The following is a 72,089-nucleotide window of genomic DNA, read 5'->3' as shown; positions in this document are numbered from 1 at the left end:
TGGAAAATATTTAGAAGTGAGAAAAGAATACAAGAAAATATTTTTTCTTTAAAATTTTTAAAAATTTAAAGTTTTTCTTTGGTTTGGAATACTATGTTTAAGAACAGGAAAAAAGTGCCCCAAGGGCTTTTCACTGTGCCTCTGTATCTGAGTCTTTCCACAAACGCATGTGAATATAAATGCATTCCTTGTAGATCCCAGTCCCAGTTCACAGTAGTATGAGCATTTTGTGATGAGCCTGATCATGAAGATTCCCCCCCCCCCACCCCTTTTCAGTTTTTCACTGATTGAACTGGTGGCTAGGGATAAGACTGATGGGTGAATGATTGGTAAAAAGCCTTAAAAACTAGAGAAGAAACTCAAATTCCTAGTTCTCTGAGTGGAGGAGTTTGATGCCTCCATACCACATAGGCACCTAGCTCTTTTAGGTGCTTTGTGAATGAACTGCCACACCAGAAAGGCAGTTTTAAGAAGCAACTTCACTTTAGTTTACAGACAATTGAGTTTTGGGTTTTTTTTTTTTTTTTTTAATGGCTCTATTAAGTGGAGAAGTGAAAAAAGATCTTCCTAGCCTTCCCCCCACCCCATTGTTTGCTGCTGAAATGGCTCATTCCTCTTGTTGAGTGAGTGTATGTTTCTGTTATTAGAGGCAACTTGGTGGTGGGAATTTTTGCATTTGTTCCCTATATTTAAATTGGGAATAAAGGGATTTGCAGTGTAGCAGGTGCTCAATAAATACTGCAGACTAATCCCACTTTTCAAAGCTTAGAGGTTAAAGAGATGATCAGTAGATAAATAATTAGAGAAAAGAAATAGAACAAGAGACTAGAAGAGGGATTTAAAACACCATTGGTTTGTTTATTTTAGAAGGGAGGAGAAAGTTATCTGTCCAAATATACATCTGACTGAGGTAAGAAAAACCACAATGCCACCTTTTTTCCTCATTATTTCTAGAAAGGGTTAAATAATGATTTACTTCATAGATAGAGTGGGAATGTTGAAGAAAGATGAGCTTTACATGAGGGCAAAAGTTTCTCTTCACTAATTTAAGGATTTGGGTATACTTCAAAGTTTAGAGGTTTTTCTTTTTATTTTCTGGAAGAATATGGACGTGGGAAAGAAGCCACAAAAGAACCATCAGTCTATACATGTGTGTAGGTTTTATGTTTTCCAAAATATTTTCATGTAAATTGGCCTATTGATTCTCAAAACCCATCACTGCACTCCCCTCAAATATAAATGAGTGTGAAGAAAACTGATCTAGTATTTATTTTTAACTGAGTCTTATTTCTTCTGTTGCAGCCTTTGGAGGGTTTTGGTTTTTTGGTTTGTGATTTTCCCCCCTCATTTAACAGAATACAATCTTGTCACAGTCATTTTCATGTATATGAAACTCTGCATAAAAAATAAAAATAGAAATGAAAAACCAAATTATCGTTCATTCATAATAATCCTTCATTACTGACTTGTCAGAAAATGTGTCACACCTTTCATGGCTGAAAATATCAGCCTTTTAGTTATATTAAAGGAAATTCCTAACCTAGTGCTCAAAGAAGCTTCTGCTCTCTGCCATAATTATTATCTGCTCCCCCTTTCTTTGCCAGTCTGTTATTGATCAGAGTTGCAATTAAGAGAGACTCCGTAGATTGTTTCTGTCTCCCTCTGGGACAGACAGACCCGGCAGGGCCCATGGCCTCAGATCCATCCTTTCCTGGTGCTCCAGGGACTCGCTGGACCTATGGATGCATTACACAGAATTGCATTCTGCCTAATGGACCAGATATATTCTCCTTAACAGTAGCATCTTACATAAAGGGAAACATCCTATCTTGAAAAATAGAGACACTCTCACTTTAAGATTAGAAAATTATCTTTCCAGACCTCCTAATTTCAAATTCAGAATTAGGGTTTTCCATATTCTTGAGATAAAGAATCTGATTTCAATAGACTGCGTTTCTTCCTGAAATGGGGTTTTGTTGTCTTTTACAACTTAGAATTTAGAAGGGGAAGAAAGCATTTGCAAAAACACTTTCTCTGATGGACACATGTGTATGTTTGCCTGAGTCCTTTTTCTGTTCACCGGACACTACCATGACATTGTTAATCGGCTGTACCCCAATACAAAATAAGAAGCTTAAAGAAATTACATATGTACGTGTATATGTGTGTGTGTGTATTTCCATAGGAAAACACTCAGGCTAATCTAGTGAATCCAGACTTGGCATTTCCTTGGTTACCCATTTAAAGATTAAATGGTTACCCATTTAAAGATGGAAGCATTAAATACAGTGTGCTTTAACACAAAAAAACAAAGACACTTTTTCTCTGGAAAATCAGTGTTACCTTGCATTAAGCCCTGTTTCTTGAAAAAATCGGCACAAACACTTTCCTTCCTGGTTGCAGCTCACAATTCGATGAAATCTCCACACTGGCTCCAGCCTGGGTGGCCTCATAAGGGACAAATAGCGGCTCCAGAGCCTGCCTGGAGGAGGCCAGGTTCCAGTGAAGCTTCTGCTGGCGACTGGCAAGGATAAGCTGGTCACATCCAGGGAAAGATGTTCTTCCAGCAGGTGGTCTGGAATTCCCTCCCCCTCCCCCCCCCCCCCACCTCCAAGGCATTTCAGGGAGACTGGTGGCCAGTAAGTTTGGAGCTTGAGGTAGGATTGGCCCTCAAGAGACTCCAGTGCCTGGCGTTCACTGTGCAGGAACTAAAGGAACCCACTCAACAACACCAGATATGCAGCTGTTCAAAGACAGTAAAATTGCCGAGAGGGTGTGGGGTGCACATATTCTCCAAAAAAAAAAAAAGATTTGCTTTCTCACTAAATGTTGAGTCAGTTGATATGACTCTTAACACGTTCATTTCCACATGAAAAGGGTGAGACCCTAAGTCTGGTTTAAAAGACCTACTGAACAGTTTAGCAAAAAAAGTTCTGCCAGTTTGGTAGATTTTAAGCATTAAAAATCAGTAAGAGAAGCTAAGGAAATGGACAAATAGTACAGCAGTGAAAAAGGTTAAGTTGTCTCTGTGTGCGTTGTGTGTGTGTATGTGTAATGTTTTAAAGAAGACTGCTGATGCAAAGAAAAAAAGCGATGCTAGGAAAAAATACACAGAACTAGGTGGAGGAAGCTGATATTTCTGAATAATCAACTTTTAATTCCAAATGCATCCAAAACGGGCTGGGTGTCTCTGGGAAGCCCCGAGTACAGGTGGCAGGGAAGAGAAGCTAGCAAAAACAAAAAATGTATAAGAAATAAATGACTCTTCTACACAGCAACCTCTAAGGCAATTGCCCTACCAGGGTGGACATTTAATCAATCACAATGATGGTAACATGGTAGTGTGATGTAATGGAAATAAAATGGGATTTAAATGCTGACATCTCAGTAGCTGTGACCTTGGGCAAGTCATATCATTTGAGCCTTTATACCTTTATTTGTAAAGTGGGGTCAATAATGATTATTATCCTCACTATTTCACAGTGTAGTTGAGAGAAATATTAGTGAAAGTCCTTTGAAAAGTTAATGTGTGCTGTGGGTAGTGACTGGAATAGACAGGAAAGGGGTTCCGGGGTACTGGTAACAACTACTTCTTGGCTTGAAGCTGGTTACACAATGTGCTCACTTAAAAGTTAGACTAGCTTAAAGCAGTTTTTAAAATTACGATTTAATGCTAAGGACAAGGAAAATTAGAAATATGAAGCTTACATATTTTATCCTCACTTCTCTTATCACACCCAGAAACTGGGGACTCAAAATGGGGGTTCAATGATAAAAATCAGTTGTTTTCTATGTGTGTTTTTTTACTTGTTATTGAATAGTATTTTCCAGGTATAGAAGCAGGAGTGAACCACGAAGTTTCCTGTACGCCAGAGGGGCCAACAGTAAAAAGAAAGGAGCCCAAAACTGTTCATATTAAGGGAAAGATGTGATTAGAGAGATGTGACATGCAAAGAAATTATCTGAAAAGTGAATTCAGTTGGGAAAGTTTAAGACCGAAAGAGCCCTGAGCAGCTGGTCATGATCAGATTCTCCATCTTTCTGTCAAATGTAATTGTATCTGAGTTGGCAGGGTATTTATTGCTAAAGTCGAAGGGCCAGATTTTACACTAAACATATTTACACATTTACATTCGTGGCCCTATAAACACTCCACGTTTCACTGGCTGTGACATCAAACACATTTACCAACAAAAAGCATATGCCTAATTACAAAATCATAGGGGGAAAGGGAGGCAAGTGGCAGCTGATGGGCAATAAGCATGCATGCCTGTGTGTGTATGTGTGTGACCCAACTGTAACACTAGGAAACCAGTAAAGACAAGAATGGAAACTGACAACGCCGGGCCCACTTCACTTGTCCTCTGCCCCCCAGGACTATCCTTGTCTGGTTCCTTTCTAAAGGGGGAAGGGGACCCCTGGCATTCCAATTAGTCCCATTGGAGGAGCCCAGAGAAACCAAGCTGCTTCCTGGGCAGATTTCTGACTTGGATGGAGTTTGATGCTGATATGGCCTTTAATTTGCCCCCAAATGACTCTTCTCAGTCCGTAATAAAAACAGGTGTGAGCAAAATGTGTAGCCAGCAGAGAATTTCTCAACAAAAACTAGAGTTCTTAATTCCTGGCTTCAGATAGTAACATCAGATCCCTACCCATCAATAGCAGTTGCAATAACACTGTTAGCTGCTCCAAGCTTGGTCCTCAGTCAAGCACGGAAATCAGAACCACCAGAGCTAGAGAGAAAAACAAAACAGGCACAACCGCTGGCCTCAGACAGCCTTTAATAAATGACACGGGCTGGTATTCCATCAAAATAATCACGTTCCATCAGAATAACCACCTCCTCCAGTTCTCTCAGAGGACAGGCTAGAGGAAGAAATGGTGGATTTAAAAAAAAACAATAAAAAAAGACCTGTGAAGGGCGGAAACCTCCAGCCCCCCACAGATGGATTCTCACTACATACACTGTAAGAAGTGTGATAACAAATATATCCCAAATTCCAACTCCATCAGCAGAAATTTTGGGCAGGAATGGGCCACTGAGTAGGGGGCAGGGAAGGAGAAATGTGCAAACAAGATGCTGTAGTAAAACATGAAGAAAATCCTAGTAATTTTTTTTTCCTTCCCCTCAGTTTCTTTTCGAAGAGGAAGGGAAGGGCCTCTTAAAATCACAGGATGGGGATGGAGAGGAAATACATTGTTGAGCAGAAGCGCTAGCTTCTTATTTTAAAGAAATAAAATAATTACCCAATAGAGAAAAAAAGAACTCAACCAAGAAATGATCTAAGGTCATGACACCATGTGTGGTACAAGGAACAATTCAATCCATAAGGGCTTCATTACCCCCGCAATAGATAACATTTGGCTAAATCTAGCTGCAGATTAAATCTCCGCAGCATAACAGAGTCCTGAATGGAGAGGCTCCTTTTTGTGTGGTCCTTCTCCGGGAGCTGCCTGAACCATTAGCCCCAATATATCCCTCTCCCCATTAACTGCAATTCCCTCCCGACTGCGCTTCGGTCGTTTGTCTCCAGGCTCTACGGGGGCGTTTGATGAGCAGAGAAACAAGGAGAAGGGGAGAAAAGCCTCGGGTTAATGAGTTGTAGCAAATCCACACTTTGTAGTCGGGAGGAGGAGAGCTGGTGTCCAATGTTTGTCCAACTGGTTTATTTTTCGAGACCCAGCCTATTGAGGAAGGCTTGTTCAAGCCGGTTTCGTCCTTACAAACACACAAACATCCTTCTGTTTGCCTTCAAAGAAAAGGGGACCAGAGCTGGATTTGCATGCGAATGAGGAGCCCGGGGAGGAGACGTCCTTGCCCATCAAAGGCCGCGGTAGCCGGGCGGCCGGGCGGCCTTTGTTCCAGCACCTGCTCGCCCCGCGGCCTGACGGGGCGCGCCCCGAGCTCCTGGCTCACCGGGCCCACTGCCCGAGGTTCGCTCCTCGCTTGCCCCGCAGCCCTCGCCTGGCGGCCCACCGCCCACCCCTCGCCTGCCCCGCGGCCTTCGCTTTCCCATAGGTCGGCCAGCCGTCGGCCAGGCCCGCGGAGCCAGCAGGGCCGACGGGGGAACCCCAAACCCGGCGGTAGTGGAGGAGCTGCACTCGCAGGGCGCACCAGTCGAGACTGAGGCAGGCGGGTCGGCTCCACCTTTTCTCAGGATTCAGCACTCACGACGCACTTGCGGGGGAAGCGGGACCCCGGCTCCGGGTCCCGGACCGAGGACAGCGCTGGATCGCCCAGGCTTTCTTGCCTTTCTCTTAAAAGCACTGACGGCCTGGGAGGTGGAGTGCGTCCCGGCACTTTTTTAAAGATGCGGAAATTTGGATAGAGAAAGGGATTAGCCGGGACTCCCAGGTTCAGGATACCCAAGCATCACGCAAATAGTGAGACACACGATTTTGTTCTTTCGCGCTCTCTCCCTAATTACTTTCAGATAAAAATTCAGATCTATGACTTACAGAAGGCTTCGAGGCCCGCCAGCAGTGTTTGTGCGGTTTGGACTCCGCCTGCTAAAGTCTGTCCACCCAGGGCGCCAGTGACATCCAGACCTTCCGGGTTCCAGTGTCTCCTCTTCCTTAGGTGGGCTAGGGTAAAAGTAACTTTTCAAAAAAAGACTTTGGTCTAACGAATTTCAACTTGTATCTAGGGATCAGTGATAAACTTGGGGATGACTGTGTTTACTTTAGCCTCTTATTTCCCTTCTTTCAAATATTTCATAGGGGAAAAAACGCAGAACTTAATTTTGAGGCTGTGAGGGTCAGTTGTTTTACCTCCCCCCAAAGGGAGGGAAGGACAGGGCATCAAAGAATGAATGGTACTGCAAAATACTAGCCTATAATGTGGCCTTTGTTAATTTGCTAGGTTAAATCGCCAGCTCTTCAGATACCTGTCCAGATATTTGAAAAAATTAACAATTCACAGATATTAAGCATGCAAATTACTATGCCTTCGTTTTATCTGAAGCCCACATTACTGGTAGTAAACAAAACTAGTCTCATCTTTTTAAAGAACTATAAACTACCTGCAATAACTAGGTAAGGAAAATAAAATTTGAAAAAAGAGATCCTAGATCACCTAAATTTTTAAAATATAAGTAGTTCAAAAAACACCTGATGCATTTTCATTCTTTAAAGAGTATAGTACCTGAAAATTAAAAGATTTTCTTTACATACTCTAAGTTATTCATTTCAACTAGAATTTTGAAGCTGACACTGCCTTTTAGAATAAAAAGTGCTTTATGCAACTACTGGAATTCTGTCAAAGAAAATAGCTTTAAATACTAGAGCTTTCAAATACAATTTATTTTATCTATATATTTTGTTTGATGAAAGCTATTTAACTGATGATGACCTCTATCAAATTTTTTCTAATAAATTTTTAATTCAAAAGTCACAGATTTGTGTTACTTACTCCCATTAAAATATAACCTTATGTTGCAGAGTTTTTACAGATATATAGGATATTGTGTTCAGAAGTGAGTGGAAACTAAATGGAGTGGGAAGCTCCAAAATAAAATTTAAAGTTTTATAAAATTATCTTAGAGAACTGTGGCTTTTAAGTATCCTCAGTGCTCTTCAAAATGGAATCAAATAAGATTTGGAAATGTATACCAAAGTAACTTTTATTTGTAGTCATTTAAAAATAATTTCTGATCCCCTGCAATGGTTTTGACTTAGTATAAATGAAAAATCATGGCACGATGTTTTTGTGAAGTTGTCTCTGAAAATATAACTTTTTTCTTCTATAATGGGTTCCTACTTAACCCACAAGGAAACTTTTTTTAACAGAAAAGAAAATAAACTAAGAAGGGGATGACTAAAGTCAATTCTTTTGGAGAATTTTCTTTGAAAATTAAGCATTTATTTCTGAAAAAGTGTAAAAATCTTACATTAGAATAGTACAATAATTGCCAGTTAAAATTTACAATACTCCTTGTAAAGAATACGCAGTAAGTACAAAATAAAAATTCCGCATGTCTATTATGATACAAAACACAGGTTAAAATAAGAAATGATAATTTTGACTTTTTTCCTTGTGTAAACATGTTAATCATTTTTTCCTTTTCATGAAAAAGTACACGAGACAAATGTCCTCAAATAAAAACTATTGCTTCTCTGGCATTCTTCGGGACCTTTACTATTTTTGCATTACTCTTCTGTAGAACATTATTGATCTCTCTTTTTTTCTTTTAACGCCTGGACCTGAGACTCTCTAGACCTCAAAAAGGCTTAGATTTTTAAAAAATGTTCCCAAAGTCAAGGAAGCCCCTTGTCCCTAGACAGGGCGGATCTCCACCAGCACCCTCTTCCTCCCCACCCCAGGTCGAGGGGCTGCAGCATAGGGCGACTTTGCATAAATAAGGGGACCTGCGGAGCCGAAAAGCGCGCCCGAGAAGTTGCCAAACAGTTTCGTCTGAGAATCCCAAGCGGCGAAATGGGGGCGCGAGGTCGGGAGGGGCCGCGCCGGGAGGAGGGAACAAAATACAAAACCACCCAGATGAAAATAGGAGCCATGATTCCTACCTTCTCTTTCTCAAGCGCGCTAACAAAAGCGTTATTAACAATTTGAGATCCTAGCAGTAAAGTTCTCCACACTGGACAGGGCAGTCCCTTGGTGCAGAGTCCCCAGGGCGGCCGAGGAGGAGACGGAGGAGGCGGCGGCGGCGGCGGCGGCCACGAGCGAGCGGGTGAGTGCGGCGGCCGGGCCCACGGCCGCCTGAGCCGCGCAGCCGCCGCCGCCGCCGCCGGCCCCGGGCGCGGAGGGCGTCCCGGGAGATGGGGCGGGCGAGGCCTGCACGGCCGCGGCGGCCTGCGCGGCGGCGGCGGCGGCGGCGGCCGGGCCCAGACTGCCCCCGATGATGCTCTCGATGGAGAAGGGCGAGCGCGCCAGCGCCGAGGCGCCCGGGCCGCCCGCCTTGGCCGCCGAGGCCTGCAGGGGGCCGGGCAGGGCGGCGCCGAGCGGGTGCGGCCGGTAGCCGAAGGCGGTCCGGGCCAGCTCGGCGGCCGCGCCGTGGGGCGGCGGCGGCGGCGGCGGCGGCGGGGGCGGTGGAGGCGAGTGCGGGTGGAAGGCGGCGGCGGCGGCGGCCGCGGCGGCGAAGAGGGCCGAGGGCGGCGCGTAGGGCGGCAGCTGCAGGCCGTAGCCGCAGCCGTAGGGGCCGTAGCCGTAGGCGTGCGGGGGCGGCGGGGGCGCGGGCGGGAAGAGCGCGGCGGCGGCGGCGGCGGCGGCCGGGTCCCCTGCGCCCCCCGCGGCCCCCGCGCCGCGCAGCAGCAGCGACTCGGCGGCGGCGGCGTTGGGCGGGAGCAGCGGCTGCCGCTTGAAGCGCTTCCTCCGGCGCAGGAAGCTGCCGTTGTCGAACATGTCGGCGGACTCGGGGTCGAGCGTCCAGTAGTTGCCTTTGCCGGGGTTGCCGGGCTCGCGGGGGATCTTGACGAAGCAGTCGTTGAGAGAGAGGTTGTGGCGGATGCTGTTCTGCCAGGCGGGGAACTTCTCCCGGTAGTACGGGAAGCGGCCGCTGATGAACTCGCAGATCTCGCTCAGCGTCAGCCGCTTCTTGGGGCTCTGCAGGATGGCCATGGTGATGAGCGCGATGTACGAGTAGGGCGGCTTCACCAGCGGGTTCTTGGCGCCGCCGCCCGCGCCCGCGCCCACGCCGCCGCCGCCCGTGCCCGCGCCGCTGCCGCCGCCCGCGCCGGCCCCCGCCCCCGGGGCTGGACCCGGGGGCGCCGGGGAGCCCCCGGTCCGCGGAGCCAGCAGGATGTCATCGTCGTCGTCCTCCTCCTCCAGGTCCTCCAGCTCGTCTTCCCCGGCGTACGAGCGCCGCCGCCGCCGCCGCGCGGGGACAGCCAGGCGGTGCCCGCCGCCGCCGCCGCCCTCGTCGTCGTCCTCCTCTTCCTCGTCGTCCTCGTCCTCGCCCTCCCCCACCACGTCGATGTCTGTCTCCTCGGCGAGGCCGGAGGCATCGGACATCTCCGTGCTCAGGGTCATAGCTGTGGCGCGGCGGCGGCGGCGAGGCGGCCCATAGGGGCGCCGGGCTCCGGGTTCCCGCCGCACCCCAGCCCAGGTCCCGGGTGGCGGGCCCGGCCCGGGGGCGCCACGCTGCGCGGGGTGGGGGTACGGTGCTCCGCGGCTGCGGGAGCTGCGGCGCTGGGGCTGCGCGCAGCGGCCGAGGCTCGCGCCGCGACTTTGTAACTCCTGCGCCGCCGCGGTGGTCCCGCGATCTCTGCGCTGGCTTGGCTCGGGGCGCACCCCGCCTGGGCGGGGGGACTTGACCTTCCTTTCTCCACCAGCAGCCCCTCGCCGCGTCCGTCGAGGAGGGGGTGGAGGGGTACCGAGCGAACGAGTCAAGAGTGGCGGGCGCCCGGGAGGGTGCGGGACGGTCGAGAGTCTAGGGACAGAGCTCGTCGGAGGAGAGGGCTGAGTCCAGGAGAGGGCGGACCTTCCCCCGGCTTATAGCTGAAGGAGGCCGGTCACATGGTGTGCACGTCAGAGCGCTGCCAAGGCTAGGGAAAGAAAGCCTAGGAAATCAGCCCTGCTCCGAGAGAAAGTTCACCGGAGGAGGGAGCAGCCACTGTGAAGAGGGGGGAGGAGACGGGACCCCACCAGGCCCTCCCAAAGGGGCTGAGACCTGAGTTTCGCGCAGGCTCGTGGTGGTCTGACCGAGGGCCGCGGCAGGAGGTCGAGTTCCCAGTCTCTTCGATGGGCCCTCAAGTCGAACCCCAGAAACACTCCCGGGACGCCACAGGTTGACCACTCGATGGCCTATTGGGACCGTCTAGCCAGGGTACGACCACCCCTGAGGGTCGTCTGAGGTGGTTCCTGGGGAACGGCCCTGAGATTTGCTGGGTTGTTCCATATCCTCCAGATAGAACGAGCGGCTCCCCACGGAATTTGATGAGAACTACTCCCGCTCCCCCCCCCCCGCCCCCGGTTGAAGCGCAATAATAATTGTTTATTGACCTTTTAACCTGTCCCCTTCGGTTCTTCTTCAAAGACGTTTGTTTTCCACCATCTGTTAATAAAAATGCTGTTAGGGTGGCGTTTTAGTCACTATCTGAAATTGAATGCCCTAGAAAGTTGACAACTAAACTAAGCCACTCTAATGAGAGGATCTGACAAATTTCATGGGAATAAAGAAAGTAACCATTGAATGCAGAGAAGAAACAACTTTTTAGTGGAAACCCCAACACACACACACACACACACACACACACACACACACACACAACTGCTTCTAGGAGTAACTCAAAAGAGTTCTTTCATAATGGGGTAAGGGTTTCTATAGTTGTCAGTAAGTTGCGATGTTCTAATCAACACTCCACAGTAATCTAAAAGTGCTTAAATTACTAAACAAATACACGTATCTCTACACAGTCAGGCTTAATAATAGAAACTACAATGATAAATTTAAAACTTTCACGCCAGTTTTTTTAAATGTACTTTTTAATACACTATTTCCAATAGGTATTGTGAGAAGAAACGAAATAATTTTTAAAAAGAAGATTCAAGTTCTGTTCAACTCAGTTTTCCTTTTCGGGTTACAGAGTAGTGGAAGTAATCCAAATATGATTGTATTTTAAGTACACCTATCTATCACCAGCTCCTTTTTACTTTGGTGAGTGGAAAAATCCCAATAAATACTCACACAGCTATACATCTTGGATTTTTGCATTTCCTAAGACACTTTATTTCAAACTGGGGACTTGCCTCAAAATTGTATAAAATGATGGCTTGACAAGAACTGAGGATCAAAAATGAATGGCTTCATGTAGGAACAATCAACTGCCCTTATATATTAATATATCACTTTATGGACCTAGCAGTTTTCACGTTTCCAGACGTTTCATTGCTTCTCTTATCAATTACAGAGTCTCAAAAACAAACTGTTAACTCATCTAAGACTTCTTTTTAAATCGAGTTTTTGTTGCTAAGGACAGCTATCAACCAGTTACAGTTACAAATGACCCATAAAGTCCATCACAGATCTTTGAAAGATCTATGAGAACGCCTCAAAGTCTTAAATAAATTATTTTTCATTGACTCTCGTTTGATATGTGGCTGAATCATTTAAGTTTTGTAATGGGCATTAACCTGAGCCAACATTAATCAGTACTGCTAATCAGGCATTACATTGCTTTGTTGATGTAGCCAGGAGTCCTTCACCAAGGAGTTCACTTTCACATTTGAAAGTTTAAGTTTTATCTAAATAAACACCGTGATTTTCTCTGCATTGAGGGCTGGTGTGTGGCGAAGCATTTAACATTGAAACGGAGAGGAAGCATTTGTTCGCAGACCATTAGTTATTTTAGATGATCGGTTACAGCCGTCGTTCCTTCTGTTACCACCGCTGTGAACTTGTATGACCAAGAAGGGCTCGGGGATTGACTTTGCCTTCCATTTGTACTGTCCGAAGGTCCTTCCCGAAAGGGTTAAGAGCTTTTCCCTGGAAACCTTTGGGGGAAAAACGTGGCCAAGTTATCTTCTGGCCACTCAGGGGAAAGTGTTAGGATTTACTGAAGGTCAAAGCGGAAAATCAATCCGGGAGAATCGCTGCAGAGGCAGTTTTAACAAGAGATTTGGGTGAGCTTTACTAAAGCCTCGCATTCGGTCACCCCACTTGTTTTGCTTGCTTTAGTTAAGCTACACATTTGTGTACCACCTTTAGCTCCGCACTCGTGAAACTCCCGGGAGTTTCGCGGAAACCCTAGCATTCCGTTTGTCCGCGCTTCCCGCTTTCGCCTTCCTTGATCCCTATCCTCGGAACTGCCTCCCCAAAGGGCTCCCAGCTTTCGGCCTCGGATGGAAATAAACTGCGTGACGCGGGCGGGGGCCGTCGCTGCGACCCCGGCTGCGGCACGCCCCGCTCGGACGGACGCGGAAAGCGCCCCAGTGGGCGAGGCCTGCCTCCTGGCGGCGGCGCGGCGCGGAGCCGGTCCCGAGCCAGAGCTCGGGAAGCGGCGGGCGTTTTGCGAGTGCGGCCGGTGGGCTCCGGGGCTTCCCTCCGCCTGGGCTTCGGGCGGCTAGGCTTGTTCTTCCCCGAGACCCCCACGTCGCCTTCTCTGGGGCAACTGGGCGTGCGCGGAGTCATTTCCCTGGACTGTACGTTTCGGATATTTTCCCTCGGCGATTTGGGTGCTCCACGAGCCCTCCCGGAGTTACGCGTGATGCCACGCCGCAAGGCAGAGGAGGCGGCAGGACCCTCGGCAGGCACCGCCTCAGTTCTCTGCCCTTGGGCCCGAGACCTCGAGCTCATAACGTCCAGGGGCTTCCTTCGCGAGGACTGGCACTGACTTGGGGGCATAAACTCGCAGGCGGGAACCTGGACTACTCGCTTTAGGCCCTAGCGCATCCCAGGCGTTTACCCGTGAACGTGAATGGGAGCGCGGTTCCAAACTCCGGTACTTTCGGGGCCTTGTCCCTCCTCCAAGTCATTCCACTTACCTGCTTTGAGATATTAATTTGTGCCTGGCACTCTGGGTTTTGGAGAGAGTAACAAAAAACGGCGAGTTTCTGGGTGACTCACGGAAACCAGGTAAATAGGTAAGTATTCTGCCTACTGAGAAGCGTCTCCTTGGTGTTTTAGACTCCGTCCCGCCAATGCAAGGGGCACGGGTTCAATCCCTGGTGGGGGAAGTAGGATCCCCTGAGCCCCATGCCCCGGACCGCCCCCACCCACCCACCCAAAGTGCTTTCTGAGACTCCAGACGAATGTGAGCGATGCTTCTGGGTTTGTATCCTTTTGGGACTCTGTTCTTTGATTCTGCGCATCCCTTCTTGTTTTTGTAAATGCAAGCATTGGGAGGTCGTTGTTTTCTGTTTGTTTTTCTGTGTATGCATGTTAAAATATACATAGCATATAATTTGCCATATTAAGTGCAGGGTTCAGAGACATTAAGTACATTCAGTTTGGTGCAACCATCACCACTATCCATTTACAGACTTTTTCCATCATCCCAAACTGAAACTCTGTACTGGTTAAAGAATGACTCCCATTCTTCCCCACTCCACTGCCCTCAGCATCTTGGCAACCTCTATACTACTTCCTGTCTCTATGAAATTAACTATTTTAGCTACCTACCTCATATGAATGGAAGCAGAAAATATTTGACTTATTTTACCTAATTAACATAATGTTTACAAGGTTCATCCAGGTCGTAGTATGTGTTAGAATTTCATTCGTCAAGCTGAAGAATATTCCATGGTTTGTTATGTCTGCCACATTTTGTTTATTCATTCATCCGTCAATGGACATTTGTTTCCTCCTTTTCTGTTCATTTTTTAATTTCCACTTACCTAGCTCTTTGTAACACTCTGCATGCAATAGGCATGCAATAAAAATGTGCCTGTTCGTTTTCCTACATATTTCTACCCCAGAAATCCTCAAAGGCTCCTCATGGTTTTTTTGCTGTGCCCTGCTGGATTTGTAACCTTAACTTGCTCACAGTTTTGAGACTTTCAGACTCTGATGCTGCATATTATCTTCAGTTTAAAAAAAAAAAAAAAGGTAGGAGTTGAGACTCTGCCAGAATTAGTTCCTGACACACACACACACACACACACACACACACATACACTTTTTATATCCTTTTTGTGTCTTCTTACCTATCTTAAATCCTTGAGCGCCCAAGATGATTTTGAAACGTTTCTCTGGCTGTCTAGGCCCTTCACTGCAGCGTCACCCTGTGGTGTAATACTACTTGCCGTGAGTGTTGGGTCGCATGTGCCACTAAGCTACTGTCAAGGTCACAACAAGTAGGTACGTCCAGTATGATGGCTGAGGAAGCAAGCAGTCTTTGATAGTTGCTGCAAGTCGTCGTGGAGGCAGTAATGGCAGAGTAGTAACTTCCATCAACCTGTCCCAGTTCTAGCAGCCTCTCAAAACACAGGACTCCATGGGCCAGGTTCCTTCTACCCCTACCACACCACAATCTACTTCTTCAGGACAAGTTAGGTAGTCTGAAAATAAGCTCAAGGCAGGGCATTATTGGCTGACAGTGGTTGGCGCCTCTCCCAATAATAGATGCATTTTACCAGAAGGCATCTGGTAAACCCAGAAATTCTGTCGATAAACTGGCATAATCTGGTTTGAAATGGTGTTATCTTCAGGCATTGTAGTTGGGAGGTGAGATTCCTTTGTGAAAAAGATATTTTAGTGGTCTCCTGGGTCTTACTAGGCAGTCTATGCTTGCACAACAGCTCCTTAAACAAGCATTTCGTGGCCTGAGCAGGATTTAGAAATCCTCAAGAATTCAGAATGTCAGCAAAGGTCTAAATCTGTGTTTTAAAACAGTAAAGTTATTTACACTGACTCAGGAATTTTCATTACTGCAGTTCACCTGGACTAGCCCTCCCATCCCGACACACACCAACACAGACTGCTCAGCTCTGGGCCTCAGTGGTTTGCAGTAGCACACATTTAAATTTTTACCCCCAAATCAAAGCCATTTTTTATTGTAAATTTAAATGTGAAATATACACAACTCCATTACAGAAAGAATTCCTCTGTTTTGGAGGTTGTCTTCAATAGGAGACCTTCAAGAGTTCGTGGCTCAAGAGTGTGTGGCTCTGTACTCATCTAGTATTTATTTACATTGTTTCATAAATTAATTTCCTGGAGATATACTTAGTATTTTTAATTCTAATGTAAGAATTGAAAAAAAATAATATTACCACATTTAGAAAGAATGCTTTTATTTATTCTTGTTGTTGTTGTTGCCTCAGGGGTTGTTTGTGAAGTCTCTCTGTTTGGGAAGAATGGGGCTTTCCAAAGTGACGCTAGGGATGCAGCTATCCATAGGGCACATTGAAAATGAATTCTTATAAGACCAAGAGAAAGCCTTGTCTTGAAGTTGTTTGTGCCTCAAATTCAAATGTATACAGTAGAGTGACCAGCCCTCTCCCTCTCTCTCTCTCTCTCTCTCTCTCTCTCTCTCTCTCTCTCTCTCTCTCTCTCTCTCTCACACACACACACACACACACACACAGTCTTTTTAACCTGCTGTTCAGGCTTCAACTGAGGCTGAACTATCACCTCCAAGCTCTACTTACGCAAACAGAAGCTCAATGTCTGCCCTCAGGGGCAACCCCTGCACCTGATACAATGGTCTGACCTCAAGCTGGGGGAGGTGGGTAGAGTGAAGGGGAGGTTTGTTGCAGTTGAGTACAAATATAGTCCCCTGTGCAGAAAGCACTTTAAATGTCTTCCACTAGAGGCTCCTGAGAGTGAATTGGCTTTGCTAGAAGGCTTTGGTTGCTAGCCTTCCAGAGCAGCAAAAACTGAGAAAGGTCCTGAACTCAACATTTACAGACGAGAAAAAGCAAATAATGATCACTAGTTAAACAATTTAAAAAAGACATGTAAATTTTAAAAATGATGAAATGCAGTTTTCCCCTATCAAATTAGCAAATTACATGAAGATGATAGGCATGAGGGTAAGAACTCAATCACTTTACACGTTTGTAAAGTGTAAACTGGTGAAACCTTCTAGCAGACAATTTGGCAATGCAAGCTTAGATCTTAAGTGCCATTCTCTTTGATTCATTTAGTCCAGGACCTTACCATAAGGAAAGAACCAGAAATATGAACAAAGTTTTATGTACAAAAATACTTGGAGTGATTTTTTTTTTAAAGGGCAAAAATGGGAAACCTTCTAAATGCCCAAGAGTTAAATATATTACTATATTTCCTTAAGATGGAATATTTTGCAACCATTAAAAATTGTGAACAATTTTAATAACTTGGAAAAAAACCTCAAGATTAATGGTAAATGAAGAGGCCAGAGCAAAAATTCTATGTAATGCTTACTAATTATATTTAATATGCTATATGCTGTATACATGTAGATTGTATGACTGAAAGGAAATGTGCTAAAATGTCAACTGGTGATTCCCAGGAAGTGAAAGTATGGCTGGTTTTTATTTTGCTATTTATACTGTACTTTTCTATGTTTTCCCAAATTTCTCACAATGAGCAATGTCCAAACTGCTGAATTCAGACCCCTGAAGAGCACTATTAGTGTGAAAGAAAGACTAGAAACTGAACGGTTTATATTGGAACAGACACCAAGGATTTAAAGCAAGCATGATAAACATCTTAAGGAAGAAAGGGAATTTGTTAGTAACTTTAAGCAAGAAAAATAAACAACTTTTTAAAAACCTAGTGGAAACACTAAAGAATGTAGTAGAAGAACAAATCAATGGAATAAACAGCAGAATGGATACAACTGAAGAATGGATTGAACTTGAAGATCATTTTAAAGAAGTCTCCCAAAAGCAGCTGGAAAGGACAAAATTCTGGCTCATAAAATTAAGTTAGTGAGTTGTGGTCAGCACTGAGAGAAAACAGAATTGGATGGAATGCGACGGGATGGGATGGGAGGCGATAGAATAGAGTAGAATAAAAAATAGCATCAGATGACACACCATAATGCTAAGAATAGTTTGTGAAACTTTTACTTCAGTTATTTTTCTATTTTTTAATGCATATGTGTGCACTGAGTTGCCATGTAAAGTGAAATCTGTTAGTGTGGGCCACAGTAAAAAAAAAAGTTTGACAGCTACTATTTTAAAAATATATATGTTTACATCATGATCTTGCTATTCTTTTCTACCTTCTCTGGAACTTGGCTCATAAATTATCCTCTTTTTCTCTTAAAGCTCATCTCCGCTTACAAACATGTTCCAACCTCTTGTATCTAAAAATAAAAGCGTGCAAAAATATTCTTCTCTCCTGAGTGTGCCAATGCAAGCTAGTTCGCTCCTCTCCCCTTCCTTTCATCACCTATGTTTTCAAAAGGCTAGTTTGTCCACATTGCTTCCAACATCATCTCTTGCCCACTCCTTAGACCCTCATTCCAACTCTGAACACCACTGCTGTATTAATTAGTGTGCCATGGAAAAGTCTGGCCATCCAGGAAACTGAGTTAAATGAAGAAAGCAGGTGCTTTACTGTGGCACTTGGAGTTTTCTTGGTGTATAAAGTGCATTGTGATACTTCCAGAGGGATACAGATACAGTGTAACACTTTCCAAGTTTATTTTACCATGGAACGCCAGTTTGGAAAATGGAGCTCACTGAAATAATATGATAAAGAGTTAACAATGACTTTCTAATTGCCCAGAGTAAGGATTTTTCTCATTTATTCACTTAAGAAATTTTTATTATCTACTATGGGGCAGGTACCATTCTAGGCATATGGGATATGTAAGTAAATAGGGAAAAAGATCTCTGCCCAGACTTCCCTGGTGGTCCAATGGATGAGAATCCGCCTGCCAGTGGAGGGGACATGGGTTCGATCCCTGATCCGAGAAGATTCCACATCCCACGGGGCAACTAAGCCTGTGTACCCTAGAGCCTGCACTCCACAGCAAGAGAAGCCACCACAGTAATCAGCCCGCTCACCGAAATGAAGAATAGCCCCTGCTCGCTGTGACTAGAGAAAGCCTGCACGCAGCAATGAAGATCCAGCGCAGCCAAAAATCAATAAAATTTTTAAAAAGATCTCTGTCCTAGGGAGTTATATATCTTTAGCATAAGAGAGACAGACCACAAGAAATAAATAAAATGAATATATTAATTAATAGATGACTTCTGTGGTATGATAGAAGGTAGTAGATACTGTGAGGGAAAATAGTGGGGGGTACAGTGTTGGAAGTGGTGAGGGTACAGTATGGAAGAAACAAGTAGGTTACAGTTTTCAGTAATGATCAAAGGCTGGAATAATGACACAGCTGGATGTCTGAGGAGAAGAAATCAAGGCAGAAGGATGATTAGGATGGAGGCCCTGAGGTACTGAAATGGAGCAGGACCTTAAGGTCCTTCCCCACCTCCCCACCCCATGTCCTCAGCCTGCCTTTTGTCTGTGGAAACACTTCAGCCAAAGAATAAGTTTAATTGGAGAAACGAGAAAATGCAGAAACAAAGGAAAACAGTCAAAGGAGACCAAGTAATAATAGTTTAGTCAGTAAGCAAAGTCAAGCATCTTTAGTTCCTCCTCAGGGGCTCTAGGAAACATTCTGAGCCATGTCCTGTGAGCCCTTTTATAGATAATGAAACCTCCCCCAGGTGGAGGAAGACTTAACCGCGTGATGGCCAGACTGTAGCCATGACATCAGCTGTCACGGCTCCTAGAATTTGCCTCAAAGAAATGGAAGCAAACTGACGCTGGAATTGAAGAGTTACTGCACCGAAAACAATCAAAATGACACTGGTCAGTTCACCATGTGACCAGTCTCAAGATGCCTGTCAGGGCTAACTGTGCTGTTTCTGCATGTAGCCTCCTCCCTCCATCTATAAAAACTCCTGCCCCGTTTGTTGAGGTGTGGGGGCAGTCGGCCTTTGGGCAGGAGTCCACCCCACCTGCCCCAGGTGCCAGCATCCAAAATAAAGCAAATTTTTCTTTCCACCAGTTTGCCTCTTTATTGACTTTTGAGTGGCAGCAGCCAGACCCCACTTTCAATTATAGCAGAGCATGCTTGTTATATTCAGGGAGTGGCAAGCAGTTCAGGTGATCTAGTGGAGTGAATAAAGGGGGAGAATGATACAGAATGGAAGGACAGGAGAAGAGGTCAAAGGGTTGGGGGCTGGAAGGAGGCAACCATGCAAGGTCTTGTAGGCATTAGAAAGACAGGCTTTTACTCTAGGTAAGATGCGGAGTCATTGTAGGATGTCAGGCAGAGCAGTGACCTGCTCGAACTTAAATCCTTAAATCCTATACAAGGCCTCTCTGGTTGCTCTATTAAGAATATCCTGTATGGAACAAGGGAAGAAACAGGAAGATAGGTTAAGAAGTGATTGCTTTAATGAAGGTGAGACCTGCTGGTGGCTCGAATAAGGGGGATAGCAGTGGGGATGGTGAGAGCGGTTGAATTCTAGATGTATTTTGAAGGAGCTCATGAGACTTCCTCACATTGAATACAGGACAGAAGATCAAGACAGGAGTCAAAGATAATCATCTCATCTGGTCTTTCCACGGCAGTTTTGTCTGCTTTTTTATTCCTTCATCACCTGAATGTTGGTGTTCCCCCAAGATTGTGTCTTCAATTCTACCTCATTCCATATTCTGTCTTGGTAAGACAGAATGTAGCATTATGCACCCTCATAGCATCATCTGTTATTATTAGGCAAATAATAGCTAGTCCATGTGCTGCAGTGTGGTGCTTCTGGCTGTGTGCTGGATGTGTCTACCTTGACTTTGTGCTGGTGACTCAGATGCTGTCTTCTGACTTCTGAACCCACGACTCCTTCTTTATGCCTCATGCTTCTGTGTACGTCTCTTGGCATCGTGCCAGTAAGAACCAGTTGAGACTCAGACCAAGTCTGACTCCTCCCTCACTCTACAATGTCTAGTTTGCTACCGAATCCTTTCAGTTCTACTTTCTCCAAGGTGTGGCTCAAATGCCACATCCTCAGCAGAATCTTACCCAACCTCAGCATCTTTACAGTAGTTTCTCCTACAAGTTTTAGAGCTTTAGGCTTTACATTTAGGTCTGTGATCCATTTTGCATAACTTTTTGTATATGGTCTGAGGTATAGATAGAGGCTTATTTCATTTTGTTTTTTGCACCTGTATATTGGATTGTTCCAGTGCTGTTTGTTGACAGGCTAGTCACTGAATTGCCTTGGCATCTCCTGATGGGAAAGCAAAATGGTACAACCACTTAGAAAAAAAAAATTCAGCAGTTTCTTTAAAGGTGTAAATACACTGACTACATGACCAGTCATTCCACTGCTAGCTCTTTATCCAAGAAAAACAAAAGCATGTAGTCATTCATATGCTTGTATGTGAATGTTCATAGCAGCTTCATCAGTAAAAGTAAGAAACTGGAAACAACCCAAATGTCCATTAATAGATGAATGAAGAAACAAACTGTAGCATATCTACACAGTGGAATACTACCAAGCAATAAAAAGGAACTGTTGACACGTGCAATAAGATAAACGAATCTCAAAGTCATGGCGAGGGGAAAGTATTAGTCTCTCGGTTGTGTCTGATTCTCTGCGATCCCATGGACTGTAGCCCACCTGGCTCCTCTGTCAATGAAATTTTCCATGAAAGAATGCTGGAGTGGGTAGCCATTCTCTTCTCCAGGGGATCTTCCCAACCCAGGGACTGAACCCAGGTCTCCTGTATTGCAACCAGATTCCTTACTGTCTGAGCCACAAGGGAAGCCTGGTGAGGGAAAAAGCCAGACAAAAAAGTGAATATATTCTGTACAACTCCATATATATAAAATTCTAAACAATGCAAACTAATCTAGAGTGACGGAAGGCAGATCAGCGGTTGCCTGGAGGTAGCAAATGGGAGAATGGATTACACAGGGGAGTGATGATTATGCTCATTATCTTGATTGTATTAACAATTTCATAGGTGTATACCTGTCAAAATGTATCAAATTGTACCTTCAACTGCATATTCCATTGCACTCACAATGTTCTAATGTGGATTAATCATCAGTGAACTCTTTTAGAAGATATGTGTCAGCCATCTTTGCATACACATACTGTGTTTAGCAAGGCTTTGCTGGTGTGAAACAAATACAGATAAATCAATTGCTCTGCTGTATAACAATGTAACTGGATAGGTGGTCATAATGACTCTTTTTAAAACATTGATATTTGTGTTGTTGTTTTGTTGTTGTTTAGTTGTTAAATTGTGTCCAGCTGTTTGCAACCCCATAGACTGTTGCCCGCCAGGCTCCTCTGTCTGTGGCATTTCCCAAGCAAGAATCTTGGAGTGGGTTGCCATTTCCTTCTCCAGGGAATTTTACCAACCCAGGGATTGAACCCATGTTTCCTGCTTCACAGGTGGATTCTTTACCATTGAACCACCTGGGAAGCTCTGATATTTATGAGTTTAATGCAATTATAGTAAAAAAAAAAATTATGGTTTTTAAAAACTTCATTCAAAGATTATATCAAAGAACAAATGAGTGAAAATAACCAAGAAATTTCTTGAAAAGAAGAGTGATTGGGCGCTAGAGCTTGCCTTACATGGATATTATTATGTAGCTATAATAAAATAGCTTCATAGAAATAGAAAAAATAGAAAAAACTTCACATAGAAATAGAGTGATGGTGCAAACTCTAGAGTCCAGAAACAGGCCATGAACTGTGAACATGGATTATTTAGTATACTACTTTAAATGTGGCATGAGAGATTAGAGGGGAAAGGAAGGAATTATTCAGTAAATTTTATAGGACAGTCAATTAACTTTTCTAGGGAGCCAAAAAAAATTAAGTTAGACACTTAGCCCATGTATCAAAATAAATTCCAGGTGAATAAAACTGGTGGTTCTTTAGAATAGGGAGAGGATGATGACAAGGATTTCTCACCTGGGGAGAGTTTTTCAAAGTGCTTTATCCTCTTCTGTCCCCCAACTGTAATATTTTAGCTGAAAATAAAGGCAAAGGATGAAAACTTTTTTAGATGAAATGATTTTCAATGAAAAATATAGGAGTTTTTTTTAATTGTATCTTAGAATGTGCAAGCACCTTAAGTATTAGAGATGGAATAAATCATGAAAAAAAAGATGGATACATTTTGCTACATAAAAATTGTGTAAAAAAATATGTGTGTATATATATATATATATATAGAGAGAGAGAGAGGGAGAGAGAAAGAGAGGCAAAGGGGAAAAGATCAGATGGGGGAAGTAATTACAACAAATCTGACCAGTGGACACAAATAGGGGACAGAGGACAAAAATAGTTAGAATGGTAAATTTTATGTGTATTTTTTTATAATAATAAAAGAAGAGACAGTTCAGTTCAGTTGCTCAGTTGTGTTCAACTCTTTGTGACCACACGGACTGCAGTACGCCAGGCCTCCCTGTCCATCACCAACTCCCGGAGTTTACTCAAACTCATGTGCATTGAGTTGGTGATGCCATCCAACCATCTCATCCTCTGTCATCTCCTTCTCCTCCCACCTTCAATCTTTCCCAGCATCAGGGTCTTTTCAATGAGTCAGTTCTTCACATCAGGTGGCCAAAGTATTGGAGTTTCAGCTTCAGCATCAGTCCCTTCCAATGAGTATTTAGGACTGATTTCCTTTAGGATGGACTGGTTGGATCTCCTTGCAGTCCAAGAACACCACAGTTCAAAAGCATCAATTCTTCAGTGCTCAGTTTTCTTTATAGTCCAATTCTCACATCCATACATGACTTCTGGAAAAACCATAGCTTGACTAGATGGACCTTTGTTTTTAATATGCTGTCTAGGTTGGTCATAACTTTTCTTCCAAAGAGTAAGCATCTTTTAATTTCAAGGCTACAATCAACATCTGCAGTGATTTTGGAGCCCAAAAAAATAAAGTCAGTCACTGTTTCCATTGTTTCCCCATCTATTTGCCATGAAGTGATGGAATCAGATGCCATGATCTTAGTTTTCTGAATGTTGAGTTTTAAGCCAACTTTTTCACTCTCCTCTTTCACTTTCATCAAGAGGCTCTTTAATTCTTCTTCTCTTTCTGCCATAAGGGTGGTGTCATCTGCATATCTGAAGTTATTGATATTTCTCCTGGCAATCTTGATTCCAGCAAAAGAAGTGACAAAAAAGAAAAAATTCTGTGTGGAATTTTTGGACTGATCAGAAGGTTAAAGTGAACATGCTTAACAATTTGAGCTTGGAAAACTTCCTTTTTATCTGCCTTCCCAAAGTGGGAAAAGATAGCTAAGGATGGTAAGGTGTGAAAAAAGGGATACTCCTATGACTTGCTGATGGGACTGAAAGGCATTTGGCAAGATAGAGTAGGCACCTTAAAATGTTTATATTGTTTGACTCAGTGATTCTACTTCTAGGAATCAATTCCAAGGAAATAATCATTTATATAAACAGTGCTTCATTGGAAAAAAAAAAAATTAAGTGCTGCATCCAAACATTCCCCCCACAGGAATGTGAGCTCCATGGAGGGAGGAATTATATCAGGTTTTTTTGTTTTTTGTTTTGCTTACTGCTGTAACCCCAGTAATAAAATAGGACCAGGCATAGACTAAGTGCCTCAAAAGTATTTGTTAAATAAACAAACATTTATACTTTCTGAATTTTATATTGTGATATATATTTTATATATGTAAAAAGATAATTTAAAAAAACTTACAAGACACTGAAGCACGACTGCTTGATATAAGAAGGAAAGTGTCGTGAGTGTGGCTGAGGTTCCCTGTTAGACACACATGTAAGTTTAACATGGGGAAAAATTGTGAAGCATGTTCACCTTAACCTCTAATCAGGCCAAAAATTCCACACAGAATTTTCTATTTCCTCTAGCTTCCTCTATTATTACAGTAAAATACACATAAAATTTACCGTCCTAGCTGTTTCTAAGTGTGCTGTTCGGTGCACCAGATACACTCCCATTGTTGTGCCACCATCCATCCACAGAAATCTATGCATCTTGCAAAACTCTGAACCCATGAAAGAGTAGATCCCTTTTCTCCTTCTCCTCCACCTCTGGTAACCACAGTTATACTTTCTCCATGTACTTGACTGTTCTCAGGTACCTCATATAAATGGAATCATATAATAGTTATCCTTTATGTTTGTCTTTTTTTTTCCACTTAGCATGTCTTCAAGATTCATTCATGTTGTAACATGTATCAAGATTTCCTGATAGGCTGAAAAAAATACTCCATTGGATATACAGACCACATTTTGTTTATCCATTCATCCATGGATGGATACCGGGTTGCTTCCACTTATTGCGTATTATGAATAATGCTGCTATGAGCATAGGTATACAAATATATCTTTGAGCCTTTGCTTTCAATTCTTTGGGAAATATACTCAGAAGTGGAATTGCTGGATTATACAGGAACATTATTTTTAAGGCATTACCATACTGTATTCTATAGTGGCTGCATCCTGTTATATATTCCCAAGTGTTTCAGTTTTTTCTGCAAGCTCACCAACACTTGTTGTTTTCTGTTTTTTCATCTTTTGAAGTAGTCATTCTAATGAGTATGAAGTGGTTCCTCTCACTTCTTAACACCACTGGTAAGCTTGGAAATCTTCCTTTTGTCTCCTGCACAATACCTATCAGTGAACTAGCATAGAGAAACTATACTCAAGAAGTCCTCAGATAACAAGGCAATTCATAAGGTCTTTCAGGGTAATCCAGAAAGGGCCGGTAAGAAACCCCCCCCCCCCCACACACACACACACACATACCCACCCTCATTCCACTTGTACAGAGTCTAAATTTTCACTTTTCTCCTTATCAGGGAGAGGTTTCCAGCAAGCATGGTGGTCATTACCCACACCCTGCCACTAGGGGCAGTATGCCTCTCAAACAAGACTGACATGTGGGGGTCAAAATTCCCTCATCCCCTGTAGTCTGGTTAGAAATGACAGAGAGGGGTTTAAAGGTCAAGGAAAGTTTTGGAACTGATGAATATGCTCACTATCCTGATTATGATGATGATTCCACCGCTATATACATATGTCAAGACTTATCAGATTCTACACTTCAAATACATGTAGTGTAATGTATGATTATTCCTCAATGAAGCTTTTTTTTTTTTTTTAATTCCCCCATCCCTGGCAAAAATTGAAATTTTTCTAAATGAATTCTGTTAAAAAGCAAGGAAAGGCAAAGCAAAAACCAAAAGGAAGAATGAACTAGGGAATAATTGGGGGCAGATTACAGATTACATTCTCCTGAAAGTATTAAACATACTTAACAGCCTGATGAACACAGCTTCTCAGCACAGATGGGTCCATGTCTTCTTTCCTAACTCTGCTCGTGAGGGATTCAGACACTGAACTTGTGGGGGAGTCAGATTGGCAGTGCTCTGGAGTTTGGTTGAGATTTAAGATCCTGCCACAATCTGCTTCCCAGTTCTTTCTTTCTAGCCAATACTTATTACACTCCTCCACCACACCCCCCTGACAAGTAGGCACTTTTGCTTTTTTTTTTTTTTTCCTGGACTCTGTCCCAAATGAGAAAAGTATTGCTTTTATGGGCCTCCAAGTTTCCTCCCCTGCTTCAGGCAAAGTGCACTAACCTTGCTAATGAACTTGTAATCATCTCAGAAGTTGTTCTAAAATTCCTACCCTTGCCTCTGAGCCACTGTTCCCTATCCTGTTCAGTTTGTCTGAAATTCATTCATTAAGTCTATTAAATTGACTTGAGGCAGGGTCACCAATTGTTGCTGACTGAAGTCTGAGCCTAATGTCACAAAGGCCAAAGAGAGGTGAAGACCATTGTCTAGGAGCTAAGGTATCTGATAGTCTCAACAAAAACACCAGTCAGGTAAAGTAAAAATTTGAAACAAAGACATTGCCAACTACTAAGTAACAAAATGTATTTCTAAATTTAGGCTTGAAACAACTGATTATTATGCTGACAACTTCTGTGAATCAGGAATTCCCAAGGAGCACAGAAGGGTTGATATATTTGCATTATATGGGGGCTCAGCTAGGAGGACTTAAAGGCTCGGGTGACTCAGGGCTGTGGACAGGAATTGTCTGGAAGTGTCTTTATTTATGCCTCCAGCAGTTGATGAGAGCTGTCACCTGGGACTGTCAGCTAGAATACCAACAAGTGACTTTTTCAGGAGGCCTGGGCCTCCTCACAGCGTAGGTGACCAGTATTCCGAAAGAACAAGTGGAAGCTACATTGCCTTTTAGAAGCTAGCCTGAAAAGTCACATGTGATATTTCCATAGTAGTCATAACTCCCCCAGATTCAAGGGGAGGGAACTGCATTAGTTTATTGGGCTGCCATAACAAAGTTCCACAGACTGGGTGGCTTAAACAATTGTCTCACCATTCTGGAAGTTAGATGTCCAAAATCAAATTGTTGGCAGAACTAATTCCTTCTGAGGGTTGTGAGAGAGGTATCTGTTCCAGGCCACTCTCCTTGGCTTACAGATGACCATCTTCTCTCTCTGTCTCTTCACCTCACTATGCCTCTGTGCCCAAATTTCCCCCCTTTATATTGGATTAGGGAGACAAGAGTTTGAGCAAACTCTGGGAGATGGTAAAGGACAGGGAAGCCAGGCGTGCTGTAGTCCATGGGGTCACAAAGAGTCAGACACGACTCAGTGACTGAACAACAAGGGTTACTCCTAATGACTTCATTTGAACTTGACAACCTCTAGGCCCTATCTCCAAATAAAGGCATGCTCTGAAATACTGCAGGTCAGGACCTCAACATATGAATTTTTGAAAAAACAATTTAACCCATAAAAGGAATGTAGACCCCAACTTTCAATGGGCAGTGTCAAAGTCATCATGTAAAAAGTGCATGTGGGAGGTATTGATGCTTGCCATCATTGGAAAATATAATCTACCACATCATGACATAAAAAAATTTAATAATGAGAACCTATCATTACTTGTATTATTCATTTCATACAGGTCAGCACACAACATATAGAACATTTACTTTGGAGGGGGGACTACTATCATATGTTTTATACTTTTATAGTGGATGGAGAGCTCAAATATCAACTGTTTGAATCCAAACAAGACACCTGGGAAACTCTGTGATTGACTCTTCCCCAAGGCAATGAAAGGCTGTGCTTCACCATCTAGTGCTTCCAAACAGAACTTCCAACAAATTATTATTTCTGGCCCAAGGATTCACTCTACTTTAAACTCCTTTGCTGATTTGCTTATTTGTAGTAGGCACTCTCTATTAGTGCTTGTAGTTCAGTCTTGACCAATCTTGTCTTCACTCAGAGGAACTCATCCCTGTTAGTTTTGTTTTACATGCAAAGTAAATTTAAACATGTATTTTTTTTATCAATTTTTGGAGAAACAATATTAATAAGTATGTACTGTAACAATAAATCCTAACATGCCTCATTTGTTACCATTACTGTGACTACTTGAGATGACGCGTATAGAGCCAAATAAACTTTACACACAGATGGGGCTCCTGCCAAACCCAGATCGGTATTAGGAACACGCTTAATGCCCCAGTGCACATCAGATGTTTTGCAACAAGCAGTCATCGAGTAAAGACTGTACAAAAGCCAGTCTCGAAAGCCCAAACATTTCTTTTTAAAGTAGGGGAGAAAACGAGTGGGGTAGAAACCTAGTCACCACACAATCTACTGGACTAATTCTCCGGGTTGCTTTTCAGTGTTGCTACTCCCGCTGTTTTGCTTTTCCAAGCTTCTTTTCTGCTGGTCAGCCTTTCTCTTCCTGATCACCTGGGAAGACACCCAGACCTACTCAGTATAATCCTCTGGAGGTGGGACCCAGGCATTATTTCGAAGTTGCCCAGGTAATTCTGGTGATCAGCAAGGTTTGCCAGCTACAGATCAGTGTGATCAAGTTCCTTAAGCATAGCCTAAAAAGGTCCTCAGCCCTGCTCAACCCTACAGTGGCATCCCTCACCACTTCCCATCTCATGATTTATCGATAACGACCCTGATTACCAGTAGTTCACAATACTCAGATTGCTGCTTCACCCTGCTGGGCCCTTGTTCCTGCTGAAAACCCTCTGCCCATCTTGACTGCCAACCTATTCACCCTCCAAAATCCAGCTTCAGGGTCTGCTTCCCTGAGGTCTTCCCTGATACCTCACCTCCACCGCCACCCAGAATTAGTCCTTCCCCGCTCTGAATTCTGACTGTACCTCATTCACAGAGCAGTCAACACAAGGTGCAGAAATGTACTTCCTCACCTCTCCTCTCGAGTGTGATCTACTTGAAGGCAGGTTCTATGACATATTCACCTCAGTATTCACAACGTCTAATCCCAGGACAAAATGAACTAAACTGGTTTTATGGGGGCAAGCAAAGGAGTCCCTTTGTCAACCACATTAAGACACCTTTGTATAAGTTGCTTGCATGTTTTGTTACTCTGCCTGGCCCTGAAGTGATCAGGGAGATTTTCTTTCAGCTTTTAACACAGCACACACTAGCTCCTTCCCTCAGCAAGAAAGCAGGTCCCTATAAAGAGGAAAATAGATTTCATTTGCACTTATAACAAACTTGAAGGACATTAGCACCTAAGAAAGAATCTCCCAGACCAAGGCCCTCTGGTCTCACCTGGCACGGACCCTTACCTTTCCTCCTTCCCCTCTTATTTCATGCTCCTGTTTCACAGCCCAGAGAGGAGGGGCCAATAATTGCATTAATTTGCCTTCCCTCTGTTACCTCTTCCCTGCTTGTAACTTTGACCAAGATTGCAGCTGCAGCCTGTAACTGACTCTCCAATTTAATGCTGCCAGTTTCCAGCCAGCAAAAGCTTCATAAGCTATATAAAAACTCAGTCACACTAAGAATTTTGGCATCACTCATCAGGAAACCGAGGATTTGGTATTGCCCCAAATTCAAAAGACTGAAGTCCTTGCTTCCTGCTCTGGCTGGTCTCTAGGGGAATGGCAACAGGACCCTCAAGCTACAACAGTAATAATATACCAGTGTGTCTCTGACTTTAGGGTATATCCAAGTCACCTGGGGGGCTTGTTACAACACAGACTGCTGCTCCCCAATCCCACAATTGCTGATTCTGTGGGTCTGAGGTGTGGCCTGAAAATGACATTTCTGAAAAGTTCCAGGTGATGCTTTTGCTAGTCCAAGGACCATATTTTGAGAACCACTGTGGTAGAAAGTAGCTGGGAAGGGGCAGATCAAGCTACCAACCCAACTTGTTAAACCTAGAATTGCTGTGTAGTGACTCAGCTGTGACCGACTCTTTGTGACCCCATGAACTGAAGGCCACCAGGCTCCTCTGTCCATGGGGGCTTCCCAGGCAAGAACACTGGAGTGGGTTGCCATTTCCTTCTCCAGGGGATCTTCCTGACCCAGGAATGGAAACTGCATCTCCTGCATTGCAGATTCTTTACTACTGAGCCACCTGGGAAGCCCCAAACCTAGAATAGTGGTTCTCAAACTCGTCTGCATATTAGACATATTAGAATCACCTGGGAGATGTAATGACTCTGGATGCCCAGGCTGCATCCCTATTATTTTTTAATTTTATTTACTCATTTATTTTTGGCTCTGCTGGGTCTTTGTTGCTGCATGCAGGCTTTCTCTAGTTGCAGCAAGTGGGGCTACTCTCTATTGCGACCACGTCTCATTGTGGAGGCTCCCCTCGCTGCCAAGCACAGGCTTCAGGGCCTGTGGGCCTTAGTGGCTGCAGCACCCTGGCTCAATAGGGTGTGTGCTTAGCTGCCCCGCAGCATGCGGGATCTTCCCAGACTAGGGATCAAACCTGTGTCCCCTGCATTGGGAGGTACACACTTAACCACTGGACAACCAGAGAGGTCACTGATTCCTATCATAAATTAGAATCTTTGAAGGTAGGAGCAAGGTATGTATTTTTTTAATTTCCCAAGTACTTCCATTACGCAGGCAAACTTGAGAACCAGTGATCAAGACTAGTAGTTCTCAACCCTGTTTGCAAATTAGTCACATGGGGACCTTTTAAAACATTCCTGCCAGGCCCACACCCTGAACCAATTAAACCAAAGTCTGGGTATGAAGGCTGCCTCCCTCCCTTCCTTATTTCCTAGGTTTTTCTAAAGTTTAACCAGTGTTGAGGATTATTACTAATCTGGACTTCAGTGACTCCCTGTTATAAACTGTCCTTTCCGTTTCTGCTGAGTAATCCCTTCTTGTTTTGAACAAAAGAGACTAGGGAAATTTTTTGTCTTGAACACTAGAGGGCACTGGTCTGAATAATCTGGGTGTGGGTGGGAGCACGAGAATAAAGCAGTCTTCAAGGAGGTGTTGATCACTTAGTTGTGTCTGACAGACTCCATTGTCCATGGAGTTCTTCAGCAAGAACACTGGAATGGGGTGCCGTTCATTTCTCCAGGGCATATTCCTGACCCAGGCATCGAACCTGGGTCTCCTGCATCGCAGGCAGATTCTTTAACGTCTGAGCCACAAGGGAAAGCCCCTTCAAGGCGGGTGCCCTAGCAGTGAGGCCAGACCTTTCCTAAAAATTACCTAGAGCAGCCCTTCTCAGAGCCACCCCAGACCCGCAGCACCAGTGTCCCCCAGGAGCTTTTGGAATGCACGTTCTCAGGGCCCACGCCAGAAATTCAAGCTTGGGGCTCTTGATCTTGTTTCTGCAAGACTTCCGGGTGATTCTGATGAATGGGAAGACAGCAGTGGACAAATTAAGACCTTGATCTTCTGTTTCTTACAGAGACTCATCTCTATTTTTTTAAAAGACACTCTCACCACACTACCTTTCACGCTACCAAAAGGAAGGCTCTAGAAACAATCAAGCAGCAATGTAATTCCATGTATTTCAGAGTGAGGGAGAGCAATCAGACCTTCACCACCCCTGTGCTGGGTATGGGCTTGCAACCTTGGCCTCTTTGTAGGGCCTTAATAGGTGGCTTTGTGTCCTTGATAGGATGGCCACAGGTAATCCCCACTTCCTGCCAGCCATTTGCACTCAGCAGACGCTCTGTGATGGCGCTGCCGCCCCCAGTGTGACTACAGTATACTTAGGAAGCTCTCTGGGGCTCCTGAGCCCATCTTCTCTTCTCCATTTCCTCACCAGATGGGGTCACATCCTCTCTAATTTTTATGCAAGCCACAACACGTGAGCCTCTGCAGCTAGGCGGCTGGGTGAAGGCACTGCTGGATTGAACCCATCAGTATTTTGCCAGAAGCCAGAGCCTTCCTCTCGGCCTGAAGGCCAACAAAATAGGAAACAGCTCAATTTCCTTTTTTTGCCAAGAACCCTTTATCGAGGGGTAGCAAGGCCCTCAGGCAGTGTGAGTTTGGAAGGGAAGCAGACCACAGATGAAGTGTGGAGTGAGTCCTGTAAAATAAGTAATCCCTGTCCTGGTGCTCTCGGCCAGGAAGGGAACCAAACCTACTGAGCATATGCTAATTCTCAGGATTTTACGTACACAATTTTACTTAATCCCCACAGCAACACTGGGACATTAGGAGTATTATTCCTACTTACAAAACTACAAAGATATAGGAAACAAATTCGAAGAGCTTGAACCATGTGCCTGGAACCCCGCAGTTAATAAACTGAGATTCACACTCCCAGTTGAACCTACCCTGCACATCTGGGGGTGACTTTGTCATTCACGCCATGCATCGTGCAGAAAAGACAGGCCTAGTTTGTTTCTGCCACTGCATTGCACTTCCCGAATATAAACATTGAAAATGAACACAATTTTAAAAAGAAACCAGTATAAACCTGTGCTGGGTTTTAAGAGTTGATTCTTGGTATGCTCTATAAAAATCAAAAGTGTGGCCAAGGAAGAATTTATGAAGGGAAACACAGATGTGATGACATCAGAAATCACTCTTATTTCTAGTACCCTCTTGAATCTGTTTCTCTCTTTTGATCCTGCTTCTATCCTATCCTAAGGCACCTGGTTCATACTAAGGGTATAAATCTTCTGTCTTACATATGCAAATGCTGTGTTCCAAGTTGTCTCTTGACTTTGGTTATTTCTAAAATAAGAGTTTTATTTGGTCAAATCTATGATTTCGTCCTTCAGAGTCATTCTTAGAAAGACATTCCCCATACTAGGATTTTAAAAATATTTACCTTATTGTGTATAATTTTTATATCTCACTTTTCACATTTAATCCATCTGAAATCTATTTTGTTGTAAGGTATGGGATAAGGCTCTTAAGTTAGCTCTCCCTCTCAGATGGATAGCCAGTTGTTCTAATACTTTTTATTTATTTAATGATACATACTTTTCTCACTGATTTAAAGTATCACCTTTATTATATACTAAACTTTTGCATCTACTTTAGTTTCCTCTAAGTTTTGGATTAGAGCTTTTCCATTGATCTACCCTTGTGATGGTAGCACACCAGTTTAATTTCTGTAATTTTATAATATATTTTAATACATGGGAGTGCTAGTTCAATCTTTTTTCATTAACACTTTTCAAGTATTTCCTGACCACTATTGAACATTTATTCTTCCAAATGAATTCTGTAAGTATTTTGTCAAAACTTGACTCTTCCACTAACTGTTCTAGAAATACCTGGGTCCATCTCTCTAGCGGTGGTGCTAGAGAAGACTCTTGAGAGCCCCTTGGACTGCAAGGAGATCCAACCAGTCAATCCTAAAGGAAATAAACCGTGAATATTAATTGGAAGGACTGACGCTGAAGCTGAAGCTCCAATACTTGGGCCACCTGATGCCAAACTCATTGGAAAAGACCCTGATGCTGAGAAAGATTGAAGGCAGGAGGAGAAGGGGAAAACAGAGGATGAGATGGTTGGATGGCATCACTGACTCAACGAACATGAGTTTGAGCAAACTCTGGGAGATGGTGGGAGACAGGGAAACCTGGAGTGCTGCAGTCCATGAGGTCGCAAAGAGTCAGACATGACTGAGCAACTGAATAACAACAATCTCTCTAGAAGATATTTTTTCCAATACCTGTACCTACAGTTAACCCGGCACTGTGCTAGGAACTGGTGCAATAAAAGATGAATTTGACTTAATCCCTAACCTCGGGGGGCTTAAAATCACATGCAAGAAAAGAAAATTAATGCATAGGTGCATTCAATCATGATTTCTGCTGTAGGGAGTGCTGAAAAGGGTAGAGTTCTGTGGAGGCTCTGATATAGCTCCTGGAGGAGGGGTGGAATGAAAACAGCAAGACATCACCGGTGCTTCACCACTAGGCCTGGTAAGTGGACTCAGACCCTAACTCAGTTAGGGTTCATTCTCACTGTGCACCATTGGACCCTAAGATTCCAAAGCCGTGTGTGGGGGACTCCATTCCACCTTCGCACTGGCCGGTGGGTCTGCATGCCATTTCCCCTCCCACATTAATCCTCTCAGGTTCTCACATGCCGGCCAGAGTGCGGCTCCCTGCCCAACAGTATGGCTCTTCATGTCTTTCAAAGCATTATTTGCCTCTTCTATGAAATCTAAAACCCCTCACACTCCTGGGGGGTGGGCAGATATCATACTTTCTACTAGAAAGAGACATGAATGGATGTTGTGCAAAGCACACAAGTTGAATGATTTGTTTAAAGCGCTGTTGACAGAAGCAAGCATAGAAGGAAAGTTCAGGTTCCTCAGCTAATTCTCCGTCTATCACACTCCATGGCTTACTGAGTAAGCCCAATCTTTCTGTGTAAGGCAGTTCTAACAGTACTGCTCAACCTATAGGGAGATAGGTCTAGAGTTTCATTCTCTCTCTCCCCTGCCCTTCTCCCACCGCCACTGTAATGAAATGGTGGGTCCCCCTTCTTTACACTTCTCCCTCCAAACCATGGGGCTGGGAGAGGAGGCTAGAACAAACCACGGCGAGCACCTAGATGGACACACAGGTGGAGAAGAGGGGACGCGGGCCTCTGGGGAACTACAGCGTGAGGCCCCGTGGCTGTTGGGTTTCGTGCTGATGCGCCTCCAAAGGCTGGATCCCGGGCACTCCAACCCCTCCACTGCCTTTGCTACTGCCACCGCCAGTAGCTTCTGAACAGAATCTTGACTCCTCTGGGCAACTGAAGACAGAACTCAGACTCAGCTTTTCACCGCCTCAGATACAGCTTTTAAACACACACACACACACACACACATCTTTAATGATTTTTTAAAAGGGCTTGTATACTAACTAGCAGTGGAGAAACAGTAGGGACTGAAAGAGGAGAAAGGGTCCACCCTGAGTGTCCCTCTAGTGCTATTTCATGTAGAGACTTCATAGAAGGGAAGACATTTCCCCTAACCCCAATTTTCTTTAGAAATATCTAGGACAGAAGATTAATCTGTAGCTCTTGCTCAACTGGGCATTTCATTGCTGGAGTTGAGACTTCAAGAGAAGGGGAGTTTGGGGTTGATGTGGAGGAAATGGGCTGGATGTTGCCAAGACCAACATTGGGGGTGGGGGGTGCTGAGAACAGCTGTTGGGGGGTGTTCTTCCCTACCTCAGCCTCCAAACCGCACCCTGGACCAGCTGGAGGGGGCACAGATAGGGGCGGTGGGATCTGGGCCAAGGAATGGATGGAAAGAAGGGAAATCTTAAGCAACTGGGAGAGAATTCCTATAAGGACCCAGGGCAGGAGGTGTACATGGCAGGTGAAAATAAGTGACCTAAGTAACCAAGAAAAGTCAGGCTTGTAAGGCCAACTGCAAAGCTTGCTTCTGCAAGTAATGTGTATTCCATCTGTCTCCCCATGCCAGTGGAAGCACTAATAAGTGTTACATGTTGAAAGTTTTGCACTAGCTTGTACATAAAAATTCCATATGCCAAGTGACTGGACTACATGAACACATCTGTCAAAAACAGGTCTCTTAGGCACAATTTAGGACATTCCAAAGCAGCTTTATAACTATTTTAGCCTCCAAATGGTATGAATTAACTCTCATAAGCCAGGTCTATTCTGGCTGAGCCAAGGTTTGGACCAAATGTCCAAATAATTCAAGTCAGAAACACTTTTGCCTTCATTTTAGAGAGTATCAGTAGCAAGCTCTTTTTTCCTCTGGAATTATGCTGTTGATTCAGTGTTTGATGTCACATTGTAAACATATGTTAATATGACCAAAATGATAAAATAGTTCATGTATTATGAGCTTAAAAAGGACAATGTTCTGTATTTTTATAAGATTCTGCTACTCCAATAACACTTAACATTTACAAAGTACATTGACACATACTAGGTTATTAGATCTCAGGTGCTAAGTATATTTTACTTTGGAAAAGTCAGTGTGAGGGAACTCCTGAGGTGAATCTTTCATTTTTATAAACAATTTAAAAAACTTTAATGTATTTATTTGACTGCACTGGGTCTTTAGTTATGTCATGAGGGATCTTTTAGCTGTGGCATGCAAACTCTTAGTTGCGGCATGTAGGATCTAGTTCCCTGACCAGGGATTAAACTCAGGCCCCCTGCACTGGGCGCATGGAGTCTCAGCTCCTGGACCACCAGGTAAGTCCCTAGATGGCCCTTTTAGATCCCTTCCCTTTGTGAAATGGGAGATGCATGGAGGAGGAATGCAAACCTCCCGTGCAGTAAGAAGCCTAGATGCAAACTTCATGGACCCAGGCTCAGCACATACAGTAGCTCTAGGGATGGAAAATGTGCTTCTTTTTTTCCTCATACTGATGTTTCATTCTTATTAACTTTTATGGAAAAAAAAAAACTGTTTAGAAAAGCAAGTATAACTAACGAATGACCAAATGAGTTGGATAACCAAATTGGAATCTTCAAATGTCAACATAAGGGAGTATTGGGAAGGGTCTAACATAAATGCACAAGTGTGCACACATAGATCTCAGAAAACTGTAACTAAATGGAGGAGGAAATCAGCATGTCAGCAATGTCTGTGAAGAAAGGCTTTAGGATTTCAGTTCATGATTGAATAGGCATCAGCAAGCCATTCAGGCAGCCCTGGTGTCATCTTAGACTCTGCTAATAGAGGAGTACCATCCAAAACAAGGGAAGACAGCCTTCCTTGACTCTGTGTCAGATACTGTATTCAGATATAGATACCTCATTTTAAGAACAAGTTAGAGTGGATCCCAACAGAGCAAGCAGCTTGGTAAATAAGGCGTGGTGTCTGTCCCCAGAGGATGCCTAATGCAGCCAGTTCAAATGAGTGTCAGTTCAAGGAAACTCTGGTTAAGCCTTAAAAGGGAAATATTTAGAGGAGACTTCCAGTATGTTGGGAATATAATCTCTGTTTCCAAATATTTGAGAATCTCTCACGTGAAAGAGAGATTAATACTGTTGGTGTGAGAAAATTTGAATCAATAAGTGAACTTTACTAGAAGACAAGGGCTTCCCAGGTGGTGCAGTGGTAAAGAATCTGCCTACCAATTCAGGAGACCCAGGTTCAATCCCTGGGTTGGGAAGATCCCCTGGAGAAGGAAATGGCAACCCACTCCAGTATTCATACCTGGAAAATCCCATGGAGAGAGGAGCCTGGCGGGCTACAGTCCATGGGGTCGCATAAGAATCGGTCACAACTTAGCAACTAAGTAACAACAGCAAGTACATCCGTCCTCAAAGGGAGTGATAGTGCCATCAAGGGGGTGAAAATTGATTTGAGGCAGGGTGGGGGTGAGAAAAAAGTAACATTTCAGTGATTTCTGACCCTTCAAAATTCAGCCTTTCTCAGGGTTGGAATATTTGTATTCCTTAGTATTTAATTTACATCTGTGGTCACTAGATGGCTGTGACTGGAGGACTTTTTCTTGACTGACAGAGACTGAGGACTCAATCTCAAAGTGACATCATAAGGGGTGGCCTGCATGTGCTACGGACAGCCTTGAGGATATTCTGTATGTGTGATGCTCAGTGCTTTATATAGGATTTGAACTCTGAGAAGTAAATAAAAATGATTTATACTTACTATTTAATTCTATAAAAGTTAGCCAACAAACTAACTACATCAACTGTTGACAAGAAAAACTGTCAACAATAATTGAATAAATATCTAACATCTAGTTAGGTTAAAAGCCATTTTCTCATATCAAACAGAAGTTAAAAGCTAATATTTAGGAAATTTAATTTTTTTAATTGTTTTTCTATCACTGAAAAAATAACCCTTTTTGAATTATTTGTTTTTAAATTGATTTCAGTTATTATTAACATATACTTCTAAAAATCTCCAGTATCTATATATAATTTGATACATTACAAACAGTACAGAAACAAATAAAACTATATTAGAAGTTATACAGCAAATTTATAAAGGTTAATAGCTTTGATTTTCAATCTAAAATTTACCTTAAAAGTTTGTCATTCATAACTCTGCATTAGATAAAAGGCAGAGATTTATACTTATTCTTCCTATGTATGGAGAAGGAAATGTCAACCCACTCCAGTATTCTTACCTGGAGAGTTCCATGGATAGAGGAGTGTGGTGGGCTATGTATAGTCCATGGTGTTACGAAGAGTCAGATACAACTAAGTAACTAATACTTTCCTATGTATGAAGCATGCTTGCAAGCTAAGTGGCTCAGTCGTGTCCAACTCTTTACGACCCTATGGACTGTAGCCCACCAGGCTCCTCTGTCCATGGGACTCTCCAGGCAAGAATACTGGAGAGGGTTGCCGCGCCCTCCTCCAGGGGATCTTCCCCACCCATGGATTGAACCCTCATCTCTAGGCCTCCTGTATTGGCAGGTGGATTCTTTGCCACTAGCGCCACCTGGGAAGCCCAGATATACATATATTACATGAACTGTATATCTGTATATATAATATAACACAGATATTAGAATTTCATAGGGAGCGACTAGGCAAAACTATGTCTTTAAAAGTCTTTAGTGATAATTTTTTAGAAGTTGAGAAACTCTGAATTAAAGCCTTTGCGTGTAACTCTATGGCTGATTCATATCAATGTATGACAAAACCCACTGAAATGTTGTGAAGTAATTCCTCCAACTAATAAAAAAGAAAATAAATAAATAAAGCCTTATAAGCATTTTGGCATGAAAACATCTCACTCTTGGTTTGCCAGAACGAATTGCAGCCAAAGTTGGAAAATAAGAATGGGTTTATTCAGTCTTGTCTTGTCCTCATATCCCCTCTTGTTTCTTTTCCCCACCCCAAGTTACTGTACGTTTTTTAAAAACAGAATCACTCTCTTCCTTTTGGAGCCATATATAAACCCATTCACTGGCTTCCATGCTGGGAGATGACCCACTTGAACCAAGCCAGTCAATATTCATTCTGGGGCTTTTGCTGGAACTGAGGAGCTGTTTTTCTGTAGGGGTTACATTTGTCAGGTTGTAAGCTCAGAGCTGCCGGGATCTCTCTTTGCCAATAACCTCAGGAAAGCCTAGCTGAGAACAAAACCCACCCCGCAGAAAGCAGAGCTGGAGAACCAAAGGAGACATATAGCATTCAATGATATCACTGGGAGCCGAATCCAGTCATGCCTGAAGCTATCTGAGCCCCTGGACTTTCTGGTGACCTTTATGACTTAGACCAACTGGAGTCAAACCTTTGTCACTAGCAATCAGAAGGGTTATTTTTCACTTACTAACCCAGCTCTGCCCCATTCCCTCACTCCATGGCCATCCAGAACCTGGGAAACCCTCTTCTTTTTGTCATCCAAATCTGCTCTCCCCACATGGAGCCTTGACCCATCACCTATTTCTTCTCAAACTCCACTCTCAGAGAAACTGTTACAATTCTTGCTGGGTGCTGTTCTGAGTCTCAGACACTAACCCTGAAGCAGTATTGCTGGTGCCACTTGGTTAAATTGTGAATTACAATTTATCTGAAAGTATGTATTCCATTTCCTTTTTACTGACACCTTCACAGTGTTTGCCATATACGTAAATATACATAAATTAATTAGGTGCATTCTATCATCATCAGCTCACGGATGATTAAGTAGGTATCATGAAGATACTGCACACTGAATCTATACTTATGAAATACTCCTCTGCCCCTCCATGACAAGTGTCTACTGGTAATTTATGACAGATAAACAGAAAGTAAAGTGAAACTGATTTTGACACTTTTTAATGAAGTATGCAAATACAAATAATTTTAATTGAACTACAGCATATACTGGCTAATATATTTTGGAATTTGCTAGTAAGGTTCTAATCAGCACATTCACTAGTGCTAAAGCTATTCAGTATTCCTCAGGAGTATTCCATTTAATAATTCTGTTGTCAATAATCTGCACTCCAGTGAATTCTTGATTTTCAACAGTGTTACTCCTGAATGCTTTCCTCTCAAAAATAAATTTAAAATTTTAAAAATAAATACATTGAAATTCATTAGCCAAAGAAGCTAACAAAAGATGGTTTGGGGTTTCATAAACCTTCAGTAGTATAGGGTAGCTCAGTGGTAAAGAATCCGCCTGCTGATGCAGGAGACACGGTTCAATCAGGAAGATTCCACATGCCACAGAGCACCTAGGCCCATACGCCACAACCAGTGAGCCTGTGCTCTGAAGCCTGGGAGCTGCCACCACTGAGCCCACATGCTGCAACTACTGAAGCCCGTGAGCCCGAGAGCCTGTGCTCTGCCATAGGAGAAGCCACTGCAGTGAGAAGCTGGCCAAGTGCAATGAGAGAGTAGCCCCCACTCACCACCACTAGAGAAAGGGCCTGTGTAGCAACAAAGACTCAGCACAGCCAAAACTCAATAAATAATTTCTTTTAAAAAGATTTAAAATGCTCTGGGTGCATTCTCAGTTAACTGTCTATGACACAAATCATACAACAGCAGACCAGCTAATGAGAGATGATGCAGCAGCTTATTGCTGTTGTTTAGTTGCTAAATTGTGTCTGACTCTTTTGCGACCCCATGGACTGTAGTCTGCCAGGCTCCTCTGTCCATGGAATGTCCCACACAAGAATACTGAAGTAGCTTTCTATTTCCTTCTCCAGGGGATCTTCCTGACCCAGGGACTGAACCTGTGTCTCCTGCATTGGCAGGCAGATTCTTTAGCACTGAACCACCACGCAAGCCCACCACAGCCTGTAGTATATTATTTTATCAGCCTCAGTAACTGGTAGTAAAAACAGGATGGTTAAGGAGATTTAATTCACTAGAATGATTTAGGTTTAGATACACTGCCCTTGAGAACATCAAAATGGGTTCAGGAGACATTTGAAAATATAGACTTGGGAAAAAAGGGCCAGGGTTTGTGATACAAATTCAAAAGTCAGCAGAGACTCAATTGTGGAGACTCAGGAATGACTGAGTTCTCTGGGGAAGAGAGAGAAAAAAGCAGAAGTCCTGTAGAAAATCTAAGTACCAGGTGAGAAGGAGAACCTAGAAAGGTATTTGAAAAAATGTCAGTACAGCATCAGAAAAAAAAAAAAAAAAAGAACACAAGGCCATATGACCAGATTGCAAGTGCCCCTATCTTCAACAGCTGTTGAGAAGGTGGGGGAAAAATTTTTATAATTGAGATTTTGCTAAACAGGCAACAGGGCAATTTTTGTTTAGGTTATATGTTATATGCTAAGTCATCTAGTGGTTAGGGCTCCATTTTGATTCTAGTTGATAGAAGACAGATGTCTGGCATCTGGCTCTATGACCAAGTTTGGTCCCTGTTTTGGAGCAGTTGGCAGTCACGCCTGGCCCGATCTCTGTGGGGGGAATAATGACTTGACAGCAGCTGTGCATCCAGATTTGGGCGAAGTGGGGAGCAGTATGAAGTGTTTCACCCAAATTACATAGTACATGGGTTTGTTTGGTTTTGGTTTTAAGAGTACATATTTTTTTGTACCTGTTATCATAGAAAAGCTATAATTTTGTTATATTCCAAGTTTCTTATGTTTAGCATGGAGTATTACCCCATATAGCTAGCAATCTGCAGAGCTGTCATGCTTTATATTACTAAACTAGCTATTTTGTTTCTATCTAAGCTATAGCTATCAGCTAAATGGGACTGAAGGCTCTTAAAGTGATTTACTCCACCCACTTCTGAAGTCTCCACTGATGTGATGAATAGACCAAGCCCACCAAGAACAGCTTTGGATAGTCTGAAGCCAAACCTCTTTGACAATCCTTTCCACCCACCTTACCTCACACCAGCTTCTCCACTTCATTCTGGCATTATTTTTTGTCACTCTTTTCAAGATTAACGTTCTCTTGTTTGACACTCTTCAAGGAGTCCTCCATTCACCTTATAGCAAAACTTAAAAGTCTTTAACATTGCTTCCAGGGTCCCTCAAATTGGTCCTCTGTCTATGCAGGCTTAACTTCTGCCACTTATTTCCGTGCAAGTCTTCAGAAATTCATTCATACACCATCTTCACAGTTTGTGGCACACCCCAATCCCAAATGAACTAGTTACTCAGTATTTTAAAAATAGATCAATTACTTGAATAGGTGATTTTAAAAGAGAAAACTTTGCATATCTCTACAAAAATAGCAAGTTAGTGTCAATTGCTAGAAAGTGAAGATGTGCTGTTTAATCTACCTAGATGCTGCTGCTGGCTGAAGCTCCAGAGTTCAAGCCTACACTTTAAAAGATTAGCAAATGTTACAAAGGTGTTTCATACTAGAAACAAAAAGTGGGAAAAGAATTGGAGAGTATAATTGTACCACTAAGTAATGACTTACCTGACCTTGAACCTCCTAAAATCTGAACATTAAGTGTGATGTGTCTCAGTCTTTGAGAAGTACTAGCTTTTCAAACTGCTTATAGTTTCCAAGCCTCCTTATTCTTCTGTCCCTAAAGTGCTCTCTGATTCTCAACCAGTTGATTCCTCTAGCCCCTTCAAGATGCAGCGAACTCTTTCAGTTCAGTTCAGTTCCGTTCAGTTCAGTCACTCAGTTGTGTCCAACTCTTTGCGACCCCATGGACTGCCACATGCCAGGCCTCCCTGTCCATCACCAACTCCTGGAGTTTACTCAAACTCATGTCCATTGATTCAGTAATGCCATCCAACCATCTCATCTTCTGTCTTCCCCTTCTCCTCCTGCCTTCAATCTTTCTCAGCATCAGGGTCTTTTCAAATGAATCAGCTCTTCGCATCAGGTGGCCAAAGTATTGGAGTTTCAGCTTCAACATCAGTCCTTCCAATGAATACTCTGGACTGATCTCCTTTAGGATGGACTGGTTGGATCTCCTTGCAGTCCAAGGGACTCTCAAGAGTCTTCTCCAACACCACAGTGCAAAAGCATCAATTCTTCGGTGCTCAGCTTTCTTTACAGTCCAACTCTCACATCCATACATGACTACTGGAAAAAACATAGCCTTGACTAGATGGACCTTTGTTGGCAAAGTAATGTCTCTGCTTTTTAATATGCTGTCTAGGTTGGTCATAACTTTCCTTCCAAGGAGTAAACATCTTTTAATTTCATGGCTGTGGTCACCATCTGCAGTGATTTTGCAGCCCCCAAAATTAAAGTCAGCCACTGTTCCCACTGTTTCCCCATTTATTTGCCATGAAGTGATGGGACCAGATGCATGATCTTAGTTTTATGGAACTCTTTCCTGGTGAGCAATTCTAGGCAATCTGGGATGCGCTTCCTCAGCATCTTGTCTGCCCATTTCAGATCACATAATACGGCTGTAATTAGTTTTCTGTTTCCTCCACTACACTGAAAACTTCTTTAGAGCAAGGCTAGGTATTTCATTTCTGAGACCTCAGCACTGTGTAACTGAGTGACACAGTACATGTTTATTTCTATACACCTGCATAAACAAACAAATGCATGCCTCAATCAATCAATCCATACAAGTATACTTAGACAACAGTTTTCAGATTTGGGTGTGTAATCATAATTACCGGGGGACACTTGCAAAAAACACAGAGAATTAGACCCCAGCCCCCTCCTGCTTGAGTAGGCTTGGGGCTCTACATGCTGTGTTAGCTCTCCAGGTGAATATTACACACACCGAAGACTGAGAAGCTTTTCAGATAAGAAAAAACAGATTCAGAGAGAGCAATTTATTTGTCCAGGGACTGAAGAGGAAGTGAAAAATAGGATAACTCACCATTGTTTGTGAGGGGTTTTATTTTAGTCTTTAAAATGTAGATGAAAAAGACTGCTTATAAGGGAAATATGAAGCCATGGTTCTATGTTTGTCAGTAGAATAAATACTTATACCCACCTACTCCTCATTTGTTTGAATTAACAGTGAGGTATCAAGTCCAAAAATCAGCCATGATATTTAAAGGAACCGATCACAGTTGTAATTTAACTATGCTTTAATGTAAATGTCATTTTCCTTAAGTGTTCAGCAGATTTGAGTTCAAAACAGACTGTATGCTGAAAGAGAATAATAGGGAGTATAACATTTAAATTTTGAATTCTGTAAAACTACAGGAGACTGAAAACTATTACTCTCTACCACCTGAGCTGCATTTTATAGAATAATATATATATATTATTCTACAGGTGCTTTTTTCCCCTAAAGCAGTGCTTTAGGCAGGTATTGGCAGTATTTTAGATTTTGACTTAATGATGCTATTGGCAGTATTTTAGATTTTGATTTAATGATGCTATTGGCAGTATTATAGATTTTGATTTAATGATGCTATTTTTACAAATGAATCAGAATAAAATCCTGTGACAGTAGAGGGCAGAGAAAAGCCCAAATAAGTATGAATGCCCCACCTACCATTTTAATATCATTGTGTCAGGTTTAGTAGAACTTCCTAAAATGTAATGATCCACTTTATATCACTAATTCACATTATATTATCTCTATGCAGAGAGACCTCAACTACTTGTTTGTGCTGAGCTAGGCCCAGAGTCCAATTCAAAACTTTTCTTTCTGGTCTTTTACTAAAGATCTTTCTAGAATCCATGTGAGGAAAAACACAGACACAGACCAAAAAATCCCCAACCCCAACCTTGATCTCTACTTTACATCATAACCAAATATTAGAGATGGTTCACAGAGCCAACTGTGAAAACAAAAACCTCAAGAAAAAAGGAGTGTGGAGTAAATATAATTCTTAGGGAAAAAACAGTACTAACCATAAATTAAAAAATAATTTTCAAATATACAATTTACTATTTTAATAATATTATTTCTAATAATACAATCTAATATTTATTACTTTAACACTTTGTAGTAATAAAGTGGTAGGTAGGGCATACATGATTCTATTTCTCTTAAACCAAGATTCTCAGTCTCTATAAACATAAAGTATTTATTCATTGGGCTGAGTGGCAGTTTGGGATTAGCAGATGCAAACGATTAAATATAGAATGGTTAAACAACAAGATCCTGCTTATAGCAAAGGGAATTATATTCAATATCCTGTGATACATCATAATGGAAAAGAATAGGGAAAAGCTTGTTTATATGTATAACAGCATCACTTTGCTGTCCAGCAGAAATTAACACAACGTTGTAAATCAATGATACTTCAATAAAACTTTAGAAAATAAAAGATAATTTACTCATTGGCTTTATCTTATACAAAAAATATCTTCTAGCGTACAATTCCAATATTACAAATAATGATACCAGTGAGTGAGGTTTACATTTTTCCAATTCTTTTTTCCTTTAAATGTGTTCCAATAAAATTGGACAGTTTTCATATTGTGTTCAAAAGTCATTTGAAGTAACACTTTTCTCTGTATGGCAACTTGTATAATTTGATTGGGGCCCTTTGTTTCCATTTGCTCAATTTTAGGGTTTGTGTCTTTCTTTTCACATTAATTACATTTTTCAATATATAAAAGGTTCAAGTCAAAACTAACCGAAGAAGTACATGTTGAGAAGTCTTGCTTCCATTCCAATCCCCTCCATCGTTCCATTTTGTTTCTGCGCACATCATGTATATAAATTCCACAAATATTTCATATATATGTGTTATATATGTGTTCTGGTTTCTTATTCTATTATTTACTTTTTTTGTAAAAATAACATACATATTCCAATTTTCCTCTTACAAAAAGGATATACTATTCTTATTGTATATGCTATCCTTCATTGTCTAATACTCTAATGCTTTGCAGAACATGTACAATTTTAATTCAGTTCAGTTTAGTTCAGTTCAGTTGCTCAGTCGTGTCCGACTCTTTGCGACCCCACGAACCGCAGCATGCCAGGCCTCCCTGTCCATCACCAACTCCTGAAGTCCACCCAAACCCATGTCCATTGAGTCGGTGATGCCATCCAACCATCTCATCCTCTGTCTTCCCCTTCTCCTCCTGCCCCCAATCCCTCCCAGCATCAGGGTCTTTTCAAATGAGGCAGCGCTTCACATCAGGTGGCCAAAGTATTGAACTTTAGCTTCAGCATCAGCCCTTCCAATGAACACCCAGGACTTATCTCCTTTAGGATGGACTGGTTGGATCTCCTTGCAGTCCAAGGGACTCTCAAGAGTCTCTCCAACATCACAGTTCAAAAGCATCAATTCTTCAGCACTCAGCTTTCTTTATAGTCCAACTCTCACACCCATACATGACCACTGGAAAACCATGGCCTTGACTAGATGGACCTTTGCTGGCAAAGTAATGTCTCTGCTTTTTAATATGCTGTCTAGGTTGGTCATAACTTTCCTTCCAAGGAGTAAATGTCTTTTAATTTCATGGCTGCAATCACCATCTGCAGTGATTTTGGAGCCCAAAAAAATAAAGTCTGACACCGTTTTCACTGTCTCCCCATCTATTTGCCATGAAGTGATGGGACCAGATGCCATGATCTTAGTTTTCTGAATGTTGAGCTTGAAGCCAACTTTTTCACTCTCCTCTTTCACTTTCATCAAGAGGCTCTTTAGTTCTTCTTCACTTTCTGCTGTAAGGGTGGTGTCATCTGCATATCTGAGGTTATTGATATTTTTCCCAGCAATCTTGATTCCAGCTTGTGCTTCCGCCAGCCCAGCATTTCTCATGATGTACTCTGCATATAAGTTAAATAAGCAGGGTGACAATACACAGCCTTTACATACTCCCTTCCCTATTTGGAACCAGTCTGTTGGTCCATGTCCAGTTCTAACTGTTGCTTCCTGACCTGCATACAGATTTCTCAAGAGACAGGTCAGGTGGTCTGGTATTCCCATCTCTTTCAGAAGTTTCCAGTTTGTGGTGATCCACACAGTCAAAGGCTTTGGCATAGTCAATAAAACAGAAATAGATGTTTTTCTCGAACTCTCTTGCTTTTTTGATGATCCAGCGGATGTTGGCAATTTGATCTCTGGTTCCTCTGTCTTTTCTAAAACCAGCTTGAACATCTGAAAGTTCATGGTTCACATACTGCTGAAGCTTGGCTTGGAGAATTTTAAGCATTACTTTACTAGCGTGTGAGATGAGTGCAATTGTGCAGTAGTTTGAGCAGTCTTTGGTATTGCCTTTCTTTGGGAACAATTTTAATTAAATAAACTATTTTGATTATGCTGAAAGAGAATAATTATAGGACCATTGAGAGCTACTGGTAAGGAAATAAGACAGGCGACTCCAGTGCATGTTTCCCATCACCACCAAGCAATTTCTCAATTCTCAGTGGACACCAGGAATCCACACTGACCAGGTGTCCTACAATGGAATTCAATTCTGACACTATTGTCACATGCCAGAGGTTAAGAACTCAGTTAAGACTGCCCACCCCCTTTAGATGCCAATCACAAGGTCAGGTTGATACCTGCTCTTCTGAGCAACTGATTATTGTTTTGAGGCTACAGGGTTCGACTGATGTGCTAGAGTAACTCACAGAACTCAGCGAGTTTACTTACTCACCAGATCATTGGTTTATTATAAAAGGACACATAAACAGAACAGCCAGGTGGAAGAGGTGTACAGGGGCGTGTGGGAAGGGGCGCGGAGGATCCAAGTCGTCTCTGAGTGTGCCACTCTCCCCAACCTCCGTGTAGTCACCAACTGGGGGGCTCTCCAGACTCTGTCGTTCTGCGTTTTTTATAGAGGCTTTATTACATGGGCATGTCTGGTTAAATGGTGATTGAACTGGTGATTGAACTCAAACTGCAGCTCCTCCCCTGCTCAGCAGGTGGGGCTAAATTACAACCCTCTAATCAAAGTTGGTTCCCCTGGCAATAACCATCCCAACCAACTTCTTCCAAAAGTTATGTCATTAAAATAAACTCAGGTATGGTTGAAAGGGATTTGTTATAAAAATCAAGATGCCCTATTTGCTCTTATCACTTAGGAAAATGCAAGGGTTTTAGGCACTGTGGGCTAGAATTGAGGACAGAGGCCAAATTTACATGTATTATAAACCACAATATCATGACAGCACATGGCACTAATTGTTACCATTGTATTTGTCAACTAGCACCACAACAATACTATATAACAAACTGCCTCAAACTTCGTGACTTATAACAACTTATTTCCATGCTCTTAAGTCTGTAGGTCAACTGTACAGGCTTGGCCAGATGGCCTTACTTCAAGTTGTACATAGGCTTCAAGACTGCCCCACTTGTGTTCATTCTGGGCCAAACTCAAGGGACAGTGGCTCCCTAAGGCATGTTCTTTTCATGATGATCTCCAAAGAAGAGCCAAAAGAAACCATACAAACACATTTAAGGTCTCTGCTTATCTCATATCTGGCTAATATTTCATTGATGAAAGCAAACCTTGACTAAAGTGAAAGTGAAAGTTGCTCAGTCGTGTCTGACTCTTTGTGACCCCATGGACACATGGACCCCATGGAATTCTCCAGGCCAGAATACTGGAGTGGGTAGCCTTTCCCTTCTCCAGGGGAGCTTCCCAACCCAGGGATCGAACCCAGGTTTCCCACATTGCAGGTGCATTCACCAGCTGAGCCACAGGGGAAGCCCAAGAATACTGGAGTGGGTAGCCCATCCCTTCTCCAGTGGATCTTCCCAACTCAGGAATCTAAGCAACTCCCCCAAATGGGCAAAGATCTATTTTCTGCCCATGGCTGAAGGAAGAGGGAATGGGTATTTGCTGAATAAATTCAAACTGTCCCTCAATGTGAAGCAGTTGGTGGCGTACCCTCTCCTTCCCACCTTTTCTTCCTTCTAACAGTCTTCCTTGTTTTGCTCCCTGTCATCTTTGCTCTCTGAAACTGAACAGCATTCTTCAGTTCTTCAATAAGTTTAATGGCTGCTCTCTAGGCCAATTTATGACCTAAGGAAGTTGATGAACAACTGAGACTGGGAAGTGATCAGTTCAGATGTTACTTTCCATGACTACTTCCCTGAGACTGAAATAAACTCACCATTCCTAATATTTTGAACCTAAATTTATTTTTCAAAATAAAAATGAAGATCAAGGAAATTTTTTCTCTTGTTGTGTATTCTGTGTAGCCCAAATGTGAAAGATGCTTAAGAACTAGAAGAGTGATAGGAGATAAAATCTGAGAAGTAGTTAATGCATCTTATGTGTGGTTTTGAAGGTCATTGTAAAGCATCTAGATCTTATTCTAAATGCAATGGGCAGTCACTGGAATGCTTTAAACAGGAGAGTAATACATGCTTTGTAAAAAAAAAACAAACCGTCTACTGTGCGGAGCATGAATGCAGATACAAAGTGGGGACGGGGAGGTAAGTCAGGAGGCTGTCACAGTAGTAGCCCAGGTGAGTGATGGTGGTCTGGATTAGGGTGGAATCAGTAAACATGATCTGTGGCCAAAGTTGGGGTGTATTCTGAAGGTAGAATGGATAACATTTGCTGATGGATTTGATATGGGAGGCTATAGGGGAAAAGAACAGAGTTGACTCAGTGTTGATTTAATAGTGGATGGGAAATATTGTTTTGCCTTAGATGTGGTATATTTGGGATATCTGTTAGTCATCTAGATAGAGATAAAGAGTGAGCAGTTGAATAAACTTTTGTTGGGTACCAGGTACAGAGTTGAGAAAACCATATTCCCTAGCACTCAGTATCATGGTGTGATAGTTACAGGCCCAGACTGTGGAGCTACCTGCCTGCATTCATATTTCACCTTTTCTTCTTACTGGCACTGTGGCTTTAGATAAATCACTTACCTTTTTTGTGTCTCAATTTTTTGTTTCTATAAAATGAGAGTAATAGTACCTACTTCATAGGCTCCAATGGGTTAATATTAACATATATAAAGCACTAAGAATGATGTCTAATGTAAAACCTATACAGACGTGAGCCATTTTTAGCACAGTCATCTTCAGTCCACGCCAGGCACTCTCATTTTTTCTTCCTTTCTGACCTTCACTCCTATTCTCCTCTCTCCAAACAATTTTCTGATTCTCTGGATACTAATTGGGAGTCCAATAATTGACTTCGATGAAGACACTATCTACTTGGAGTTAAGGGCTTCCCTGGTGGCTCAGTGGTAAAGAATGTGCCTGCAATACAGATGTGGGTTCGATCCCTGGGTCAGAAAGATGCCCTGGAGGGGGGCATGGCAACCCACTCCAGTATTCTTGCCTGGAGAATCCCATGGACAGAGGAGCCTGGTGGGCTACAGTCCACAGGGTTGCAAAGAGTTGGACACGACTGAAGTGACTGAGCATGCACCTGGAGTTAAAGGGTGTCAGTCCGGGCTTCCCTGATGTCCGGTGTTTAAGAACTGGCCTTGCAATACAAGGGACACTGGTTTAATCCAAGGTTCTGAAAGATCCTACTTTGCGCAGAGCAACTAAGCCGATGTACCACAACTACTGAGCCAGCACTCTAGCCCCCACAAGCTGCCAACCAGAGAAAGCCTGCATCAAGAGGCAACAAAGAACGATGCACCAGTCAATAAATAGATAAATCCTATTTAAAAGGGGGAGGGGGGATCAGTCCCACAAGACTGCCCCCACTTCAGATGCCAGTTCCAAGTCCTCAGCCACCCTTATTTCTGACCAACTGACTGTAAACCAGGAATTCCCATGACCTCCTCCTCCTCAAGTTCAGACATTCGCTACAGTGGCTTATGCAGCTCAGGAAACTGTACCTATGATTGGTGGCTTATTATAAAGGATATTATGAAGGAACAGCCAAATGTAAGAGATAAATAGGGACTGGTGTGCGGGGCGGGAATTTCTGGAATCTCCATGCCCCCTCTTTTTTTTTAAAGTGTCTATATTTGAAACTTTATTTTTAGCTTTCCAAATTTTAAACTTTTTATTTTGTATTGGGGTATAGCCAATTAACAATGTTGTGGTAGTTTCAGATGAACAGTGAAGGGACTCAGCCATACATACACAGGTAGCCTTTCCCTCCCAAACCCCCCTCCCATCCAGGTTGGAACATAGCATTGAGCAGAGTGCCGTGTGCTATACAATAGATCCTTGTTGGCTATCCACTTTAAATATAGCAGTGTGTATATTACCTAACTATCCCTTCCCCCTGGCGACTATAAGTTAGTTTTCTAAGTCTGTGAGTCTCTTTCTGTTTTGTAAGTTCATTTGTAACGTTTCTTTTTGGATTCCGCATGTAAGGGATGTCATACGGTACTTCTCCTCCTCTGTCTGACTTACTCCACTCAGCATGATGCTAAGTCCATCTATGTTGCTGCAAATGTCCGTTGCCCTCTCTGGCCTCTGTTACCCTCCCAGCACCTTGACGTGGTCACCACTAGCCTTGAAGCTCTCCAAACCCTTTTGTTTAGGGGTTTTTCACATAGGTTTCATTTTACAGGCATGATTGATTAAAATATTGACCATTGATGATTAAACTCAACCTCTATGCTGTCTCTCCTCCCTGGAGGGCGGTGGGTGAGGGATGGGCCTAGAAGTTATAACCCTCAACCCCCCAGTCCTGCCTTCATCTTTTGTGGCAACCTGACCCAACCGGAAGTTATGAAGGGGCTCCAACACACTTATCATCTTGTTAGTACAGAAAAGACACTCTTAAAGGAAAAAAAAAAAAAAGACACTCTTACCACTCCAAGGAGCTGTGGCCCAGAAATCTGGGACAAAGTCCAAATATATATTTCTCTTTATACCACACCATTCTAACATTGAAATATGACCTTAAATATGCACATAACTTTGTATTTTATGTATATTGCTTTTTATCCTTTTAAAAAACTTTTATGGTTAAGTATAGCAAATACAGAAAATTGCATACCACTAACAGGTCAATAGAGAAACACTTGCTCACCACCCCAGCAACCTTCCACATTGTCTCCTTCCAATTACAACCCTTCTTCTCTAAGAGCAGCTACCATCCTGATGTTTCTAACCATCTCTTTCTCATTTTTATCACCTAAGCATGCATCCCTAAACACTCTAGCTTTGCCTGGCCTTTTTTTCCTTTTCTTTTTTTTTTTTGAGAGGTGGGGCGGATATTTCTCTTAGGTGTCTTTTTAGCTAAAGAACCCCCTCTCTCCTCCTTTCCCACCTTTTTTACTTTAAATTTTATTTCTTGAAATACCAGATTAGCTGTCCTGTCATTTCCTGTAACCTGAATTTTGTTGACAGCATTCTGTGGAATAATTTATTTTTTTCTGTTGCTCATATATTCTGTAAATTGATGCATCACCTTGAGGTAAAAAAGTAATGATTTTGTTCAACAAGGATACTACAAAATGTAACAGACCATAAGAAGATATCTACAATATCTAAAAAAAAAAAAAAAATAGACTATTTTTTATCTGGGAATCCAGCTAACAAAGAATGCATAAGATCTTCAAAAAGTTATCTCTATTGAAGTGCATAAAATATTTGAAAAATAGACACACTGTGGTGGTTGTGAATGTGAAGATTCAGCATTCATTCAAACTTCTTTCAAGTTTGCTTTCTTGTCCTATAAATCTTGAAAATTTAAATACTACAATCCTGTAGGCAATTAGAGTTCTAGAGGTAAGTGATTTCTGTCAATTGGATACATTTAAGCAAAATTTGGAAGGTGAAACTAAGGCAAAAGGCTTTTTTCTGCTACTTTGTTTTTTGGCTGGTGGGCATGGTTAACATCCTAGTATTTTCTGCAGCAGCTTTCCAAAGCACAGTCATTTGGTTTGCATATTTACTGTTACAATATCTTCTAAATTTTTGAATTGTAGCTACAGTAGTATATTTTTAACATCAGAAAGTTCAGTTGTGGAGTCCTGGTTCTCCATCATCCTGATGGGTGGGGAGAGTGGTAGCAGTTTCCTTGACAGCCCAGTTTGGCAGTATTATCCTGGGGCTCATTTCGGACAGCCTGCTCCTCCAACCCTTCAAACAATATTCTGAACACCAGTTCCCCATGTTAAATCCGTATACATTTAAAATAGCCAGATACATTTCCTGCAATTGAATGCAGACTCATACACTAATGAATAAAGGTTCAAAAAGCTTCCCAAATCTATACAATCAATCCCAAGGGAAAAAAAAAAATTTAAATAATTGAACAAAACCTAAAATATATACGGAATAGAGGTCTGCAAATATATCAACTTCAAAAATGAAAAATAAGTAATCACCCTACCATATTAAGAATAATGAGTCTGGAGTTTCCTGGTGGCCTAGTGGCTAGGATTCAGTGCTTTCACTACAGAGGTTGGGGTTTGATCCCTGGTTGGGGAAACATCCTGTCTGCTGCACGGCATGGCTAAAATACTAATGTGAGTGTGTGAGTGAGTGAAAAAAATCAGTTAAAAAAAGAACAATGAGTCTATGTGTGTCAGTTTAATAATTGTTGATGTTTGGGTGATGAACTTATGGAGGTTCATTATGTTATTTTTAATTTCATGTGCCTGAAGTTTTCCATAATAATGCAAAAAGAATGTTCAGTCTGACATTCAAAAAATTGGAATTATAATTTTAGGACTTACCAAAATGAAGATAACCATGGGATGAAACCATTTAGGGAGAGTATAGACAGAAAAGAACATAGGACTAAGATGTGAGCATCTCTAATATTTAGAAGTCACAGGAAGAAAATAAAGCAGACTGATGAGATGCCAATAAAGTAAAAGGAAACCAGGTGAGATGTTCTGGAAGCTTAGAGAAGAAAACGTTTCAAAATGTGGAAGGGCCAAGTGAGTCAAATATTGCCTAAAACGAGAACTGAGAATTTGTTTCTGGATTTTTCAAGATGGAGGTTTAGACAATTTGGGGAGAAATTTTGCTATAAAAAGGAACACAAAAATTAAGCAGTGACTGCAGGGGAAGTGAAAGTCACTTAGTTGTGTCCAACTTTTGCGACCCCATGGACTATGCAGTCCATGGAATTCTCCAGGCCAGAATACTGGAGTGGGTAGCCTTTCCCATCTTCAGGAAGTCTTCCCAACCCAGGGATCAAACCAAGGTCTCCTGCATTGCAGGCAGATTCTTTACCAGCTGAGCCAGCAAAACTCTACTGGAGATGAAGAGAAGTCAAAATTTTGTTTTGTTTTCTGTTAAGATACCTGATACTAAGGCATATTCTGTGTACTGGCAGAATGATCTAGTTGAAAGGGGGAAAACAGATATAAGAGGGAAGCAATAACAGAAGAATCAAGGTCCTGAGTGAAACAAGTAGAGGGACTATTTCTTTCATGTGTAACAGGAGGAAGACAATAAACACGTTCAGATACATGTAGATGGACAGACTTGGTGGGGGTAAGATGAGGCTGTGTATGTCTATTTTCACACCTTTAACTCTCTAAGCCTCAGTTCCCACGCCATGAATACGTAGAGTACCTGTCTCATAAGCTTTCTGTGAGGATGCAACAGAGAGCCAACACTGTTGGCTGGGTTAACTGGGTTAACAGTATTAACCCAGTGGAAAATTGTTATTAAGACCCTAGTTCAGTAATTCTCAATTCTCTATTTACTCAACAAAATTATCAAACTCTCATTTTGCATTTAATAAAATACCACAACTAAAAATGAGTATGATGGATGTAACTTAAAGAGGTTGAGGGTGTCAAAGAAAGCTTTCCTGAGACACTTAAACTGAGGGCTAGATGAGGTATAGCTGTTAACTTAATCAAGGTGGGGAGTGCTAGAAGAATTTAAGGTTTAGAAACTTAGAAAAAAGTCCCTTGTGGCTATCAGACAAGGGCTAGAAAATGAAGCAAGCAAAACCGTGGGAACATTTATCCTTAGTGATTCCTTATACTTCTTATGGGTCAGAACAGGATTCTTAAGAAATAAACATAGAGTAAATGTTTTAGCTCTTACTGAAGCTGACTCAAGCACAGCTGAGAAATGAGAACAATTCGTGGACATTGATTAAACTGTAAACCAAAAAGGACTGCAGGTTTCCCCTTTCTCAGCTACTCGCCTATTGACAACGGCCAGGTTGCTGCTGCTGCTGCTGCTGCTGCTAAGTCGCTTCAGTTGTGTCTGACTCTGTGCGACCCCATAGACGGCAGCCCACCAGGCTCCACCGTCCCTGGGATTCTCCAGGAAAGAACACTGGAGTGGGCACGGCCAGGTTGAGTGCTCGGTAAATGATTCTTAGACTTGTTCAAGCTCAGCAATAAAGTCGGAGAAGGCAAGGGGAACCCACTGCAGTACTCTTGCCTGGAAAATCCCATGGACGGAGGAGCCTGGGAGGCTGCAGTCCATGGGGTTGCGAAGAGTCGGACACAACCGAGCAACTTCACTTTCACTTTTCACTTTCATGCATTGGAGAAGGAAATGGCAACCCACTCCAGTGTTCTTGCCTTGAGAATCCCAGGGAAGGTGGAGCCTGGTGGGCTGCCATCCATGGGGTCGTACAGAGTCGGACACGACTGAAGCGACTTAGCAGCAGCAGCAGCAGCAGCAATAAAGTGTGAGAGCCAGTTACCCATATTTGCCATAGACATTGGGAGCTGGGAGGAAATGGTAATATGCGTGTTACTTATTTGGCCTCACTGAGCTAAGATGGCAACTTAGTAGCTATTTTCTGGGGAGGGAGTCAGGGAGGAATCTCTTATATCTTTTAAAGACTAGTATGTAAATATTAGCAGAGTCAGAATTTATTGTTAGGATAGTGACCCCCTAGAGCCTAATAGTACAAACTCCCTTTTCTTTAGTAAACTTGACTCATATTTAATAATAGAAGCAACATTGTTTTTTTTTGAGAAAACATCAACTGTTACACTATCCTAAAAAAACAACACTGAGGTCCTCATCAGTTCTTTTCTCAGAGATGCTACAATTTGACACATTCACATTAGATAAGTATTCAAAAACAGAAATGTTAATCTTAATTGGAGAGAAATCTGCACCTAGACAAGTTTTCTTGCTTTACATAAATTATATTTTCTCTAATTTAGGTTTCCGACTCACTTTTTAATATGCAAAGACTTTTCCTAAGACCACAAAAAGTTTGATCAGCTAGCATTATGATTTAAATTGCCATTTTCAATATCAGTTGTTTTAAGACTGTCTTAAAGCTTGTCCTAGTGTGTAGAAATTTTTAACTTCCCCAAGCACACCGGGCACAAATTCTCCTTTGACTGAATTACTCAGTTCAGAAAGGTAAAACGTGTTCAACTGTGAATCGCTAACAGTCAAATCCATGCCAACTGGTATCAAGTAGTCAACTTTTTATCTAAGACTCATAAAAAATAGGGTAAGTAAGTTCACGGATCTAAAGTGGTTAGCCATCCGCTGAAATGCAGATTACCTGCTCCTATCCTCAGTCAGAATGAATCGCTGAGAGATGGGACTCAGGTCTGCTTTCTGAACACGCTTCCCAGAAATTCTGAACCACGGTCCGGCAACCAACCTAACTTTGGAAAGCTAAGTTAGCCTCATTTTTTGCAAAACCTCTCAGTAAAGGTTAAATCGGGCGGAAGGGGAAAGTCTAAAACATTCCGATGATCGCTCCAACCTACACCTCCCAGCGAGTGGAGAGTGGCTAAACAGGTGAGCACACTCTAGGTGCCCCCCTTATTTCCGCAAACGTGAACAGGCGCTGTCTTCCGAGCCTGAAGGACTTGGGGGTGGGGCCCTGAGACAGGGAGACTTACTCAACCCTAACTGTGCAAAGAACCGTGTTCTCTGGACCCTCCACAGCCTTTCCCAGGGTCACTCGCGGTGCTGCCAGCCCAGTCTCTCGTGCGGTCTCAACCCTGCCATTGCTGAACGAGGAAAGGAGGGCACAGGAAACCGTCACAAACGAGGCCCCTTGAGGACGCGCGTGCGCAGCCAGGCACTGAGCGCTCGGAGAAGTCCGTTTCCTGACTTTTGGGGGAAGTGGCGTTGCGTCACTTCCGGCCTCCCTCTAGCTGCCATCTTGCGTCCCCGCGTGTGTGCGCCCAACCTCAGCTGGTCTGCCCGAGACCACCTGAGCGCCAACCCTAGTCCCCCGCGCGGCCCCATTTCCGCTCCAACAAGGTACAAAAAGGCTCTGGACGCCGGCGTGGGAGGCGGACGGGAACGGGGGCGGGACGTTCCCGGAAGGAGCGAGACAGGGAGGGACAGGGCTGAGGAGAGGAAGGCGATGCGACGGACGGGCGCACCCACTCAGGCTGACTCTCGGGGTCGAGGTCGGGCCAGGGGCGGCTGCCCTGGGGGCGAGGCGGCGGCATCTCTTCCTCCACCTCCCGGCGGAACCCGAGGACAGGAGCCTCAGGTACCGCGAGGCTTGCGGAGAGTGGCCGGGCAGGGCAGGCCCTGGCTAGGCCGAGGCCAGGCCGGGGCCGTGGGTGGGGGTGGGGATGGGGGAGGCGATCAGGCGTGGATTAAAGCCCTTTCTCTGGGCTTGTAAAGAGCTGGGGAGTTGTGGGAGTGGGATGGGAAAGCGGGTGCTCTTTGGGCTCCCTCGAAAATTGAAATTTCAGGAGCTTGGCGGGGTGGGTTTGGGATCCAGGCCTCTGCCTGTGTAGGACATTTATTCTGCTGGTGTCTTGGGAAATAACGAGCGTGGAATGCTGGAGTGAACTAGAGCATTCCTCGCTGAGGGTTTCCTGTTTTTCTAGATGAAAGAAACTATCATGAACCAGGAGAAACTCGCCAAACTGCAGGCACAAGTGCGCATTGGTGGGAAAGTAAGTTTAAATAGTTGGGGTTTTTTGTTGTGAAGTTTTGTGGTTTAGGTTTCTTCTCCTTTGCATTTCTAATATAACTGATTTGTCACTTTGTTTCGAGAGGGCATTTCATCGAACTAGCAAATCGTGTGAAGGGAATGGCAGGAATTAAGTTAGATATACAATGTAGCCTATGTATCATTTCAGTTAGGTCATCACGTGGCCCTTAAACCCTTGGCTTGTTTTGTCATGACTTTATAACCTAAGTTGTGTAAAGTTGGTGCTTGATTTTTTTTTTTTTATAAACAACTAAAATTAACTGAATTTTAAGTTTCACCTGTCTTTTCAAATGGCTCTGGATAATTGTACTTAATAGTTGGAAGTTCAGGTCACTTGTAAATTAAGATGTTTCTGTGATCTTTTCTTAGCTAAATGCAATCTAGAGTAGTTGTATATTTTCTGGGGTATTTGAAGATGTCATTCTTTAGGTACATTGCATAGGAATGCGAGAGCAATGACTGTGGGTTTGGAAGTACTACCTGTGTAGATATCTTTCGATTTTTTAAATTACACTAAAAGTGAGAAAATGGGAGTGATGAGTGGCAGGTTTTTAAATGATCAGGTATGGGTTAATTGAATTTTCCTGGTAGATGCTGGTCCCCTTCAAGGGGATTCTTTTTTGAACTTGGTAAGATTTAGATTCTCTAATTTGCTTAAATAAGAAATCCACTCTACCAAAGGTCTGCCGAATTTTATTTTGCATTGTGTTAGCACATTCCTAGTGCTTAACAAGGTGTGGTAGCCTATTGGAACAGAACATGTCTTTACTTGGTAAAACTTGTGTAAAGCTTCCTTGCTACAAGTTTATTGTCTATTAGTTTTTCCTACTTTAAGCATTTGACTTCAAGTAGAGTCTATTAAGTACTGATTTTGCCAACAGTGAAAGTATCCTAATCCTCCCCTCCCCTCCCCCAAAGCTGGTTTTCAAGATCAGCACCTACCCAGTAACAGTAGTAGGTGTTTCTTCTTTTTTAGCAATTGTTATAAGCTAGATGTGACCTTCAGGTGCCAAGAAGACTCATTCCTCCTGGGTCAGTGTTTGGGAGCTCTTATAGGTTGTTAATCATCATTCCTTTTAGTGCAGGTTTCAGAGGAGTCATGTGAATAATGTGCTTGTGTGCCTTTTGTTGTTGTTGTTAATCTGATCATTAGTCTTTAACTCATGAAAGAGATTCTAGGGTAAAGGAAAGTTGAAGATTCTTAAGGCTGGTGTATGAGTAAATTTTAATTGTTAATATAGGTAGTCTGTCATCATTGTAATGTAGAAAACATTTTCTTTACCTTTTAAGAAACCTACTTACTGTGGTATGTGAAAATAGATGAGTTAGCGTTGCTTTAGAGAAATCTGCAAGCATTAGGTATTTTTAGGTAAATGCCGTGAAGGCCCCTTTTTTTCAGTATCTGGTCAGAGCATTGATAATAAAATATTTCAGTAAAAATTGAATGTCAAGGGTCTGAAACATAAAGAATGCAGACTGGTTTTGTTTTTAGAATCTTAGGTAATTCTTTGGGATATATTTTAGAGAGAATTCTTTGGAAGCCAGGGTATCTGCATGACCACTTCAAGATAATGTTCTTAGAGGCTTTTGAGGGGTTTCATAACCATATTTTTTGTAGCTATTGATATTTTCTTCAGGTACACTGTGATTTGTTTAAGGCTTTACTATTGCTCAATCCTGAGAGTATAAAATTTAAAGTTGAAAGTCATTAGAGGGGGACTTTAGCCCTAGTGGGGGGATGGGCATCTTTAAAAAAAGTAAGACACTTTTCGTAGTGTAATATACATAGTGAAATAGAAGCATTTTCAAAATACAGAGATCATGATGATTTGGTTTGGGGAAGGCACAGAAGAGGTGATGGCTTGAGTTTTGAGAAGAGGGGGATTTGGAGATTTGACATAAATGTACAGGAGGCAAGTTTTCCTGAAGACAGTATTTTATTCATTCATCAAGCTGTATGCCTTCAGTGAGGTCAGATACTGTACTCTACTAGATTGAAGAAAAACCTGGATAGATAGAGAGTGGGAATTTCTATTTTTCACTGGTTGGTTGGGAAAGGCCACTCAGGTTTGGTGACATAAGAGCAGAGATCTGAAGTGAGGTAGGGAGTCCTGCAAATGTTAGAAGAGGGAGCAGTACATGCAGAGGCTCCTGTTTGCATATTTGGCCTATTTAAGGAACAGCAAGAAGGTTTACTTGGCTGAAGGTAAGTGTGTGTGTCGTAGTGTCAAGAGTGGCATCGTAGGGGCAGGGCAGATTGTGTAGGGGCCTGGTAAGTTAAGAACTTCAGATTTTACTCTTGGGTGCGTAGAAGTCTGTATATAGACTTGTGTCTTTTAGGATCTTGCCTGTGAATATTAAGGAATGTTAGTTTTTCTTTAATATAAAAACAGAAGGTTAAATAATGGTTATCAACATGGAGTTTCTAAATGAGGCTTAATTAAGGTTGGCACATGCTACCTCAGATAATTTCTAGAGCAGATAATGTGAAAAAGTAAAACTTGGGAAAGATCACTCCTTTATATCTGACAAAACTAGAAGTGTAAAAATTATGAAGGTTTTGTACGCAGTTTTCTTTATTCCCCTCTTTTAGCTTTTATCAGTGCCTTAATATGCCTACTCACTGCATAAAAGGTTGTGGTTATGGTAATTTTCTTAACACAAATTGAGAGGTTAGAAAGGAATTAGAAATTGTCCATTTGAAAATGCCTCTTCTGGCATAAACATGTGCTATATTCTTTATTTTTCTCCCTCCAATAGGGAACTGCTCGCAGAAAGAAGAAGGTGGTTCATAGAACAGCCACAGCAGATGACAAAAAACTTCAGTTCTCTTTAAAGAAGTTAGGGGTAAACAATATCTCTGGTATTGAAGAGGTAAGTGTCAAATTTTATTTCTTCACAAAATTAAGATTTGGCTAAAAACTGTTGTTCATGCATTTATGATTTTTGACTCTACTTCCAGCAGAGAATTTCATCTCTAAAATATTTGTTTGTACTCGATTAATATCAGGGAGATTACTAAGTGTAAAGCGATTAGGTCGTGCTTTTCATTTCAGGCAGAATTTTGCTTCTGCAGTACAGTGAAATACAGGTTACTTAGACTTCTGCTTCTGCTTAATAAAATGTTCAGTTTTAAAGAGATTTTGACGGGTGTTGCTAATTTAAATTAAATGGCACCCCACTCCAGTACTCTTGCCTGGTAAATCCCATGGACTGAGGAGCCTGGTAGGCTACAGTCCACGGGGTCGCAAAGAGTTGGACATGACTGAGCGACTTCACTTTTTTTTTCTTTTTAGGTGAATATGTTCACAAATCAAGGAACAGTGATCCACTTTAACAACCCTAAAGTTCAGGCATCTCTGGCAGCAAACACTTTCACCATTACAGGCCACGCTGAGACAAAGCAACTGACAGAAATGCTCCCCAGCATCTTAAACCAGCTTGGTGCCGACAGTCTGACCAGTTTAAGGAGACTGGCTGAAGCTCTGCCCAAACAATGTGAGTTTGCTAGTAGCAGTTTTGCCCAGGGTTACTGACTTACCAGTAGAGTTCTAAAATTGATGATGCAAATGGATATGAATATCTTTAAATTTGGAAATGTAAACTTTTCTCTAAAGAATATCAATTTTTATATTGATTTTAAGCCAGTGTTCTTAGTGTGTTCAGTAATTTATCTAGTATGCTACGATCATTATACTTGATTAAGTGAAATGTTTTTTCTACTAGCTTTCTCTTTTGGATCAGAGACTAAAATTACCTTTTTTAGCTGGAAATGAGGACTTTTTAAAAATGAATGGCAGTTTAGATTGAAATATATTAAAATATATTCTTTAGTTTTACAAATTCAACTGGTATATTGCCAACAGTCTTTTAAGAATTGGCTTGCCACTATTTTGGATTATGGTGTAATGAGGGTTTTGTTTAGAGCAGAACGTTGTGTGGTTGAAGAGGTGTACGTAAGGGGGATAGCTACTTTATGCTGAAGGCCTCTGATTAAAATTTTGAGCAGTGGAAATAATGAATCAAGATAGATTTATTATATGACCTGCTATTTAGTCATCCATGTTTTTCTTGACATTTGCTCACTCTGCTTTAATCAGTTTGTATGTGTGTGTGTTTGCTTGTTTTGTCTTGCTGAAAAGCCTGCTTTCATAGCTGAGGTAGACTTTTGAAGGACACCATGGAAAATTGTACCCGGCTAGTACTGTGAGGTCTCACCTCTCAAGTGTAGTTCACTCTCTTGTGTAGTAAAAGGAAAGTGGAGGCTTATCAGCAAAGGCACTTTTAGTTTTTTGGTTTTTTTTGTTTTCACTTCAGTAAAGGTTTTTTGGTATGTGGATTTACCTTTACCCTGTTGTAGGTCAGCGGGGTTGGAAGGATGGATTTGGAATTTGGCGTGTTGACTGGTACTAGTATTCTTGCTTGTTTGTGGACATTAGACTATCATGTTATTGCTAGTATTATAGATGAAGTCCCACGTCACCATAAACCTAAGTCATAACAGCATTTGAGCTTTCATGTGTTGTTCTCTTGGTTAATGTTTATTGAACACTCACGTTTTCTTTCACAGCCGTGGATGGGAAAGCACCACTTGCCACTGGAGAGGAGGATGATGATGAAGTTCCAGGTAGGAACCTTCACTTGTGGTTAAACTAGAGAATCTTAGCAAGGGAGAATGAAGAATCTTTGCACCATAGGAAAGATTACCTGGGGAGGTGGGTCATAGGGTAAAGTGGGGCAAAGGGAAAATGAGAAAAATAACACAGTGTTGTTCAGTTGGAAGTTAGGTTTCTAGGCTTGGTTTTTCTGTTTGGAATCCCAGGAAGGTATCTAACCTTAAATACTGAGTTAATAGGTATGTATATTGTAACCTCAGTATAATAGCTACTTGTAGATCACAAATCACCTGTTTCCCACTGTGTATGAGATCCATAGATGTACGAAAAGGCATGAAGAAGTGGTAGAAATATCTTGGTATATAATCACTCTCAAATCAGCAGAAAAACTTGTTTGGCAACAGTGAGGCATTTTTCTATCCTGGCTGTTACTGGATAATTTATTTTGTTGTGAAACAAATATTGGGCAGTAGACTGCCTAGACTCAGAAATACTACTTTGCATAGACAGGTGTCCTGAGGTATCCAGGAAAACTTCAAATTGTGTAGTGGTATTCTTTGATTCTGCCCTAACTAATATATTACACTGCTAAACTGTAATTCTTAAAGTGGGGTGGGAATGGGGAGGACATGTATATTCTTTAAGCGTAATAGTTGTGTCATTGAAAATTAATATCTCCCTCTTTTATGTTAATTATATGTCAGATTATACACTTGAAAATATACCGAATGATTAGTGGTCTCATTGGAAATAAAAAATGTCTTAATATATATCCTAATTTAACTGTAGGATATATTTTGAGAGCATTTCCCTATCTCCTTTTTAACAACGGATGATTATTTTTTAGACTTGGCTTTTTTTCTGAGTTTCTCTTTTTTCTTTTTCCTTTTCCTAGATCTTGTGGAGAATTTTGATGAGGCTTCCAAGAATGAAGCAAACTGAATTGAATTAACTTCTGAAGAAGATAAATCTTGAAGAAGTTACTGGGAGCTGCTATTTTATATTATGACTGCTTTTTAAAATTTTGTTTATGGATCTGATAAAATCTAGATCTCTAATATTTTTAAGCCTAAGCCCCTGGACACTGCAGCTCTTTTCAGTTTTTGCTTATATACAATTCATTCTTTGCAGCTAATGAAGCTGAAGAAGCCTAAGAATAAAGTTTGAGACAAAGATAAATAAAATTCTTTGCCTAGTATATGGTTTTATTTTTTATTTCATTGATACCAATTTGTACACAGAAGGCAAAATTGTTTATAGAAAGCTAATCATGGCATGTAATATGACTGATAATGATGAATGGAATCTGATTAAAGATTTAAAATGACAGTATGAGTAACAGTGGTGGTATAAAGTTCTTATGTTTGAAAACTTTTTCTCCAGTGGGTCTTGGGCTTCCATGGTTTGTGATGGGCGTAATTATAAGAAAATATTCTCTGGTGGGTGAGTGGAGTTTTTCCTCTTAATATTGTCTGTATTGTAAAGATACTAAGTGCCTTATATATATTATAATAGTTTTCTTTCATTTAATCCTCAATCTATGAAGTAGGGACTAGTAGCTCCATTTTGTAGATACAACTGTGAAAGTGAAGTCGCTCACTCATATCCGACTCTTTGCGACCCCGTAGACTGTAGCCCACCAGGTTCCTCCGTCCATGGGATTCTCCAGGCAAGAATACTGGAGTGGGTTGCCATTTCCTTCTCCAGATACAACTGAGGTTTACTTAAAAAAAAAAAAAAAAAACGGTTAATTTCTTCGCTCCCTTCTAGGTAGTTATTCTCTAAGATGCCTGAAAAAATAAGTTGTGTTAGGAGTGTCACCTTGTCTTCCTAAAGTGATAACACTTTAAATGAATACTTTTTTCCTTAAACTTTTTTTACTTTTAAAATTAACAGTAAAATTGACAGTTGTAAGAATTTTAACATGTAATGCGACTGCCACTACAGCATACTGAATACAGTTCCATTACCCCAGAGAATTCTTGCAATATAGGGCTACTTTTTAAAAATTGTATTAGCAATCATACCTTAGTTTCTGCTTGCAACAATAATTTATTTTAAATTTCCATACCAATTTGAAAGTACCTTTTGAAGTTATTATACAGGTATATCTTAAAGTCACTATTAGTTAACTCACAAAAATGAGATGCTATGAAAAAAGTGCATATCTTACTGTATTTCTATTAAGATGTGCTGCTACAGTAACTAGGACTAAAGTCTCAGTGGTTTACAAAATTACAAAACGTAAGTACATGTCTCCAGACTTGTGGGTCAGATTAGGCTATGCTACATACTCCTGGTCCCAGGCTGATGAAGCAGCCTCCATCTGGCAGAGTGAGAAGACAACGGGTCATGTGCTGGCTCTTAAAGCTGTTGCACATATCACTTCTTGTATGTAACTGGCTAAAGCAAGTGCAGCAGCTTGCCTGGAGGGCAGAGGATTGAGAAGACTTGTAGGGCCCAAGGATTGGCATTTCTCATGAGCTCCCTGGTGATGCTTTCTTCACTAGCACATTTAGAGATGTTTTCAGCTCACTCCAAGAGATTGCAGCGACAGGCTGACTTGAGCATGTGAAAATGCCATTATCTGAACATCCTTTCAGTTATTTGCCTTTGATCTGTACAGGAGAGGGTCGAAATAAAGGATCTGGTGGTATGTTGGTGGCTCTGGACTAGTAAGGTTTTTCTTGTAACATTTTCAGTATCACTTGATGTTTGTGGTTTGCCTGTGGCAGGGCTCCACTTTACTCCCAAAACAGCCTTTAATCAGCGTTACCAGTCTCAGGACAGGGAAAAGAGATTGTGAACAACCAGCTGGGTCTTCAAACTTAGGTTGGAACATGACATATGTCATTAACAAATTTTGGCAGCCAGACAAGGCACATACATAGTCAAGTCTGGTAGCTGTGAGGATTGAGGAAATATAATCCTCCCCCACAAAAGGAGAGCAGAGGTTTTTTTTCTCAGCTAATACAGTCCACCATATCCTACAATTTTTCTTTAGTTGCCCACAATTCCTGTGGCTATTATTATCTTAAGCACTGTATAACTCATCATCTTGAGTCACTAAGTCATGTCCAACACTGCAACCCCATGGACTGCAGCATGCCAGGCTTCCCTGTCCATCTCCTGGCGTTTGCTCAACCTCAGGTCTACTGAGTTGGTGATGTCATCCAACCTTTGTTGGCAAGTGATGTCTGCTTTTTAATATGCTGTCTAAGTTTGTCATAGCTTTTCTTCTAAGGACCAAGCATCTTCTAATTTCATGGCTGGAGTCACCATCCACAGTGATTCTGGAGCCCAAGAAAATAAAATCTGCAACTTTATCCCCATCTATTTGCTAGGAAGCGATGGGACTGGATGCCATGATCTTAGTTTTTTGAATGTTCAGTTTTAAGCCAGCTTTTCCACTTTCCCGTTTAACCCTCATTAAGAGGCTCTTTAGTTCCTCTTTGATTTCTGCCATTAGAGTATCATCTGCATATCTGAGGTTGTTGATATTCCTCCCAGCAATCTTGATTCTAGCTTGTGATTACCAATTGTCATAAAAGTCTCCCCTAAAGAGTCACATTATTGATAAGGGAACCCTTAAAACATACCCCTTGAGTAGGAGTGTGTGTGTGTGCTTAGTCACTCAGTCGTGTCTGAATCTTTGCCACCCATGGACTATAGCCCACCAAGTTCCTCTGTCCATGGGGATTCTCCAGGCAAGTGTATTGGAGTGGGTTGCCATGCCCTCCTCCAGGGGATCTTCCCAACCCAGGGATTGAACCCAGATTTTCGGCGTTGCAGGCAGATTCTTAACCATCTGAGCCGCCAGGGAAGCTCATAAGTAGTAGGGTGAGACTCAAACCCTGGTCTGCTCTTTTGACCTTAGTACCTGCCGTAAAGAATTTCAGGCCCTAGTAGGCTGGAGGGCAGATCATTCTGATCTGGTTGATCTTTTGGCTGTTATCCCTATTTGCTGGCTGCCATCCACTGCTTTTGAATCAAACTTACTTTCAGTTGGATCTAAACCAGGGTTACACTAATAAAGAGATAGACATTGATTCTGAACTGAGGATTCTTAGGATTGATATTCTTTTTTTTTTTATTTCATTTTTTTATTTGGCTGCATCAGGTTTTAGTTGCAGCATGTGAGATCTTTTTCTTTTTTAATTATGGCATACACACTCTTGGTTGTGGCATATGGGATCTAGTTCCCTGACCAGGGATGGAACCTGGGCCCCCTGCATTGGAAGTGTGGCGTCTTAGCCACTGGACCACCAGGGAAGTCCCAGGATTAAAAATCTTGTTGAAATAACTGAACTAGAGTACACTTGTGTCATTATAACCCTGTGTGTAAGGACAGAAAGCTACATTCTAAAAATTGGAAACTTAAAGTTTAAAAACAGGCCAAAGGTCGCTAAAGGTTGGGTCTGATTTCTACCAGTCATTTTGTTCTCTATTACATAACACTCGATTTGTGCTTTAGTAACTCCCTCCATACCACCACCCCCACACACCTTTAAGATACATATGTCATATTGTGGGGAGAGAAGTCTTAACAGAATTAGTAACAGTTTTTAGTCTTTCCAAAATAATAGTTTAGAAAAGCTTCTATTCACATAAATTTTCATCACTCCAGTCAGCACAGTCTTGAATGCCGTCTTTGCAGCGAGTTCTGGGAATGCAGTCACAGTCTGCAAAGAAAACAGTATCACATCTTCAGCCCGAACACTTTGGGCACTGTAAAACTAGACAATTTTATTATTTTTAAAAGCCTAACTGTTAAAAGGTCAAAGTGAACTGGGAAAGATACTGTTGGGAAAGAATACAGCCATTTGGATTTTTAAAATATTAAGAAAAACTGTCCAAGAGGAATACTGCAGTTGTTTGTTAAAGATTCTACATGTTTGGGTGAGAGAATTTGTACTTTGAAAAGCCATGAGGAGTACTGCCTCTCTCCATCAGCCTGAAAATAAACATACTGACACATTACATAAACAAGGAGGATCTGTATGAGTTTATACTTTTAATTCATAAGGAAGAGAATCAATATTAGGTAATTTGGCAGCTAGCAACAAAGATCTGTTTATACTTTTAGTCTTCTGTTGTCAACACCTTGTTAGATAACATACAACTCCTAGGAAGCACTTCTATTTCTACCTTGCATGAGGACTATACAAAAGGCAAGGTATGATCTGTTCAGTGTATTTTATTCCCGCTAAGTCTTTTACATTGCTGATTGGGGCGAGCAATGTATCTTGTATCTACCACCATGGTTTTAGAGTAATCCACCTTACCAGATTGATTTACCAAAGTGATCAGGGTACTACACAGTGTAAAATCATCATAGGAAAACCCTGTGGAAGGCGTCTCGAGGGGAGAGTGGTGGACGACTGGCAAGGAAATGCCAAAGGTTAAATAAACAAACAAAAATCTTTGAAAGTCAAAGCATTCAGATTTTTCTTTGATTTTACCACATTTCCGAAGAAATGCAAGAATTGTTCATCAAGATTTTTTCCTTTGTTAATTTTTGCAAATCTGGCTTTATTTGCTTCTTAGCTAGAGAACTCACCTAGTTTAAATATACAAACTACTGGAAATGATAGAATTGCTCAATTGTGAATGTGAACATCCTTAGGAAGATTTCTAAGCATGAGTCAATTTATATGACTGAAATGTAAGGTTAGCAACTCGTTAAAACATTAATTACATGTTTTCATCTTTACCTGATTTGTCTGAACAATCCCCACAGTCGTTTCTTGTGTCACACACCTGGTCCACGTATGTCCAAGTCTACTCATTGGGGAACATGAATATTAAGTTTTGTGGGAGACCGCTGGGCTTTTGGCCTATGTAGACAATGATGTTATTTCTAATAGAAGCATTCATTCATTGATAATGTTTTAAGTGTAATTCTGTACTTTAGATATGAGTTGCTGGTGACTGCTTTTTAACTTGCCTTGTCTATGCACTGCAGTCCAGCCAGCCATTACGGAGCAGGGAGGGGGGCAAGCAAGTAGTGAGGTCCCCACATAAGAAGCCCAGCCCTGTAAAGTTGTTTGACACTGTCGATGTGACAAGTCTGGAGGATTTATGAGACAAGAACTGGATGTTAAGGTATGCATCTGTGACCATGAACATTCAGCTGTCTATATTTTGCTTCTTGAAAGTTCTACAGTTGGACTAGGTTACTCATTAAGAGGCAGGTAACACCACTGTGTGCATATCCCTTAATCCATGAGATTCTTGGCACTGTGATTGTGGCTAGTCTCACTTGAATTGCTAACAATATTTGTCACCCCACCCAACCTCATTTAACACTGGATAAAATGTTCACCACTGTATCCTCGTGTCCCTAAATGCGGCAGAAACCCCTGGAAGATAGAAACCACATCTGCGGAAGCTTTAGCGCTGGCCAGACCTGGATTGGAGCCCTGGCTTGTCGGTTTACCAAGCTGTATAATCTTGGGCCAGTCACCTAACTTCCCCCAGGTCTCTGTTCCTCATGGTTATAACAGCATCCACCTCACAAGATGGTTGACAGGAAAGAACAATTGTGTTGGGTGTCCAGAGCCATGGTTGGCACGCAGCACGTGGACTCACTCTTGATTAGCCTCATCAGGAGACTCCCTCATTCTGGAAGTACAAGAGGGATAACTCTGGCTGGTTGTGACAGCTTCATCACCTAGCAGGGAGACCTACTCGCAGGTTTTACAGGTATCCTGAAGGTGATCCCAGGACTGATCGCATTAGCCAGCGCTCCAAGCACAAGGCATGCTAGGCAGGAAATGCAGAGACACCGCTTGGTGGGAGGCCAGCATCGCTCTGTCACAGCAAAGCGCACAAACACAAGGGAAACAGGTCTTCATCTCGGGGCAGAGTCTCGGCTGGGGGCATGGCGTGAATCAGCCAGCTGCGGTCCGTGTCCACCGCAGTGTGAAAGGCAGGAGACAGCAGTTAGGGCCTTCCGTGTGTGCTCGGAGGTTGTAGCCATGCTGCTCCTATCTACAGTATCTAATTCAATCTCTGAGCAACAGGCTTTTGATGAATGGGTGTTGCTCCCTGGATTGTAAAAATGAAGCTTTAAGGTGAAGCAACAGGGCCAATGAGGTAGAGTGACTTCTGAGGCTTATGCTGAGGTCAGGGGAACTATCTCATTTGACACTCAGGTCTTCTGGTTCCCCTCCCAGGACTGTGCCAGTGTTTTTTCCCAAAACTGGCCTTCAGGCTACATACCTGAGAATCACCGAAGGCAACGCAGATTCCTGGGCTCCGCACCTGAGACCTATACGATCTCCAGAGGGTGGGACAGGGGGTCTGTATATTTTTTGAGCACCTCAGGTCACTCTTAAACACACCAAAGTTTGGTACAACTCTGCCAAAGATGAAAGGTAAACCTTGATCTTGGTTTCAAGCATTCCAAAGGGCATTGCTTGCTGGCTTCTGGCCCGAGCAGTCCTGGGAGAGCAGGAGAGGCAAGCTGCCTGGCTGGTTTTACGGGTACACCATGAAGAGTAAAACAGTGCTCAGACGGCTCTTGGTCTTCTCTCCGAGCTCAGCAGTGCTGCCCTGTGCAAAAAGTGAGACACACCCTTGATATTTCTGAGGCGACCCATTGGCCAGAATTCCTAGCATCTCTGCACCTTCTTCGGGGGCCTGGGTCTGCGGTCACCCTGCCTTGTGGGTCAACAGTGTATTGAGAGAGACAGAATGACATCTTTTCATGGAAACCACTCCCAGACTCCAAGGCTTTTTCCGTCCCTCTGACAAGTGTAAACATTATTTTGTTTCTAACACCTAGTAGTGCTTCAGAGTCAACTGTCCTGTCGTGTGGCTGTGAAAAGTCACATTATTGGTAGAGAAACTTAGGCTTGAAGAATCTAAGGGTCACAGCCCAGGAGTCGTGGAAGCAGGGCCTCAGATGCCATGAGACACACCGCGGTTTCTTGCTGCCCCAGAGGGCTCCACTGAAGATCCTTCCTCTACTAGATCACAAACACCGGAGAGTTCTTGTTCCCGAAACCACAGCCTTCCGCTCCAGGGGTCCGTGTTCCTTCGTCCTTCCCACAGCAGCTACAGCCTTTAAAATGTTCTCAGTCCTTGAAAATCCCACTCTGGGACTCTATCCTCTGCCTATAATTAGGTATATAGAAGACAGTTCTATGTAAAAAGATTTTTTTACCTAGTGTGATTTGAAATAGGAGATGCCAAATGCCAAACAATGCTGAAATACTTCAGTCATTTTTAATATTGAACATCTGTTTACTAAAACTGATCAGATAAGCTACTCACTTTTATATGTAGTTGGTTCTCAACTGTGCAAAATAATCAGAGAGGAACACAAAACATAAAAACAAAGTCCAGGGTGCTAGCAGTGGCCCTCTCCAGATGGTGATTCATGTGTTCATCATTCACTCCTTCAGCAAATATTTACAGAACGTCTGTGTCAGGCAGTGTGTTAGGCTACTCAGGTAAATGATGAACAAGACTGATGCTGTTTGCCCTCAGTGAGCTGGCAGTCTAAACTACATGACATTTAGCAGAGGGCTTTGTGTCAGAATCACCAGGGCGTGCTTTTTAAAAATTCATATATCACAAACTTCACTCCTGAAGATGGTGGATTACTGTCTGGGATGGAGTTAGAGCATAATACACTTTACTGAAGCTCCCTTTGTTACTCTGGCTTCCCTTGTGGCTCAGCTGGTAAAGAATCCACCGGCAATGCGGGAGACCTGGGTTCGATCCCTGGGTTGGGAAGATCCCCTGGAGAAGGGAAAGGCTACCCACTCCAGTATTCTGGCCTGGAGAATTCCATGGACTGTACAGTCCATGAGGTCGCAAAGAGTCGGACAGACTGAGAGACTTTCACTTTGACTTTGTTACTCTGAAACCCAGAAAAGGGGGATAGTCTTCTAGAAAAGAGCTCTCTAATCTTTTATCATTGTATAATATATCCCTTCAGGAACAAAACAAATAAATCAAATGAAACTAGCATTCCTGTTAAATATATAAACATTTATGTATATACACAACAAGGTCCTACTGTATAGCACCGGGGACTATATTCAATATCCTGTGATAAACTGTAATGGAAAAGAATATATTAAAAAAGAATATGTATATATATATATATATAAAATATATATACATAACTGAATCACTTTACAGCAGACCTTAACACAACATTGTAAATCAACTATATTTCAATTAAAAAAAATTCTCAAACAAATTTATGTGTAAATTCTATGCCCGTACTGGTCTGCTAGTATATTATGTATGTTGTAAAATATTGTCCAAGACTGAAATTTTAGAAGACTAAAATTAAATATACTATATAAAAATAAAAGTCCTAATATTTTCTTCCCTGAACCTACTGGAGCCTCTTGTAAGTCCCATGTGGTTCATTTAGAAATTACTTTTCTATTCAAAAGAATAATGAGGCTGTGAATGGCAAACAAAAAATCCACTTTTAAGAAGTCCTTGTTCATTTAGTACCGCAGCCTCAAGGCTAATGCAAATGCTAGTCATTAAAATAGAATTAGGTATTCAAATAGACCTCAAACATTAAAATAGAATTAGAACAAAGCATGTCTCTATTACCTCAGTGGCTAACATGTAATTGGAAATGATTTCATTGCAGGTCAGCAGACATAAGGAAACTTTATGGGGTCTTTGGGCCCTAAAGTCATCTTAACTAAGCCCTAACAACCAAGAAAGTGGGAGAAGGAAGTGTGCAGACTGAAAAATGAACAGAGGAGCTTGCTCAAGGCTTGGGGGTCTGAAGCCTGCAGTGAATGGAGGCCAGGCTGTAGCTGTGGATCTGAGTAATGGCTGGGGCTGACTGAGGCGCCCAGAGGACAGTAAGGCCTGGGCCTGCACAGTACTTCCGACTGGCTGTGAACCCATCTGATGCAATGCCAACCTCCGTACTGGAGAGGGCAGCAGAGAGCAAGGAATGGGCCCTCTTCGATGCTTTCAGAAAGCTTAATCAACTGCATCACCCTTACTTCCTCAGGAGAGGCCTGGACAGGAAGGACTGGAAGGGCCAAGAGATACTCACATCTGTCCCCGGGTCCTCAAGGATAACTGGCCAGGACATTTCAAAGTGTTCGGAAGTCAACCTCTAGCCACTTGGCCCTGCCATGGTGATTGTTTTCCATTTGTAAGCAGGAAGTGGATAGTTTAAGCACCTTCACCTAAGCTGTCTCATTCACCATCAGAGTGATCCTGTGAGGTAAGGGGGTTGTAGGACTGTTTCATAGATGAGGAAACAGATGCCTAAAGATGTGAACACTTGCCCAACCTT

At 42.3% G+C, this 72,089-nt stretch overlaps 2 protein-coding genes across 3 annotated transcripts; one reads left to right on the top strand and one right to left on the bottom strand.

Moving 5' to 3' along the window:
• Positions 1-7,907: 7,907 nt before the first annotated feature.
• On the bottom strand, positions 7,908-9,985 carry FOXD1 (forkhead box D1). Its single transcript, XM_061129421.1, has one exon. It carries the CDS (start codon positions 9,983-9,985, stop codon positions 8,558-8,560), a length of 1,428 nt encoding a protein of 475 aa, XP_060985404.1. The 3' UTR covers positions 7,908-8,557.
• Positions 9,986-56,337: 46,352 nt separating this feature from the next.
• Positions 56,338-63,134, top strand: BTF3 (basic transcription factor 3). 2 transcript variants are annotated; one of them, XM_061129562.1, is made up of 6 exons: positions 56,338-56,488; positions 57,073-57,141; positions 59,940-60,053; positions 60,476-60,677; positions 61,750-61,806; positions 62,691-63,134. In XM_061129562.1, the coding sequence occupies exons 2-6, from the start codon at positions 57,073-57,075 to the stop codon at positions 62,735-62,737; spliced, it is 489 nt and encodes a 162-aa protein (XP_060985545.1). In that variant the 5' UTR covers positions 56,338-56,488; the 3' UTR covers positions 62,738-63,134. The 2 variants fall into 2 exon arrangements, with proteins under 2 accessions (XP_060985545.1, XP_060985544.1); XM_061129561.1 differs by lacking the exon at positions 56,338-56,488 and adding an exon at positions 56,502-56,726.
• The last annotated feature ends 8,955 nt before the right edge of the window (positions 63,135-72,089 follow it).

This window comes from Dama dama, chromosome 25, assembly GCF_033118175.1.
Source record: "Dama dama isolate Ldn47 chromosome 25, ASM3311817v1, whole genome shotgun sequence".
NCBI classification, from domain to species: Eukaryota; Metazoa; Chordata; class Mammalia; order Artiodactyla; family Cervidae; genus Dama; species Dama dama.
This window is presented reverse-complemented; position numbering and strand designations above follow the sequence as displayed.

Excerpts from the sequence above, each read along its gene's own strand:
- FOXD1 (XM_061129421.1), bottom strand. The coding sequence starts at position 9,985 with ATGACCCTGAGCACGGAGATGTCCGATGCCTCCGGCCTCGCCGAGGAG.
- BTF3 (XM_061129561.1), top strand. The coding sequence starts at position 56,595 with ATGCGACGGACGGGCGCACCCACTCAGGCTGACTCTCGGGGTCGAGGT. Across the intron at positions 57,142-59,939 it reads AAGTGCGCATTGGTGGGAAA|GGAACTGCTCGCAGAAAGAA; the intron begins GTAAGTTTAAAT and ends TCCCTCCAATAG. Across the intron at positions 60,678-61,749 it reads TGAAGCTCTGCCCAAACAAT|CCGTGGATGGGAAAGCACCA; the intron begins GTGAGTTTGCTA and ends TTTCTTTCACAG.